Below are 69,085 nucleotides of genomic sequence, written 5' to 3' on the forward strand. Positions count from 1 at the left end.
CTACTCACCAGTCTGCTGATCTCCTCCTGTCTGTCTGGGGCAGAGCGGGCTGTTGCTTTGATCATGGTCGACGTCTGGTTATCTGTTAGTTTTTTTATGCAGCGCTGTCCAGGTACAATGTTGCACACCTAAATAATCAAAAAATGAAAAAAAACATAATATTTGAGTCCAGCCTGATAATCAGAATGAATAAACACACCACTGCCAGGGTCCTGAGGGGAGTCCGGAAATATGACCACATATCACCCATTCTCCAATCACTGCACTGGCTCCCTGTTTCATTCCGGATTAACTACAAGGTCCTAGTACTCACATAAATGCATCAACGGACATGCACGCCCCTACCTACAAGAACTCATCCCTAACCTCCACCCGCACCCTCAGATCTACAGGCCACTCGCTCCTTCGGGTCCCCAACACCAAGCTCCGCACCATGGGCGACCGGGCCTTTTGCTCGGCAGCGCCACGCTTGTGGAACGGTCTCCCTGACCACCTGAGGGCAACTCAGACACTGAACTCTTTTAAGACTGGTCTAAAAACCTTTTTATTCAGGAAGGCATTTTTACCTTGAGTTCATTTATTGGCAGCTATTACATTCTTATTTTTATGGGTTGCTTTATCTATGTTTTAATCGGTTTTATTTGTTTTGACTATATGTGTGGCACTCTGGGATTCTTTGAAGGATGAGTGCGATAAAAATTAAATGCATTCATATTATTATTAAACACACGTTGTGGTCGCACTTGTGACCAAAAATCTGTAGTGCGTGACGAAATGTTTTCATTGGTCGCCTGACATTTAGCAGGTGTGTGTGTGTGTGTGTGTATGTGTGTGTGTGTGTCATGACAACCTTAAAACACACCGGTAATTAAAAATGACTGATTTAATTTTTTGCTGCGGTACTTGTTCCACCTGTCCCTGGCACCGAGAGGCCCAACCCAGACCTGACAGTAACAACATTATTTGTCACTATGAGCATCGCTGGTCCACCTTTAAAGATCAGCCTTCCCTAAGCGAGCCTGTGCATCAGTTAACGTTCACTTTAAATCAACAGGTGGCAAGTAAGACAGGGATAACTTCACTGCTACCTTCACAGCTATAACCTCACTGACAACTGTACATTAACCATTACGGGAAAACACTCCCTCTCCTGACTGCACCCTTGGTAACATGGATGAAGACTGTAGCCAAAACACCCTCCAGACACGTCCCCACCACTCTCTCAGTTCTCCTGCCTGTTCCCAAAATAGAGACTGGCCCCTGGTGGCCCGTGCTGTGCACTGCAGCACACCACATCGATGCAGCATCATAGAAATGCACCAGTGCATCCAATGTGAAAAGTTTGGAACCTTGTGTATCCATTTACAGTACACAGAAGCTGGGGTAGTTTACTTATCGCTTACTTGGATCTGAAACAGGCTTGCCGTCACTGTTTTTCATGAATTAAGCTAACCTTCACTCATGCTGAGGCACAACAGTGTGTTGGGTATAAAATGGGATTTATTATTCATGGTACTGATTGTATTTTTTATTTCACTGGTTCATGAGTAAAAGTATAAATGAGCTTTGACTGTTTGAAACAGAATTGGATTAAATCTCACAGTAAAAAAATTCTCAAAAGGTTTGACCAGCATTTGGCATCACAGTCCTATCGGTCCTTACCTCCAGGGGCAGGTAGGTGTGTTTCTGTTCCTGGCCCACCTGCAGACAAGGCAGGTGGGGGTACTTTAGCTGCAGGCTGTACTTCTCTCTGAAGTACTGCGCCACTGTACGCTCAACTGTCTGACCGCTCTCAAGCTGCAACGGAAATCTGTGGATTTGAAGGCAACAAAGAATCTCCTGTTAATGCGAGCCAGTGACAGCTTTGATTCAGAGTTAACGGCTAACGGGGTGCGATGTAGAAACGTACGTCTGGAGGCTGGCAGGGCGTCGTGTTACATTGCAGACTCGGTACTTCCTACGCATGGTTCCACAGTGTGTCACTTCCACTTTAAGACCTGTGAAGATGGTGGAATAAGCATTGGCAACATATAAGTGACTGCAGCTTCTATTCATAGAGTGGAACAAATGATCAGGCGTAAATGCCTGGGCTTCAACAAGATTCAGCTCTCATCCTTTATGCAACAAATAAACTGTCAAAACATACAATTCATGACACAATTCATGACACTTCCTAGTACAACTAGTTGCTTTTGCGTATTTCAATCTTGCAAATTTCAATGATAGTCAAAGAGGACAGTTTTCTAAGAGGTTCCCTTTACAGTAAACGACTAGATCTTTACTCACGAAGCATTCTTTAGCCCTTAAGAGAGCTGCTAAGGTGAAAAACTGTGGGAGGAGGACTTTTGAGAGGCTTGAGAGTTTCTTAAGCACAGGAGAAAATGGTGGAAAGACAGAAGGAGGAGAAATATTCTCCAAACAGTGAACGACAGCGAGTTAATGAAACGCTTCAGATGAGACCGTCCAGGGAGGATGTTCGTGGACTGATCTCGTTAGAGAAGCTCTCACTCCTCCAACCCAACAATGCCGGAAAAGAAAGTAAACCCAACACTAAGATATTTTGGAACTGGAAAGATGCAACGGTGTTCACTTGTTTACATTTACATGCTACTTATATAGACTGCCGAGCATATTAAGTACTACAATTGCCAGCATGTTAAATATATACATTATTATTTTTTTGGATCAACCAATCACACTTCTTTAAAAGAATGAGTTATACCTAGCCATAGAGTCAACCACACCTCCTCACTAAAGGTAAACCTTTCTGTCCCTTCAGATGCTCGGTGGTTTCCTAAATCATGTCCAGGCTAAGCGAGGAGGTTTGTGGATACGGCCCCCTGGACGGTAGGGCCACAGAATACCTTTTAATGTATACTCCTACTCTCTGAAACCAATCGAGCAATCGATCGTGGGTGAGGGTCGATTGCAAATTTTACAGTTACAGTATATACGACACGTTGGAAAGAACCCCCTCCAGGTGTTCCTGAGATATCGCATTCACGTGTCTCTCTGTTCGCAAGTACATCAAAACAGTGGCTCCCCAAACAACCACACAAAAAAGCCATCCAGGATAAGGCAACAAAAGCTGCCTTTGCTTGGCGACATACCTTTGATCTCTTTGGTGAACTTGACCCTGTGGGAGTCGGTGAGAGGGCGGGGCTGCTCGTCAATGTTGTGAATGTCCAGGACCTCACACATGAACTGGATGACTGGCTGGGCTTTGTAAAAAGCTGTGGCTGACACTGAAAAGATACGGGAGGAGATCAAACGGTCAAACCACTGTCGCAATAGCTTTTTGTGAGGTTTATGTCGAGCCATGAAGTGCACAGATTACTCTTTGGGGCCAAATGGTATTGATCTACTTCAGGGTAGGAAATATACATATTTTTTGGGGGGCAATTTTTGCCCCCAACGACTGAAATCCAGGGGCATTTAAAAAAAAATTGGGGGCACTTTTTGAAACTTGTGAAATAACATTTGACCTTTGTTCCAAAATAATAAATATACTTATTTAGGCTTACAGTATATGAGCAATTGTCATCAAATGGCAACAATACGACTATTAGGCAGTAGTCTACAGACTCAAAGTGTTTTTATTAGATTTTTTTTTAACAAAAGAACAAACAGAAAACATAAATCAGACAATCATATTCAATTGTATTCTTATTTCTTTGTGGTAATTCATTGTTATTACATTTTTTAAACAACTATTAACAATTATAACTTTTCTTTCTTTTTTTGTTACCTTAATCACGTTGTACCTACTAGGGGTGGGAATCTCCAGAGGTCCCACGATTCTATTTTATACTGCAACATAGAGTATTGCGATTTATTCCCTTTTTTCCACCGCAAATTGTCCCCAAAGGAAAACTTCGTCAACATATTCTATCTAAGAAGATCAAGTTTCATCTCACCTCAATCATTTTTATTGCAGAAAATGTGATTGTCAAGCAGACAAACTGACCTACATGTCATCAATGTTGTCTTTCGAGCTGGATGCGCCAAAGAGGGGGCGGGGCTTATCGCTTTGCAGTTTTCATTTACGCCTTCTACCATGGGTTTATAATATTATCCGTAGCCACAAAGCTCGGTGGATTTCACGCGAGAAAGTGTGTCTGAATGACGGCCGCTTCCAGCGCTGCTAGAGGACCAGCAGCCAGTTTGATGCTTTTTCTAACGTCTTTGATCAGCCGCGTGTCGCGCACGTTGTCCTGTGTGTTGCGCAACAGCTGTGAGAGCAGCGGCGCTACGAGTGACAGGAAGTCAAGACGATTGATTTCTAATCATTTCTAAATTTCATTACAGTTCTAATTTCTAAGTTCATTAAATAATCATAATTATTAGAGGAAATTGTGAGGGCATTTTTTGCCTCTGTCCTTGTGATATCATGGGCAAAATTATATTTCTTAGGGGCAGTTTTGCCCTTTGCTCTCGTGTATTTCCGACGTATTTTATCTACTTATAACCTCATATGAGGCTACACCCAGCAGACAGTTAGCTTAGCGTAACGACTGGAAAAAGCTAGTCTGGATCTGTCCAAGAAAAAAATCGAAAACTCTCCAAATAAAATAAGAGGTTTTGGTTTTAAGCTGGGTTATGTGCCGACTGTTTCTCAGGCTGGCACAGTAACGTCCTGGAGTCTCCGCTGGTTGATGGTAGAGAAGAAAGGAGTATAATAGTCCAGCACATAACCCCACAAGGTGTTGTTTACAACCTTTAGTTTTTGTACGGATTAAAAGAACAAAATATACTGTGTTAATTACTGAATTTAAGAGGTGCTCGTAGGTATATTTAGTTTTCCTTGGACAGAACCAGGCTAGCCTTTTACCCCAGTTCACAGTTGTGTAAGCTACGCTGAGTTGACCAGGTTCTGGCTGTAGCTTCACATGTACTTTACTTCATTCAAGGCATACATACTCACCATCGATGTTTAGCATCATTTTCCACATAGCTGGCCGCACTGACTGATGGAATCCAAACCAAACCTCTCTCCCTCCACCTAGCGGGTGATCGTAGCCCTCTGGGGAGGAGAAGAAGGATCGTCCGACAGGCGTGTACCTGGCGAGGACAGACAGGGTCACAACGGTGACACAAAGGTTAGTAGAGCACCAGGATATTACTCGTCTGGGGATGGGATTTGAGGTGCATTTCCCGTGTGGTTTACTCACACAATCAAACCATTTTGAATTAAAAAGGTAGTTATACGGTAACTCAATTCAATTCATATTATGCAACTATTCTTGGGTCATATTTCATGACCAGAAGAAATCTCTCATATCATTTAGATCAATACTGAAAACTGTAATATGGTAAAGGTAAAAATAAAAAAAAATAGTTATGATTTAAACAAAGCATTTCATCAAACTGTTACCTTAGAAACTAGTTTATTCTCATCTCAAATATTTAGCGACAATAAGATACAAGATATGATTTTAGGTATTTTAGTATGAGGTTTGAATTTCTTTGGAAATATTCCTAAGAAAAGGAACCTACAAACAAATATTCAAAGGGAGAAAACTCACTTCATGGAGGGCAGGTGTCGAAGGACCACGTCCACGGCGTGAACAGGGTTGGTGCTGATGGGCTTCTCCAGGTCCACCGGCTCGGCCACGGCGCGCCCCGTCAAGACTTCATGCAGCATGTGCCAGCTGACCAACGACACAAACCTGATGGTGACTTTAAAGGGGCGGTCCTTCCCACCGTCACCTGGCAGGGTGACATCCAGATCGACCTGAAGAGGGAAAACAAGGATTTGAGATCAATGATAAAGAGCCTCCAGCCTACCAGCCTATTTTCGGGACAGTCTTTCTCAAGCTGAACTGTGATTCCTTTGTTGGCCCAGACAACACAAAACACCATCGTACAAACATCTGACGTCATGTCTTACCCCACCGGTGGCGACAGGAAGTGGGCTAGCAGTGTAGAGGCTTCTCTTCCCATCGTAAACTGGCAGACAGTCGCCGAAAATGGTCACCTTAAAATGCTGGACCATGGAGTCCACCACCTCCCTGAAAAACCACAATCCACATGCAGCATGAATGCAGGCTCATACACACTCTAAGAATATAACAATAGTAGTGTGTTTAAGAAGTATTAACTCTCAGAGATTGACATTCCAACTTGTCTACAGCTCTGCCCGGTTACCTGTTGACCCGGCGAGGACATTTATCTGGCTTGATGTCCACCTCATACAGGTAGACGTCGATCTTGGGTATGTCCACCTGGAAGCAGTTGGCCAAAAGCTTGATGGGCTTCCCGAGGGTGCCATAGCCAGGCCGCCTTGGCAACGAGAAAAGGACTTGGGGTTCAGGGGCTGCTCCAACGTCTCCTACAACAGCAAATACCAAAAGATAAACAACATCACACATCAATTATGTATATTGTTGTAATAATAATAACATAAATATGCCTGTATATTACAGGATCTATCTTGATAATTCAAAAGCATAGTTTTCGGACTAAAAGTGAACGCCAACGTGGCGCCACGTCTGTTGGACGTAGTTGGGCAACTGTGCACAGACATGATATCAACCTTGTCCACGGTTGGCATTTATGTCAATTGTGGACCATGCGTGTCCCAACATTCAACGTAACCCTTAAACAGAACCCAGACCAGTTAACATGAACATCTTCTAAGCTTTCAAAGGAGCTGTGAGAAAAAGGAAGTGGTTAATACGGTGGAAGGAGCAGATGGCTGGTGCTGGCACAAAAGATGGTCAGAGACGATAAACATTGCCTCATGTCAAACTGACAAAACGAAAACAAAAAGGGCCGACGCTGTGGAGACCGTATAGAAAAAGGTTACGGAGTTAGTTGACATTTTAAATCAAGACCCGCTCCGCGGTCACAACTTCTCCTGACTGACGTGGCCTTTGCCAGACGGAAGGAGAAGTGGGCGGGGGACACCACGCCAATCTGACACCAATTTTCAGAAATGTCAAACTGGAAAGTACTTGATGCAAATCACACAACTACACAATTTCCATACATGTGAGTCAGAGGACCCACACACATAATGACCTACATGACAATACGTCTGCACACAGACCTCCAGCTGTTCCGATGCCAAGAGGTGCGCTTTGTTTATAATGAAAGAACAGTGTACGGCTGAAAAAGAGCATTAACAATGAAAGTGGCCATGAGATGAGTGCGACAGAGCAGCTGTGGGTTGAAAATATAAAACCGTTTCAGCTGCTGTCAGGCTCGAGGGCTGACCCTGAACCTGCCGCAACGGCATCATTCAGAAACACACTGCTCGTCCCCAGGCCACCTTTTCCCCTATGCCTTTGCCACGGCGATGATGCCCATGTTGCTACAGTTTCTCCATAGCAACTATAGGCATGCTGACGTGAAGAGGAGAGAAACAGGTGCACACAGATTTGTCTCATTCACCTTGAGCTCCAGTGACAACTGTTATACATCTTTTTGAATCTCTATTTTATGGTATTTGTATGGTCAGTTTTTGTTGATTATTGTGATGCCATTTTAATAGAAAAAAAGGAACTAAGCCTTAAATTTCTATGTTGAAGTATGGAAAACATCCACAACTATGCACAGACAGATACGCAGCTAGTGCACCAGTAATGAAGTTCACTGTAGAATGAGCAACAATGCAGATATAAATTACCCTTTATCAGGCTGCTTCATAAAAAATATATATACATATACCGCACAACCAGGAGAAGCCCACAAAGCTGACATTCAACCAACCCACACACTGACGAACAGCCCAAACATCGCTACTCTAATTGGGGGCGGCGGTCCTTGGAGACTTGGCTGAGGAACCACAGGGTCACCGGTTCAAGTACGGCGTGTGAACTGATAGCTGGAGAGGGGCCGGTTTGCCTCCTGGGCGCTGCGCAGGTGTCCTTGAGTGAGGAGCCAAACTACGTATAGCACGGTATGGAAATTTAAGTCCTGATTATCCTCGCCAAAAACAATTGCGATTCCCCAGATACAAAATATTCAAATAATCAAAATATGCTTAAGATGGCACTAAATCAAACAAAAATCATATTACCAAACAACTAGTTTTGTACTGCATCACAGACAGGACTTTTTTAGTAAATGGGTGTGTGTAATGTAAAGAAATGGAATTTCCCCCTCTGGGATCAATAAATTATGTATTTTTCTTTGATTACTGGAGACACACACTCACAGGCTTCACGCACACCTGACGGGATCACCACCTGCCTTTGACAGCCGGCAAAGAATGACGTAGACAATAAGAAAGAACCCGTGAGACAGGTTTGGGACGTACACACAGACACACACGAGGCGCAGAACTGACAGGTAACCCTCCGCAGCACCCCTATGTACTCCTGTTGGAGCTGGAGATGGGAATATAGTTTATATAGAATACAAGTGTCCACGAAAGCTTCGCAACTTCTTGAAACACAAGCGTTAACAACGTAGATCAACTTGCACTTTCCGAGTACTAGACAGGGGTCTCACTTGTGTCTCGCGCCGTCTGCAAATAACTCCAGTGCAGCACCTGAAAACCAGATTAAGTGGCGGTTAGCCGGGGATCCCACCTGTTGTTCCGATTTCCATTCATGAGGTCTCTGTCCGGATGACCCGGCCCCCAGTGATTACTTCAGACTTCCCCGCGCACCCGCTGGCCTCACGCCGCCCCCCGGCTACGCGGCCCCCGCTGCTCCCCGGCTTCGGTCGCTGATGTGGAACCGGGCCGCTCGGGGGTCCCCCTCGGCCGTAAAGTCTTCTCCCGCGACCCGCCGTGCCGCAGCTGACAGCTCAAAGTTGCACAAAATGTCCCCGCTTTCGTCCTTTTTGAAGTTCTTCCCGTTGTATCTGAAAGAAAAAACAACAACATTGCGTCCAGTGTCGAAAACGTTAGTGACAGTTTCTAAAACGGAGTTGGTGAAACTGAAGCCAGAGTCGTTAGCGGTGAGCTAGCAGCGGTAGTTAGCTTCAACAGTTAGCCGACGACAACTAGCAACTCGCGAGCAACTCGACACACGAGACCGAGGCGAACCGTTACCCGGTCGGTGGCTGAATCCGTCGTCCCGGTTGGTCACCGTGACAGTCCGGTGAAAAAATACGAGGGGTCCGGTCACCGTAGGTTCACTATCCCCGGCGTTCTCTTCGGTATCGGCGTAACCGGTCCAAAATCTGCACTTACACCGCCCTCACGCTCGCCGACGTGAAACTCACCGGAATATGAAAATCAAGTTTTCCGGTAGATTGTTTCAAAATAAAAGCATGAATATAAAATAAGGTAAAATAATCCTTTATTAGTCCCGTAGTGAAATTGCAAGTAATATAAATACAGAATAAAACAGTAATAAAAACGGTAAGAAGAATACAATAGTGATATTAAATATACAGATGGAATTGAAAAAAAATATATAAAAGTACCTGGACCTCACTTGGTGATGGTCCATAATTAAAGCAAAAATATCAAACGAATAAACACAATTTTGTGCAGCAGAAATATATATTTGTTTATACTTTCCAATTCTGCATACTCTCCCCCTTCAGACTGGGAACCAGATCAAACTACACCAAATACACACTTAAAATTATGTTTACATCATAACATAATACACATAATGATATACAATTCTCTCAGAGGGGCATTCTGCACTATTAGTAGTACATCACCTGCTTCTGAAGGCCTTTATTTGAATCTGAATGCAGGATTTGTACTTGAAACTAAGCATTTTTACTCATTAGCATTTGTACTTTTACTTAATCTAAGGATTGTTATTGTTGTATTTACATTCCAATAGTATCCTTCTCTCCGAAAATGTCAAGGACGATCGTGTGATTTCCGGTATTGCCTGATTTAACGTCGTCTAACTTGACGAAGCTGTTGCTCCCTCTTCCTCCTCCTCCCCCTCCTCCTCCTCCTCCTCCTCCTCCTCCTTCTCTTCCCCCTCCTCCTCCCCCTTCTCCTCCTCCTCCTCCTCCTCCTTCTTCTCCTCCCCCTCCTCCTCCCCCTTCTCCTCCTCCTCCTCCTCCTCCTTCTTCTCCTCCTCCTCCTTCTCCTCCACCGAGGGAAATCCGTCAGGAAATACCAACAACGTCACTTACAGGAAACTTTATTTGTTCATCTCAACTACCTCATGTTTTGAAATAACAGCTTATATTTCAGGTTGTGTGGGTTTCTAGTCTGTCCTATTCATCCATGTACCATACGATTGTATTTTTTTACAAAACACATCGCAGGGTAAACCAACTGTTTCTTTCTGGACATACACACTCCATACTGTAGATGTCTCCACAATCCACAAATGTACTTTTTTTTTTTTACAGCTCCATAAAAAAACCAAAGAAGAAAAACAACCAGGAAATGTGACACTTCATGAAGAATCACCACTGTTTTCCTGGGAGTAGTTGATGGAGCTGCTAGCAGCAAACAGGTGTGACTTGACACTCTTATGAATACCTGACTGTAGGAGGAGTAGCTGCAGTCCCAGCCGATGTGAATCAGTCTTCTCCCTTGTGTTGAATCAGAATGGAAAAGGTGATCAGCTGTTTCAAGAAGAGCCCAGATGCTGTGGCCAGGCTGATCTGCTTCCCCTGGGCAGGTGGAGGCTCCATACACTATGCACGCTGGGGCAACGTCCTGCCCAGCTCCATAGAAGGTAACGCGCCATGTTTCAGTGCTGCACTTTGCCCTGTCTAGCTACACGGCTTGGCTCTATAATGTAAATAATACTAATGTAGTCTAAAAAAAAAAGATCAGCAAAAAAGGAAACTTGTGAGAACCTTAACTCTCTAAAAAACAACACACAAAATAAACCTGTCACAATATGATTGTTTTCCTATTTGAAATATATTGTGACAACTTTTGTTCTGGTCTCTTTCAGTGTTTGCGGTCAAGCTCCCGGGCCGAGAGAGTCGAGCCAAAGAGCCCTTCTTCGAGAACATGCAGCAGATCGTGGACGAGGTCATTGGTGTGTTGCTACCGCTGCTGAAAGAGAAGCCGTTTGCTCTGTTTGGACACAGGTGTGATAACAAGAAACTTGGTATCCGTCATGACATCTCTCCCTGCCCACACGTACTACTGTTTCTATTCACGTTAACTCTTCCCTCATCTGTTTTCTAGTTTTGGTGCCTTCACCGGTTTCGCCGTGGCAGATGCTCTGAAGAGACGACACAACCTCGAACCAGTTCACATCTTCCTGTCCGGAGCCTCTGCACCTTACGTGAGTGTATTTATTACGTTGAACTGTATTGGGTCATCCGCTCGGCATCAACCAGTGTCAGTGTATGCATTCAAGGAAGATTGGAGCCAGATTTCAGTTTCTGAAGCCTGATTGGTCGATTGTAACTGATTGCAGACAGTGTTATAACAATGGAGGCTTGTAGTTAACCTACACATTATCAAATCTTAACCATAATATCTTCACTTCCAAAACTTTTGATTTCAAATTTGGTGCCAATGATGCTCTTCAAAGGTATTACAAAATAAATCGGATACGAAACGGTTAAAAGCTGTATTATGAGGACGCAAATTTGCCTGATTTTAAATCCTTTAAAACATGTTTTATAGTGAGGATCATCACAGTTGATGTGTACGAAGTACACCACCGCCTGGAGACAAATAATGACATTAATAAGTGAATCCATCACGCAGACATCTGTTCCAAGGCCCAGCCATTAGTTTTGCTGTTCAGGGTTTGCAGTTAATACAGAAAAAAGTCTTCCCTACAACACAATATCTTTGATAATTTATGGAGGAAAACGTTCAAAGACATTCTCAGACAGTGTGTGCAGGATTTATATTTCTATGTATTCCAAAGGAATTGTTAGATAATAATTAGATTCTTCCCTGATGGAGGTTGATTGACCCAAACATCTGGTTCCTTATATATATATATATATATATATATATATATATATATATATATATATATATATATATATATATATATACACACACACACACACACACATCTGTATAGACTTATATTTTAGACCCTCTAACTGAAGAAAGCGTTTGTTTTGCCGACCAACCATCAACACGTTGCCCGTTGCCCTGTCAGTCAGAGACGCGCACCAAGGCCCCAAAGAGAAGCGAGCTGTCCGACGCCGATTTCCTCAAGTGGCTGGTTTCCATCGGAGGAACTCCTCCCGGGCTGCTGGCGAACCCCGAGGTCCTGAAGCTCTTCCTCCCCGCCCTGAAGGCCGACCTGCACGTGGTGGAGAACTACAGGTAGCCGCGGGCTGAGGTTGATCCATTCATTGGAAGCCATCTGTGATTGCGGGGATGAGTGTTTTGTGTCGTGAGCGACGCTTCTGACTTTGGCTTGCAGGTGCCACGAGCCGGACGGCCCGCTGCTCTGCTGTCCCGTCACGTGCTTCGATGGGAAGGAGGACGTTCCCCACGACTTACAAGGTCAGTGCCCTCGTGTCCCGCAGCAGCCTCACGCTCAAATATTGCTACTCATTTTATGTGATTTGTAAATATTCAGTGGGTTTTATTTTCCATCCTATCTTTGTGCTGCACTTCTTATATGACAGGAGTGATACAAATATTATTATTATTGTTATTATTATGTTTGTACGGGGCTGTATGTGGGTATGTTCGTTCATTTGTATTCTTTCCAACAGCTTGGAAAAGCATCACATCCGGAGATTTCACCGTCAGGATGCTGGAAGGAGCTCACTTTTACCTGAAGGAGGCCAAAAATGAAAAAACAATATTAGACTACATCACAAAGCAGGTGGAAACATCTGAAATGGACTATTTATGATGAATATTATGTATAGAATGACTTCATTGTTGTTTCATTCCAGAAGTTTAACATTGTGTAACAAAGTTTTATATTAAAAAGTAATTCATTGCGTTATTGTGGATAATTAAATATAAGATTCATCTGATGGTTATTTATAATCAATTTAACAGGTTAGTTTGTGACGTAGAAAATAGTCACGAGTTCCTTAATAATGTACTTTCATGCGTTGGCTCCACCTCACACATTAATTAACAGTTTGTAAGTGTGCCGCATTCAGCTCAAAGACTCATGTTCATCTGCAGGAATAATGTAATGATATTAAAAAAAGAAAGAAAAGAAGCCACGTTTGACACATTCATTATTATTAATAATTTATTCAAGTAGCTGTGGTTTATTTTTATTACAATCCACAAATTAATGAAATGACCTTTCACTCCAAAAAGACTGTTTTTTTTCTTTACATTTTTCTTTCTTAATCCATATTTATATGCACACAGTTCAAATGTTCTTTTTCAGAGGATCATAAAATACATGCACCCGCTTGAGATGTCACACAATACCACCTTCATTTGTGAATAAATAAAATATGTCTTTTTCGTACATGTGACATTTTTTATATTTAACCTTGAGTACTGCTGTACTAAATGAGAAAACACACACACACACACACACACATGTAACATTCCGATTAGCTGGAATTATTTTTCATAGGACTCTTGATTAAATGTGGTATCTTTATGAAGAACACGACTCATAAATATTTACATTTTTGCGTCACATTGAGGGATGAGATTCACCAGAGGGACGGACTTGCAATGTTTGACGGGTTTACTGTGAACCTGAGGGGGCGAATATGACAATGTTCAACATGTGCTGGTTAATAACCTGCAGGCCTGTGGCTTTCACCTGCAGCTTCCCTTTGCTCAGCGAAGGGAGACGGGCACAAAGGTTGTGGGACTGTGAATGTTTGGTCTGGAGACTCGGGGGTGGAGTAAGATTAAGCAATGGGACGGAAAAGAAAACATTCCCCCGTCAATATTTTGAGAGTAGACGCTGCAAAGTCTGAGGTCAGGTGCCGCGCCTCAGGCGGCCGGGTTCAAGGGAGACGGAGGAGGGGTGGTGGGTGCTGCTACATGTGAGAGGAAGGCGGAGGAGGTGGAGGCGGCCGCGGCTTGTCGTCCGTCGGCGGCGCTGCGGGGGCGTCGGCCGGCGCGAAGGAGTCGGTGGAGCGGGTGCTGATGCGGAGGGGGGCCAGGCGGCGCAGGTCGCTGGGCGTCCACGGCAGCCTCAGCTGGGCCCGCTGCGAAGGGGCCACCGGGCCGCAGTCCAGCTCCACGTCCGCCAGCCACGGGGGGATCTGCGCCGGTGCCATGGGGTCCAGGTCCGGCATGAAGGCCGGATTCTCAATGCCAGCTGGGAGAAAGGAAAGACATTGAGTCAGTGCTGGACTGAAGTAGTACTTTACTTGAGCTTTTACATTTGCTGTTTCATATTTTACATTCTAATCCTCCACATTTAGTGTTTTTCGAGAAGAAAATAATGTTTTTTTGGCTTGTGCCTGTATGAATGCTGCACTCCAGTGTTTACCCAGGGCCCATCATCACATTTCAGATGCCTTTGGGTTATATAAGTTCTACCAGAGAGTAATTTCCCCTCTGAACTTCTGAAATGGTTTTATTTAAATAACTTTTACAGCCCAAAGAGGCAAAAAAAAAAAAGATGCAATGTTCCACAATAACAGCAAACCGGACCATTCCAAATGTTTGAATCCTAGACTAAAATACCAAACTGTATTATAAAGTATTTGATTCTAGCTCCACCTCAAACAGCAAAATGCTGCTTCCACATCGAGGCAACAGTGTTAACGATGATCTAGTAATGTTAGAGAGTATTTTGCGGATTATACTTTTGTCCCTTTATTTAAGTGGGATTTTACATGGCATGGAGTATTTCTAGAATGCTACATGGGGATGTTATCTTAAATTAAGGATTAACCATTGGTTGAAGATACGTGGACAAGATGGTGGATTCATTTTACCTCCTGCTCTGTAGGTGACCATCATGGGGAAGGGGTAGGAACCGCCCGATGCCTCTAAGCCAGAGGCGTTGTCTCCCTCTGAGAACTCAAAATCTAAAAAAACAAACAAAATTACGATAGTTGGACAAATAAAATCAGGGCTTAAGTATATTCTCTTTTAACTGAAACACAGGTACCAACCTTCATCCCCAGAATAGTAGCTTTTACTTTTGTCCGTGGATTTTCCATTTGGCATCTGCAGGTGGTAGAAGTTTATTTATGTATTACATCTTCAACAAAGTCACAAAATGTGAAAAACAAACATGTAAAACACACGTTTGGACTCTCAGGGCTGCTGGGTATTATCTGCATGTTTTGGTGCTAGTGTTGATTGTTGGTACAATATCAGAATTATACTTTTTTTAGACCATACTTTGATAAATATATCCATCTATTTTTCATTTGACAAAATAAATTGAAGATCAGGTACTATGTGATCAGAAAGTGATATATAGAATAATTATTATTAGATCATGGATCTGGCCAGATATTTGATGACAGCGTTCATTGACATATTTGATACTTGGAGCTATAAACACATTTTGTATTGAGGTTTCGTACTCAGCCTTTTTGGCTAGAGCATCAAATTCCATGTATGTTACACTGTAGGTTGTCTAATGAAAAGGACCTTTTGCTGCTGGTCTTTCTTTGTGTGCTTGGCAATCTTCTTTTGTGGAGCAACGCCCATCTTTGCAGACTTAAAGGACTCCAAACGATTCCTCATGGTCCTCTGGAAGATCTCCTGCACCTCGCCATCATCCGTGTTGACGTTGAAATGGCTCCGGCTGTATCTGTGCCGGTGCTAGACGCCAAAACAAGAAACAGAAATTGAAAGATTCAGTATGACAGAAACCGTGGGTTCGGGTATGATTTATTTTTTGGTGTGCTTCTTCTAAAGCAAATTATAAACTGAGGGTGGATGCTTTAAAGGAAGTGGGCAATTATGAGGCAGGTGGCATCGAGTGAAACAGGCTATTTTGTTGCATTCTGGGAAATGTAGTATACAGCATTGAGACATAGGTATACAATCTCATAAAATCTAATTTCTCTTAAAGTGCAAATGAATGAAGTGCATATAGCTGACCTGTTTCCTGCCCTTGTACAGATGCTGCTGCAGCAGGTGGTGAGTGTTGATGTCCTCTGTTTCCCTCACACCCTTCATGTTCTGCTCGTGCATTTCCAGGCTCACCGATGGCACAGGGTCTCTCCCACTGCAGGGGGGATGCCAGTTACTTTATGTCTGTGTCACACTGAAAGCACAGCTCTGGTGTTGGCTTCTCCTCCAAAATATGGTGGAGAATAGAGTATAATAGAGTCAAATAGTCATTTCTACTATTTTGGTGCGAGGGAAAGACATGCAGGGGCTGCTTGTGGTCACCAGGGAGCAGTATCTGAACAGGAAGTAGCTGATCAATCCAAATAGTAGATCAACCCTTGTTTTCAACTTTTAAATAGTTCCCCTTTGTTTTCATTCCTGCTCTGATGCGAGAGTCCTGGAACAAAGGACGTCGTACATTCTGTACAGATTGTAAAGCCCTCTGGGGCAAATTTGTGTTTGTGGGCAAAACAAATAAATGAATATTTGAACAAAAAATAATGAAAGTAGAGTTTTTTTTGGTTAATTGTTAATTGTTTTGCTCTTGTATTGTCACACTACCTTCCCCTGTGATTGCGGTGTGAATCAGGGAGAAACGTTTGCCCACCTCGTCGAGGACCCGCTGTGATCGTCCGACGTGTCAGCCGTGATGTCGGGCATGACCTCTGAGCAGTCGTCGGCGAACTTCTTCTTGAAGTCGATGAAGGCGGTGTCATTGCGGACAAACTCCAGAGAGCCTCTGCGTTCGCCCTGCAACATCCAGACCAGAGGACTTCCTTTACCGACTGCCGCAGAGCCACAGCGCTCGAACAAAACACACTGGCGGCGCTCACCTCCGCCACGTAGCTCATGGCATCCTTCAGGTTCAGCTGATGGAAGACGTTGAAGACGTAGTCGCGGCTTTTCCTCGCCGACGGCTTCATCAGAATCCTCGACATCCACTTCTCCTCAAAGTGATTCCACCTTCAGAGCGGGCGAAGAGAGAATTTGGAGCTTCATTCCAAACAGTTTAAATTGTAGTCGCTAAACGGTTCTGAGGCGTCTCTACATACTTGTCCCTCATGTAGTTATGTCCTATTTGTCCAGATATATCTTCTATGGCAACAAGCATGTGATCAAACACCTAAACAACAAGAACAGAGCTTCTGTTATAGTTGCCCGGCACTTTATGTTTCTTGCTGTTAAAACAGGATTATTTCAAGCTGTACCTTGTTCTGCAATTTCTCTATGAGTGTGAGCTCCGTCGGTGAAGCTTTTTTGACTTTAAGCCAGTTGACCAGAGGTTTCATCGTTATTCCCTGCAGCAGAAAGAGATTCACAAGAAAGTTGTTGTGTGTTTTGTGTGAGAAAGCTACAAAAACAAATGTCCCACTATACTGTTTGAGCTCAGGAACCGGACAGGAACGCGGTTACCTGGAGAATGACAGTGAAGTACACGACGATGAGAGTAGTGCAGACCATCAGGTTCTTCTCCTTTATCTTGCTCTCATCCAGCATCGCAGCCAGGCCGTATGCGACGGCCCCGCGCAGGCCCCCGTAGCTCATAATCACCTGATCTATAAACTCCACGGGGACCAGCCTGAACTTGTTCAAGATCCAGGTGAGGAAAAAGACACCTGCAGTGCAACAAACAAAGCCTGTTTGGTGAACCCCTGACATGGGACAGCGTACCGTTTGCACTCAAAACTGACAGCGAAAGACGTGAATCCCACCGATAATTCTGTACACAAAGATGAAGAGGAGCGTGAGGAGGATGAAGCCCGTGTTCCACACCCAGATCGCCTTGTCAATGGCCGAGATCCCGAGGAACACGAAGATGATGGTTTCCGATCCGTTGGCGAGAACCTTCATGACGTATCGGACCGTGGCGACGGACTTCTCGTCCATGTTTGCGTTGATGTACTTCTGGCAGCACATGCCGCAGAAGACGATCCTACGGAGCAGAAGCCACAGAGATACTTATTTCATTCTTCTTCCGTCAAACGTACAAATAACTCAAACAGACGAGATGCGTGTCGTGGATTACTCACGATAGGATGGCAGACAGGGAGAGCATCTCCGCAGTCAGGTAGGCGAGGTATCCCAGGACGAAGACGAACGCTGGCTCGATGATCTGGATGTTTTTAGTGCCCCGGGTCAGGAAAGAGATCAGCAGGCCGAACAGAAAGCCCACGAGGGAACCACCAAACGCCACCACGAAGAAGGAAACTGGAGAACGAGAGAGGACACGTATGTTATCCAGCATATCCAGTACTTTTATTCAGCATAGCCCTCCGTGAACATGTCCATGTGTAGAGTCTAGTTAGCCAGGCAGGACTAGTTGCACACGTTACATATTCTTCACCAGCAATGTGTAAATAAATGTCACTCCTTACTGATTCCTTTAATGATCTCCACAGCATCAATTCCAGATCCTCCCAGTGAGACGAACGCGTCGAATACATTGAAGAGCACCTAAGAGAAGAAGAATGAATGAATTTCCCTTAATTTCCTGAATCTACAAATATTCAAGATATACATGCAGCTGGACAACTGTGGCTCAGTGGTTAGCATGCCCATATTTCAATCAAAGGATCGGTGGTTCGAGACCCGGCTCCGCTAGTCGATGTGTCGATGTGTCCTGGAGCAAGACACTTAACCCTGAATTGCTCCCCGTTGCTGTGTCTACGGTGTAAAGAAAGAATGTAAGTGGCTTTGGATAAAAGAGTCAGCTAAATGTAATGTAATGTAACACGTCATTTCCCAAAGTCCACTTTGTCTGAACCAATCTAACAGCATCCAATCAGGCTGCAGTTAGAACATATTATACAAAAAATATTGCCTACAAAAACTATGCAGTGGTAAACAAACAAACCAAATTACAGATGGAGATGCAAATGGCATCGCGTTAGTCTTATTTAGATTCGGGACTTGAGTGCAAAGACTTGACACTTGTGACTTGCTAAACAAAGACCTCTGCTTTCTTCTTATGTTTGTAATTAACCCTTATCTGCAGCTTCTATATTGATATAGAATATATGTATTGCCTGTGTAATGGGAATCTTCTATCCTTAGTTGTAGATCTTAGTTGTATTCTGTCTAGGAACCTCTTAAACGTGTTAATGCAAATATTCTTCCGTCTAATGTTAATTGCATGCACCTCCCGTAGCTGTTATCAAGTATCACTCACGTCTGCCGACAGGTCATGAATCAAGGGAAGGAAGAAGACCAGGGGGTCTGGTCCTTTGTTCTAGCCTCAACCTGGAACCACAGACTTCTTTGTTCTAACCTATCTTTGTTCTCTGTATATAAATGCCCATGTAACATGTTGATCCTTGAGTCCAGAGTGACTCTGCTTGGGGATGACTCTTCTCTGTGCAGGGAATAAATGATTTCATAGACAAGTTCTGGATTCTCGATGTTCATGATTTCAGCTTAGAAAGACTCAACACCGGGTAGGGTGAATTTTACCGTTACACCTGTCACAAGGTTTCTTCAGTTTTCGCCAATTGTATTAGAATTTCGTCTATGCAGATAAAGTCTCTTAGTTTACAAAATATATCATTTGAATTGACCTCCACATGTTTTATAAATATTTTTTAGAAAAGTGTTTCCTTCACTCCTATCAGATAAATCATGTGGCATATGTATCAGGACGATTCTCCTATTCATGATGATGTGTAACGTGTCATTACAGCTGAGATATAACGTTTTGTTTACACTCCTTCATCTATGCACGAGGAGGAAAGGTCATTTGGGGTCAAAACATTGTCATGTCATGTAGAATGAAAGAGGAACTGGGAACGAAACAGCAGTGTGCAGGTATTTTTCCAATTATTGACACACAAAAGTGTGAATTTTCCTGCAACCGTTGATGGTACCACATCTCAATGAGCCTCAGAGTTCAGAGTCTGTCGTTAGAAAGGTGCGGAAAGTTGAAAGTAACACATCTCCCCCTCCTTTCAATCCTCACTGTACTTTCAGCAATGAATAGAGTGGAATTTCATGATTCATAAGTCATACAAGCAATATTTCATGTTTGATTAACCTCTTCAAAGATATTTTTTTATTGACCAGTGAGGGATAAAGGCCCTTATATTAAGGTGCACAATGTTTGCATTGGTTATACTTCGTGTCTTGGAAGTGTACTTTCCAATGATGGATGTCTCAAACAAGCTGTTAGGAGGAAAACAACAACGTTGTTGCGTACGCACCACCGTCACGCCGTCGTTGAGCAGCGACTCTCCAAACACCATGATGAAGAGGACCTCGTTGACGTGGACTTGCTCAAACACAGCGATGACGGCCACCGGGTCCACAGCGGCAATCAGACTGCCGAAGAGAAGATACTGCAGCAGGCCGATGTCCAGGTCACCTGCAGGAATTTGGGTTTCATTTAAAAAAGGACAAATTAGCCATTAGCCCTTTCTGTTTGCAGTGTACTCATGGATGTACAAATACTTTGATACTTAGAGGAGCAGTGTGTAGGATTCAGTGGCATCTAGTGGCATCCAACTGAATACCCCTCAGCTCACCTCTCCCTTTCCTCGCGTGCATGAGAACTACGGTGGCCTTCAGGTAACACAGAAACGCAAAAGGCTTTCTTTTGAGTTTGGTTTGTTCGTTCTGGGCTACTGTAGAAACATGGCATTGCAAAATGGCGGACTCATTCGAAGGTAAAAAAAAAACAATCCTCACTTTCAGGTGATTATACACTAATGAAAACACAGTTATGAATATTATATTCCATTTGTTTTTCCAATAATTCCCCCTACACTGTTCCTTTAAGAAAACTTGGAAACGTGACGATTCTCTGGCGAGAATAAGTGTCTTAATTCATTATTTCTAAGCATTATAGGGAATTCTTTGCGATGAACATAGTAACATCCCTTTTCTCCCCAGAAAGTTTAAATTCACATTGAATCTAAACTGACTGCGTGTTCAGTTGCGGGCCAATCAGAGGCCAAAGTACAATAACTAACTTCCTGTTGTAGTTGACAGTTCTTTCTTTTTTTGTTTTATATTTATTGTCACTCTATTTTACGCCCTTTATAGAAATAAACAACAGAAAAAATATATATAAAATGTATCTAGAAATGCCAGTGGGACTTAAATCTTTTGAAGTCCCTCAATCTGAACATCCCAGAATGCTCCTGGCCCATTCCACCGGAAGTAGCAACCTGCTCAAGTGAAAGTCTCTCACCCATGGCTCCCCCCTGGTGACACCCCCACAGCGACAGCCCCAAGCTGGCAGCATTCCAGCAGGTCCCGATGACGGCGTAGATCAAGATGGCCCCCATGTTGCTGAAGAAGAGCTTGTTGGGCATGGAGTAACCGGCATCCAGGATGATTTGAGGCAACAGGTAGAAGAAGAACAACGTCGGGGTCAGCGTGAAGGTCTGCACCATGTCCGCACCCCAAATGATCCCACCCAGAAGGAAGCCGAAGCAGATGAGCAAGGCGCTCTCTGGGATCACACTGGTCACATGGTGGTTGGCCTCGATGACTGAGAGATGAAGAGAAGAAGAGAAGAGAGGAAGAGAGGAAGAGAGGAATCGATCAAAAACAAATACAATTTATTGCGAGGCTTTCTAGTGGGTTCTCACATAAGAACCAACAATAAGGCAGAAGTTTATTTTCTGTGTAATTTTGGGTCTTGGGGCTGACAAAGTTTAAAACGTATTGCATCATGAAAAAAAACGAAAAAAAACAAAAACATTTGGAGGTTGCAAAATTTGCAAATGATCAACTGTTGCTCTCGACCGAGAAAGTGCCACTTTTTGCTCCGGGCAAATGATTAACCATCACAGTGATGCGTGTGAAGGGTTTATTAATCTCTCTGCGTAACTAAAGTCAGACCTTTGCTTCAGGTCACTCGACTTAATGGCCTGACAAAGTGTCACTTAAGTTGATTTATTAATCAAACCTACTGAACCGTTCGAAAAGACCCGTTTCAAGAGTTCTCCTTGCAGCCCACGGGGTTCAACGTTTGCTGTGCTGATGAGATCCATTAAAGAGGAGTTGAAGATTAAAAGTCAGAACACGTTGGATGGAGGTCTGTTATGTTTCAATGCTGGTCATATTTATGAGAAAGAAAGTAGAAGATCAGTGTAGCGTGTAAATGTGGTGCGTCTCTTTTTGTGGTATTCAACAGTATCAAATGTTAAACAATGAAGTGATTCTAAAAAGGTCCAAAACGCGTGATGTCTTCTGTCCTCGGGAATGTTCCCTTCTGCAGGACGGGACACTGCATGTTACAATATTAGTTTCACAGATTGGAAAATGTCCGCTATGCACACACACACACACACACACACACACACACACACACACACACACACACACACACACACACACACACACACACACACACACACACACGCACACTTTTACTTTAATAAAATGGATGTGCTGTTTATCCAATCTTTAGTTTTTGATTTATCTCATACAGAAACACTGTTGAACCTATATTTTCAGAGGTTAAAAGAATTATTAATGAAAAATTAATGTTTGCTCATTTCACAAAACCGTTCATGTTTTTTTATTTGATGAAAAGTTCATGTTTTCATACGAGACAGTGGGAACCACTCACATGTGAAAGATTAGAGTCAGGGGCGTGGCAACAGGATTACATTGTCATCCTTTGACATTGTTGGTTAAATATAGCTCCACATTATCTTGTTTCACGGTGGAATCTGTCGGACTGCAACATCCAAACTATGTGAGGCATAACTCTGACGCTCTGCGGTTCAAAAGATCAACAGTCATACGAGTGAATAAACTAATGGTCACCGCCCGGTGACCGGTAGTCCATATATACCGGTCTACATCACACAAAAAACACCTTTCTCACACTTTCTTAAACTGTTTGTTACATACCCAATTTAGCCAAACCAGCCACCAATATCCACAACACAACTAGATAGGGAGTCTCCACATGGTGCCACTTAAAGGTCACGACGGGTATTCCTGTGATGACGCTGGCGCCGTGGCCGTGTTCGGTCTGACTGGAGTTGGATCTGGACTCAGATGGTGGCTCCAGGTGGGAGTCTTGGTGCCTTGGGGTCCCTGAGGCGAGGCAGACCAGTGACACCGACCCCAACAGCCAAAGGGCCACATATCCGCAGCGTCGCATTTGAGGAAAGTAACGCACGAAACAGAGTGAGACCGAAAAAGAAAAAGGAAGTCCTCTATCTCGGATGTCGAGGAGGTGAACTGTCTGTACCGAGGCCGGGCTGACAGTGTGTCGCACCTCTTATCCCTCCTTGTTTTCTGAGGGGGTTTGTGCTTCTTCTGTCTGACTCACTCTTGTTTACTATCGCTTGCTATCTTTTCACTACTTTTCCCTCTAGTGGTGCATCTTTCTATCTCAGTCTGCCACTTCGTATCCTCCAACGGTCAGCAGCGATGCGGTGAGTTCAGAAGTGTGCAGAACCCCGGACTCAGTCTTTTATACGTACAATATGACCAAGGTTACGCGAACGTGTGTGTGCGTGTGCGTGTGTGTGTGTGTGTGTGTGTCTAGGAGTAACGGATGTCCAAGAAAGGTCTCCGGTTATTCAGTCACGTTTTAAACATTCGGCAGTCATTGCTCTGGCTGTGCTTTCCGGCCTCTGAACGTGGTGTGTGTGTGTGTGTGTGTGTGTGTGTGAGTGAGGGCGTCAGTGATGGAGCAGAGGTCATTTGATGTTGATCAACCACCTGAGCGTGTGTAGTAACACTTCCAATGGCTTCGTCTCGCTGAGTCGTGCTTTAGTAATGATTGACGGTGACGTTACTCAATTCTGGTTAAAGACTTAACGTGAGAGCGATGAGAAAGCCACACTGTTCACTGCTGAACTGGGTGACTTGTTCCTGTCATTGTGATGCACATGGCCACTGTAGTTTATTTTTGACTCAGCCCGGCATACTTCGTCCCGGTGCAGCAAATATTCACTAAAGCACCAAATGTGTATTAAGCCGCAGCTGAAAATAGCAGTTTTGGAGGACTTGGTGACTTTTTTTTGCCAGATTTAGCAACTTTTGGAGTTGCTGCTACTTTCATCGGAAAATAGTTGGCAGCACTTGTAAAAGTCTACACTTTTTAGTTTCTCAAGGTTTCCAACCCTTTTAGCTTCAAGTTAATTACTGAGCCCCTTTTTTTGAGCCAATATTAAAGCTTTATGTTGTCAGTAGAAACCAGTGGACTTGGCGCTGTGGTACAGAAGCTTAGGAAACAGACTAACACAGTTTTGTTTTTGGTCTTTTCCTGAGATTTATTGACCATATGGAGAATATAGCATAACAGCAGCCTTATCCTTTACATGATCACAACAGTTACATCACTGCAAAGTGACGGTAGATTAGTCTCCCTATACGAACAGTTAGGCTACGTACTTATTCCCTTTGATTGGATTAGAGTTGATTGGTCATGACGGTTCTTGTTTGTGTTCAGATGTCCCGTCCAGTTTGAGCACGACAAGGGACAGTAGCCTCAGTGTTGAGACCGGTTTAGTGATCTGATACGTAAGCTCTCGTACAATCACAGGTGTGAACCGGTATTACTCTCCCAACAAAGGACAAACATATCTGAGGTTGCGCATCTGGAAATATATTGTATTATTTGAGTTGATATAGTTGACACAACTGAGCATTATTACTAATCACATAATGGCAGCTTCATATGTGGGAGACAGATTCTTGGTTTCTGACAGCGGTGGAAGGAGTGTTTAGATCCTTTACTGAAGTAAAAGTACTAAAACCTCCCTGTGAAAACATTAAAAGTCCTGCATTCAAAACCTTTCTAAAAGCAAAAACATTTCCGAGATTTATGGTGTATTTTGCTTCCATAACATCTTTCAGACTGTCTTTCAAAGATTCAAAATACACATTTGTATTGTACTACTCGATCTACTTGCGTTTGTAGATTTCTCTGAAATTCACCAACAGTAAGCATTAGATAATGCCTCATTTGCATATCTAAACATATTTCAGAAAACTTGCAAAAGAAAAAAATATTATCTTAATATAAGTAATCAACTGGGGAAGATTATCTATTGTTGTTTTTTGTATCCTATTCACTTGTCGAGGTCAGAGAATCTGTTGTTTTAAGCTTTGTGACGATGTATTTTCCAGCCGATCCAACAGGCTTTTAAAAAAGTGAATTTAGCCTCATAAGTAGTAAAATTTTCTCAACCCATAAAGTAACATGTCATCCTTCAGTTAATCAGATTTTTTTATTTCAAAATCAACAAGTTTGGAGATAAATGGTTTTCACTGGACAGCTGGAGTATGAAAGACTGTAAAACTATAATATGAAAAGTAGCTACAGGTGTCAAACACAAGTAAAGTAAAAAATACTAAATGTCCCTCTGAGATGTAGTGGAGTAGAAGTATAAAATAACATACAAATGGAAACAATAAAGATAGTATCTTTACTGGAGTAAACTTGCACTCCACTGGTGTCTGATGTGCTCTAAATGCTGTAAATCATCTTTATAAGAAGGCTCCGTGGAGCATGAACGACCTGCTCGGCCTTATTCACTAATGACCTAATATGTCTTGCTGAACAGTAGCCGGCCTTTAACTTACACCTTTCCATCGTTCTGAAGTGGCCACAGCTCCGTGCACACGTCCAGCAGCCACAAAGACAGGTCGACTCACAAGAGGTCACGTGGAGGTCGTTTCCAGACCGGTTACAGTAGCTACAGTTCAGCATCGTTGTGTTATTGTTTGTCAGCATGCTGTTAAAAAATAAATTGCTATAAATTGCTACGATTGCTTCTTGTAAAATGAGTAAAACGATATAAAAAATACTTAAACTAAAACATCACCAACCGCATAAAAGGGAGGGAACCTGTTGGGAGGGAAAAGGTCAGATACACTGACAGTGACTGTAAATGTGGAGAAAAAAATCCATGACCTGAACATTTTGAGGAAAGAAATGAACCGCTTTCCGGCCCGTGAGAGATACATAAACCTGCAGTTATTGTCCATTGTCTTCAATTAGCACAGAGCAGAGAATGAAAGAAAGCAGGCATTGTCAATCTGTGAAGAGGAAATAAGGTCTGGAGAAACTCGCCATTGTCTGCTCTGCGAGCTACGATGAGTATGCATAAAGTCAACATTTGAATTGCGCACTTATTGTTTGAATTCATGCAAGTTTACTCTATAAAACCGATTTGTTCCTCTAAGGATAAGAAACCAAGCACAACACGAGTCCTTCTGGGAATTCACAGCCCTCTCAACCACAGTGTATGTCGACTTTCTAAAAATATTTAAAGTTAAAGGGTTTGCTAATGGTTTTCTGTTGCAGAACACTCAAACATTTATGAGTCCTTTTATCTTTGTGTCCATAAAGGTTTAATCCCTATAATCAAATAGCGGATTTAGTGGGGAGATTTCATAGATGTCCTCTAATCCCTAAATCAATGTTTGACTTCTACGCAGCCTTTGCTCTTTCTAACGTTTTTCTTTCGAGTTTTTTCAAGTGTGGGCTCAAGATTTCCTCAAGGAACATGTGGGACAAATGTTATCTTTTGCAATCTTAGGAACATATTAAAAACCCATGCTTGCAAATATAGATTTTAGATTTAAACCAATGTAAACTATGCCGAGTGCAATTTTAAGTATGCAACCTCTCGAGGTTGCAAAGTTTGGAAGTTTCACTTTCCGCAAAACCTCAAATGTCAGTAGCTGCGGAAACAGGCGCTTAAATCATAAATAACTATATTTATCTGTTATCAGTAATAATCTCTTGTGCGAGTTACTGTCAGTACAAACACAGCTGTAACATTTCCGGCCAAAGGCAGCACAGATAACCACTGAAGCTGCCAAGGCGTCTGATTTCATTGTTTGCTTTTCCGTCATTTCCTGCATCCGATACAGCCAACCACCGTCCCATATTTATGCTGGTGGAGCTGTACACAAACACATGCACGCAGACACGCACACACACACACAAATGCATGCTCATTCATTGACATTGTCCACAGTGCCGCAACCCATTTGCGTCTGTTGTGTATACATGAATTGCTAATGACCGCTCTAGGACAAGACATCTGGGGAAGGTCAATCTCTCCTAAAGCCCCCAATTGTGTCCAATCCCTTACTTCAGAAGTGGAGTCTGTCCAATCAGAGCGTTGGAATTTTATACGCAAGCATCTTCGAAAACATGTAGTGTGACCGTTTTTATCCCTTTTAAATATTTGACAAACCCAGTTGAACGCAAACCCTAAACTTTGGAAGGAGGCTGGGCAACATGAGGATTTAATTCAACCCCCCATACCACATACTGGTTATTTCATTCATAAAGATCACTACACCACCTCACGTGTGCCTGTCGTCATATGAACATACAGCATTGAAGATTTTACACACATCGCCATTAGTGAAATGTAACAAGTGTACAAGTGTGAGGTACTTTATTTAAAGGAACTTTTAACTTCAGATTTACAGCATGAAGGTTCGGCAAAAGCTCCTTCAGCTAAGATGGAAGGAGGAGAGCCCAGAGCCCAGAGGCAGCGGCTCCTTCTCCAACCAGGAGCCGATCCCCGCTGGGGGTCAACACTGACACCACACTGATGGAGGTGTATCATAAGCGGACGTAGCCAACGTGATGTCATCCCGTGGTTTGTGGACTGCTGCTTTGAAGCCTTGAGTTTGGTCTTTTGGCCGTCGCTTTCATGGTTTTCAGTATCCTCAAAGGCTGAATGAGACATTTATTGGCGACTGATTTCAACTGAAGACAGATGTGAAAGGGTTCAAGTTCTGAGCCGATAACACGGACAACTCCCACATCGAACAACGGCGTGGTAGAGACCTGTCAATCCCAAGGTAGCCCTGCCCTAAGGCTTACCTTGCTTTATGGTCTTTTGACTCTAAACGGACCATCATTTAGATGAATAGCATGCTGTATTGAAGAAGACTTGAAACTAGAGATTGAGACCATAAACTCATGTTTACAATGAGTGAGGTAATTAAATTAAGTGAGATTCATTTTCTCAAAGACTTCTAAACAATCTGACTTCTTTTTTCAACCAATAATACAATATTATACAATATATTACATTCAAATGCTGCTGATAATACTTTTGCTTAATTGAAAGTAAATAAATGCAGGACTTTTACTTGAGTGAATTCTGCTCTCTACTTACTGACTAATGACAATCTAATGTTAACTTTAATTAAGTCAACACAACAAGTTTATTAAAAAAAACAAAAGCATATTTACTAATAGACAAGACTTGACTCACTGAGCTTGCAGAGCCAGCTGACCAGGATCCAAAGGGCCACCAGGTACGGGGTGGAGACATGGTGCCACTTCCAGCTCACAATAGGTAAAGTGGTAATGGGCCCCCCATCGTGACCCCCGCCTTCACCAGTACTTCCATGATCAGTGTCCCCATTGTCACTGTCATGGCTGGAGTTTGCGGTGGTCCCCTGATGGTCGCCCGTCTCGTGTCCCGTGTCTGCAGTGCCCGTCTCGTGTCCCGTGTCTGCAGTGCCCGTCTCGTGTCCCGTGTCCTCATTGGCCAGACTGGGGCCTCTGGACACCATCAGCAACATGCAGAGAAAAAAAGCAAATCTCCTTGTAGCTGCCATGTTTGGGGAAAGTCACGACAAAGTCTTGATGCAAAGGTTATTTAGACTGTTGACTCTCAAGTGCTCCGGTCAACCTCAGATAATGAGTCTTTCATTCCTCTCCCGAGTGCCCTCCTTCCCTGTCAGGTCACTTTTACTTTGTTCCGACTCAGGTCCACATCTTCACCTGGCATGAGCATTGTGGCCCGCTGTCTCCTCTCTGTTGGAGACAGCTATGTACAGCAGGTGAAGCTCAGCCCATTCTGATGCTTGTCTGTCTCCTCCCACTCTGCACCCAGACCAGCTAGTTTGGCTACTTTACTCAATGGAAGATTTGATGCTCTCGTCTTTACTCGGATATTATTATATTTGGGTCTTAATGCTTAAAAAGCAGGTTTTCACAGGTGTTGAACTTCCAGATTTATTGCAAGGCGTCCTATTTTTAGAAGCTTTTTTTCCCTTTTGAATAGATTTTAAGTCCTTAAATAAACAAACAACTTAATAAGAGCTTGTATAAAGTGGGTAGTTTCTCGATAAAAAAAAAACATCCCACATATTTTTCCCTGAGTCTTGGCCATTAAGTCTATTTGTATTTGCCAGATTAAAGGGGCACCCCACTAATTTTACACATCAAGCTGAATTCACTAGTCATGAGTATAAACAAATACTTGATCGGTCGATCAACTAAATTAAGCAAGTATTTTGCTAAGTTTCTCAGTTCTGAAGATTTGCTGCTTTTTCTTGTCTTCTGTGAATATTTTGGGATTTTAAATTATTCCTAAAAACAAGCAATTTCAAAGACCACACCTTGGGCAATTTGAGGAAGTCGTGGCTTCATTTGAAGTTTCCAGAAGCCAAAAACATTGTTAAATCACTTAGTTGGAACGAGAAAAAAAAAAGGCACATAATAAAGTAATAAAGTAATAATCTAAATTGTTTCGGTCACTTCCTGGTTAGCGTAGTTCTGTGTAAAGTCGGGATTACGTGCAAATAAAAAAATATAACACACATTTCAGCTATCTTCACCTCCATATTTCTTTCACTTTCACGAGCAATATGACTACAGGAATGAAACTTGTAAAAATCTTGACAGAATGACGTAGATGTAATCATGTATTCTATGTGGCCTCCTGGAGCAAATTTTATGTGGAATGATCGTTAATTAATCGTAAAAATAAATAATTAGTTAGAACAAACTGGCTCCGCCTACAGACCTTTCTATCCCTCACTCACTGTATCCTTGCCGGCTTGTGACTATCACTGTGTGTGTGTTTCTCAGAGTTTGACATAAATGTGTGTTCAGAAAGTATCAAATGATGCGAGGACATGAAGGCGTTGTGACTTGTTCGTCTCCCTCATTGAAAAGGAGCACCTGCACCCAACATCCTGTTGGGCACACTGCACAACACGGACGGTGTTGAGCCTTCATTGCCGCTATGCGTGTGTGTTTAGGTGACAGACACTTGTAAATGAACCATGTCGCTTCTTTCCTCATGAGTCCTTAATCAAGGTTTGTTCCTGCTGGGCACGATCACTCTAGTTAAAATTATAATAGTATTGGTCCTAATCTCCTTGGAGGGATTAGTCAGAGCAGAGGTTTGGGAAGCTTGAGGAAATGTTCAATCAGGACCTTTTCATAAATCATAAATTATCATTAATCATTAAATTATAAACCATAAGTATTTAACAGAGATCCCAAAAAACAAATGTATATAAAAGAGAGTGTTTAAATAAATGTTTTCCTAATATCCTGTTTCTTGTTTCTTGTCTCATTGCCAAAGAGAGACAGGGTTGTTTAATGAGGAAATGAAACACTTTTGATGAATAAGACTGGAAATGAATTCTTAATTTGACTCTCTTCAGTTTGACATACTTCCTGGATCAATAAGACATGGTAACTTACCTATCTGGATCTCAAGTGCTGGCGATAGCAAGAAAATAGCAAAGACATTTTAAATCGTTGATAAAAAAAAACGTACAAAATAAGAGGCAAACAATCAGCAAGATTTTAGGTATTTTTTCATGGATTTGCACCAAAATGGTTCTCCTAATCCCATGAACTACCGTTTCACTACATTCCTTTCCGTATGCTGGAAGAGAACACCAGCATGGACTTCAGGGGAGCTGTTTGCACGCCAGCTCTGTTGACAGTTTATGAGTAAACTGGCTACATTGATTGCTACCCTGGCTAAGGACAGATCTGACACCTGTATCTCAGGTCAGTGGTGTTCAGAGGGTCACTGGAGGGTCAGCGGTCAACAAAGAAGTGGCTGTGCTTGTGACTTGACCTTTATCAAGTCATCAGAACTTCATCTTCTTTAGTAATAAATTACTGAAGAGTCCATTTCTTTAAGTGTGGTGCAATTATTAGTAGTCAATGATCCCCTTAAATAAATGATAAACAAATCTGATCATTTTAAAATAAGATTAAGACTCTACGGCCAAATGCTAACATTAGCATGTTAACATGTTCCCAATGACAATACTAACATGCTAACGTTAGCTAATTAGCACTAAACACAAAGTACAACTGATGCTGATGGGAATGTCATTATCTTAGAAGGTATTTGCTCATGAACCACAGGATGATGACCTGATGATGATGGGGCTGGAGGAAAAATCAGGGATTACAAATTATTCAGTGGGTCATGAATGTCTGCACCAAATTTTTCAAATTGATCCAAAAGTTGTCCAGACAATTCACATAAAACCATAAATATCGGCCTCATGGTGGAGATAAAAGTCATTGAGAAAATGTCATGCCAATCCATATAAGAAGATGTTGAGAAGTAGATTGTCAAATCAATTAATTAGTCGTTACATTTATTTAACTAGTCGGTCATTTCACAAGCTAAAATGTGAAACATTCTCTGGTTCCAGATTCAGAAATGTGAGGAGTTGCAGCATTTATTCAGCACATGTTATATCTTTTGGTTTGCAATTGGTCAGTTTGATTCCTGTGCCGCTGAACGAGAGCCGTATAGGTTGGAGAAGCTGCACCGGTTAAAAAAGAAGCCCTCCTTCAAAATGAAATAATTCTTAATTATCTATCGGTTGTAGGTCCAGGTCCGGCTACAACGGTGTCTGGGTCCGGACCCAGATCTCCGTCTGTTAGTGACCCCTGCTATCGAGTACTGAATCTGCGACATCATGTGAATGGAAGTATTCAGTTGCGTAAAATGGCACCACCTCATTTTTTGTTTGGACACCAGGGTGAGGGTTAGCATGGGACTCTCTCATCATCCGAGTACTGACTTGGATTTGAAGCGATAGGACATTTACAGTCGAGAAGGCTGAGTCACAGAGAGGAAGAAACTTCAGCGAGTCACAAAGGAAAATATCCTCATTGTAGTAATCGTGATCATTTACACGTTTTCAGTGTAATTATTTGGATACGTTCTTGTCCCGGACAATCCCTTATTGATTGTTGTCAATGAATTACCAGTGTGAGTCTGCTTTTCTTTTGTTGTGCAAAATCATGCTCACAAACACGACACATGAGTTTCTAATTCTCTGCCACATTATTTTGAGACCAGAAAAGTAATCAAACGAGATGAGGACAAATGTATCGTGATTAATCTACAACAAATTTTAAAAATGAAAGGAATTATATCTCTCCGACCGATTCGTCTTGATATTCTCCACATATATGACCCACTTGCCTGAAACTTGGCAAAACAAACACAACTGTATTTTTCCCACTCCTGAATGTAGCCGTTTAGGAAAAGTCCCTGCATGTCCACCTGCCTTTCAGTCCGTCTATGGTGTCAGATTACAGAGGAGATGATGTTAAATAAGAGCCGTGAAACCTGCATGGACATCAGTCGGATGAGGGACACGTCTTAGTTTACGGTTCAGCGAGTGACAGAGATGTTGAACCAACAGAAGGTCCCTGAGGTGACCTTCTGTATGTGATCTATTACTGAATATACTGTGTACTGTAAGTTCATTAGAACTGAAGAATAGGCAATACTCTACAATATGAACGTCAATGAAACTAGTGTACATTTCACAGTGTCATATCAACACTTTAATGCTGCGTCATACGAGGTAAATGGCCACAATAAAGACCACACCCAAGAAACCATTCCACAGAAAACACAAGTCACCTTGAAACTGGGTGTTTCAGGGAAACATTTTTTATTTGATGGTTCTGAGAAAAACCTCGGCCTGCCATGCGATGCTTTCAATGATAAGAAAAGCAAATAGAGGAGATTATAAAAAAGCAGTTACCTAACATTAGTCAGCAGATTGAAACACTGGAGTTCACTCTTTGAATTATATTTGACAGACTTTACGTGGTGATATGTAGATCTTCAACATCTTTTCACTTACTTATTTATGCTTTTTGTAGAAATGTGGTTCAGAGGACATTTGGCAAATTTATACAACTTCAAATTCTAGGGAAGCAGTTTTTTTTCTATTGAATAAATGATAACCTGAAGGATCTCTGATGAACAATTAATCAGACACCTCCATCTGCACTACTCTGTTGTCTTTTTGTCTCTGTTGTCTTTAATTGTCTTTTTTATATTTATCTTGTTTCTTCTATATAATATGTGTATATGTACGATGAGAGCTACGTGAAACCGGAGTCAAATTCCATGTATGTGTAGACACACATGGCCAATAAAGCTGATTATTCAAAATGTTCTATCAATATAATCCATTAAATAAATTTCAGAAAGACATCTACATATTTATTTTTTTTGCTTTTTCAACATATGTAACTCTTGCGAATCTTGTGGTTGAAAGAGCATTACAGAGACAGTTCACCCCAAAATGAAAAAAAACACATGTTTGACCCGGTTGCTCAGATAATCCACAGAATTCATTGTGAGCAGTTGAAAGAAAATAGTTCCTCCGTGAAACTGCTCACAACAGTTTCTAAAAGAATAAAATCTTCATGATTTGGGGGAGAACTATCCCTTTAATTAAAGTCTAAGTCCAGGCGGTCTGCAGAGCAAAACTTGGCCCATGTCCAGAGAGCTGCAGATACGCCGATGGCCACTAGAGACTCTCATGATCCCACCACATACTGCAGTGTACTGCAGATATATTGTGCAACGTTTCTTCTTCTCACTAATGTTTGGTGTATTCTGTGTTCGTACAGCAGTGAGGAGGAGCAAGTGTCCAGTGCACAGAACCCCATGGCAGAGTTTCTACAGAAGTCTGGAAGTTGATAGGACACGAGTATGGAGGCCACATTTGACATGTCACAGGAGGAAAAACACAGCTGTGAGAAAAGATGTATGATGGCTGAATTCCATTTAGCTGCTACTGTTTGAGGGTCCTGGTATTGTACGGTAAGGTAAGGATGTTTATTGTCTTTGTAAAAACATACAACGAAATTAAGTTGGCGACTCGGTCAATACAGCAGTAACAGGTAAAAACATGTATAGAAACATTAAGACAGGACATTCTAATTTAAAACAAGACATTTAAAAGTAAATAAAACATAAAACACAGGCTTCAATGGCTTTAAAAAGTGTTGTGTTATTGTTTATTTTTGTGTCCCCCCCCCCCCCCCCCTCCCCCGCAGCACTAAGCTGTGCATGCTCTTATTGGTTATTATGCTGCTGGATACATCAGAACCATAGCGCTTTGACTCTGAAAGGGTTATATTTAATAGGCCTCCTCAATAAACCAGCAGCTTGACGTGACATTAAAATGACAAACAAATTACGTTATAACATTGACTTGGTGCCATACTGTTTTAACTTAGAAAATAAGAGAAATTACACTCGTCAGTATTTTTACCTATTGTTACAACTGTTTCATATTCTGAGTGGAATGAGGCTTTAATGTGTTTCATTTCCAGACTTTATGATATTGTAAACATATTAAAGTAGGTAAACGTTGCATTAAATACTTAATCACTCTTTAATCAACGTGATGATCCCAAACTGCCATGTCAGGCCTCTTTTCCAATATTTTCATCATTAAAACACTACTCTTTGCAGTGGTGGAAGAAACACTCATATATTTTTGTAAGTTAAAAAAAATATTTAAGAAAATATATTTAAGTACAAAAATAAAAAGTACCTATGGCCCATTTCAGAATGATGTTGCCTATAATATTACTCAATTATCATTATTGATGCATTAATGTGTACATCATTTCAATGTTGAAGCTGGTAAAGGTGGGGCTTTTATATATACCTTACCTGTTGATCCCTTCATTATGCAAACAGCACGCTCACCGGGGCACGCGCGGCCGCCTCGCGCGCTGCTCACGTGACGTTACCCAGCATTCTGCGGGCTGCCTGACACGGGAACTTCAAGGAAGAGGATGCGGGTCGGGTAACTCGGCGGTCGGTAAGAAAAGTCTCTTTAACTACAACATGTCCCGGGTACACATCCGTGTTTCTCCCGTTCACTGCGTTTTATCGCGCCGGTGGACGTTCAAGACGAACAATGTCGTTGTGTTTTAACGTGTTTATCAGCCTGTGCAACACTGTGAGCAACAGGGTGAGGCGACGGTTTAAAGTCCTCCAACTTGGGGCTTGCGGGTGAAGTTGTCGCCGACAGTTGCTCGGTAACCATAACAGCGAGAAGGATTACGTAAGAGGGGTGGGTGTGTGTGTGTGTGTGTGTGTGTGTGTGTGTGTGTGTGTGTGTGTGTGTGTGTGTGTGTGTGTGTGTGTGTGTGTGTGTGTGTGTGTGTGTGTGTGTGTGTGTGTGTGTGTGTGTGTGTGTGTGTGTGTGAGTGAGTGTGTGTGAAGGAATGGAGACTGGAAATATACCAACAAAAGAAGCGTTTCTAACGTTATAGGAAGTTGATCTGCGCTGGAAAGTGATACTCGCGTCGGGCAGTGACGGAGGTGAGCCCGGTGACAGGTTTACGTCAGCTGTTTTTGGTTAGAAGACGCTGCTCGAGGACAACCGGGGATTTTTCATTATTGTTTACTAAAATCGTTAAATTCAGCGGGGCAACAAAAGGATTCAAGAACTGAGTTTTGCGAAACAGAAACTGAAAACCCATGAACTAAAGTAACTGAGTAAAAATGAAACTAGGCTAATCGCGTGATTACTTTTATTTCATGCTTTCGACCATTAGGTTTTTGCTTCTAATCTTATACCACCATAAATATGTAACACCTTCATGTGTGAGATAATATACAGTATGGTGTCCGTCTAACGGTAAATATTAATGCATTCATATACATAATACATAAGGCACATGTACATTCATATCTCATTCACCTTCACACAATTCTTGATTTAATGTAACGCTAGATAGGAAAAAGGTCGTTGTCATTTCATTTTTTGGGTGTTCTTTAACAAGAAAGAAGATAAAAGTTGAGTAAAAATGTAATGGCTGGATCTTGTATTTCACCAACAGAATTATACTTCTGGTGCGGAAAACTCTCTGAAAGCACATTTAGACTATTTTTCTGAGTGTCCTGGCTACAGCCTAGCCTGTGCTCAAATGCAGATCACACTGGGGCCTCCTGCCATTAAATATCTTGGTACCCGACGTCCTATGCAGGTTGTTTAAAGAGCAAAGGACCAGCATATTGCTGCTATCGTAAACCCAAACCTCTGCCCACAGAGACACAGACAAACCCAATCATGTGGCAGCACTGTGATAAAGCCTACAGTGTTTATAAACAGTGTCCTGATTTCAGTCTTTGCTCCAGGCTGACATGCTGCTGTTGACACTGCAGAGGTTTGATTACTTTTAAGAGTATTTAGAGCTGCGAAGTGCAGAGGTTGCAGGAGCATTATCGCGATGCCGTTCATTTAGTTTGGGATTATGTTTGATTAATGTCATCCAAAGCATGCAGTCCATCAACTCAAGTCAAATTCACTATATGCCTCCCTCCAAAAGTATTTATTTTTTAATATTTCAAAGCCATTATCAATGATCCCCTCCTTTCGTACTCCGTATATTTTTCATGCAGCAATGTACATTATGTTGGTCCCTAAAAAAAAAAAAAAAAAGCAAATAATGTGTTAATTAATCAGCCGACAAGAATGAGAGCAGACTCTTGATTTGCAATGAACCTGACAACATAAATACACGTTTGAGTAAGACATCCGCTCGTTTCATCTACTCCGAGTCTTTGTGTTATTATTAAAACAAAAGAGGCTTGAGTTGATGCTCCATCTGGACTTTTGTTGTGATTAGAATCATCTCCAGGGCTGACTGGCTTAGTTTGAGAGAACTATCCCCGGGCTGTCCTGGAACTTCAACCCCTGACCAAGCGGATAAGGAGCATACAATCACTTGTTTTGCTGCGGGAGAGGAAGTCATTGAGTTTACCCTTTTGATGTGATTGTCCCTCTTCTTCCAGACAGACTCATCACATGTCTGCTGAGTGGAGCAGCAGACGTGGCTATAAAAGAGGCTAAAGAAGCGTTCTCTTGTCTCTCTTTCCTCTCCCTCACCTCCCAGCTTCAGATATGGATTACAAGGTTGTGTTTGCAGCCTTGGAGACAGTATGTGAAGACAACATTTCTTTTCTATGTGGGCCCTCCGATCTGCCGTACGGCGCCGTTGCCAGGCGCCTGGTCACGTGTATGAGAGCGATCCAGGAGCACGGCCGAGCCCTGGAGCCCGTGATCACCGGCTTCACCGCCGTCTTCCACCATTATGACTTCGATGCACAAACGCCCGGGAATGGCTACCGCACCCTGGTGAAGGTACGACTGATCCCGCTGACTGGATGCATTGCTGCACACACTGCTGATTTGTTAACAGAAGGTGTTACATGCAACAGTTTTAGTTGTTAATATAACATTTGGGCTGCAACTTGTGATTGTTTTTATCATTGGTTGTTCCCTTGTTTCATCTATTAATTATTTGCTCGATGAAATAGTAAAAATATACTGTATGTTAAAATCTTCTCACTAGACGTTAAAGTGTGTCGCTGGCTTTGTTGCGTTCTTGTGACTGTGTCATTCTCCATTTTTCGTATAAACATAAATCTCATGAAAAGATCAAAACCAGCGATGTGTTAGCTAGTCTTCACCTTTCTGTAGCTGTGTGGCTCTTTGTTTTTAGTTTTTTATCAGTTTTGGACAACAATGGAGCCGAGCCCTACGACACAAAGCAAGCAACACAAAGCTTTGGTTTTTGGTCTTTTCGTGGTTATTGTTCACAGCACCAAAAATATGAAATATCCACCCTTTTTAAATGCAGACTCTGCACCTTCTCAGCAAAAGTTGACAGTACTTTTCTCTCTGTCCTTTCAGGTGTTGCTGTCTTGCCTTATGCACATCATCCACAAGGGGCGTTACATCGCCTCCAATTACAGCAGTGCCTTCTTCAGGGCGGACCACAACGCGTCCGAGATGGAGGCGTACTGCAGCGCCCTGTGCCAGCTGCGGGCGCTGCTGCACCTCGCCCAGCAGCTGATCAACGACAACGGCTTTGGCCAGCTGTACTCCCTGCAGGACGGGGACATGAGCCGCCGGTTCGTGCAGGAGTACAGCTCCATGCACAAGGCCTGCTTCTACGGCCGCTGTCTGGGCTTTCAGGTCAGCCATCGTTTTCCAATTTTCTAAACGCTAAATATTATTTAAATAACTTGGATGCGGGCCTGTCGATTGCTCTCGTCAGGTCACGCTATGTAGCCAAAGAAATCAGATCCCAAATAGCCAGTTTGTAGTTATAATTCAAAGTATTTTCAGTAATGAAAAAGCATGTGTTTTATTATCTGAAACCAAAGTTCTTGTTGTTATCTGCCCATCGTTTCTTATCGCAGTTCTCGCCAACTCTACGCCCATTCCTCCAGACCGTTGTCATCAGCATGGTAACATATGGAGAGACGTACAGTAAACAGCAGTCGGGTTTGGGTAAGTCTTTGTTTTGCCTATAATGTCATGGTGTTGATGGAACATTTCCCAAAAGTGTTTCATGCTCAAGACCATCGCCTTCTCTTCCAGGTTTGGCGGCCCTTTCCCTCCTCACATCGGGGAAGTACGTCATCGACCCAGAGCTGCGGGGCGCCGAGTTTGAACGCATAACCCAGAACCTGGACATGCAGTTCTGGAAGTCCTTCTGGAACCTCACAGAGTCCGGCCTTTTAGCAGTAGGCAGGGTCGATTATCCTTCTGCAGACTCTCGACTCGGCTGGAGTCCTCTTTCGTGTTTTAACTGCTTTTAACTGCCCTGCATGTGTCTCCCCGTACAGGGCTTCAGCCGGATAGCCTCTTACCCAGTGCAGGTGAACTTCACCCTGACCGTGCCCCCCGTCACTCTGCTCCTCCCGCTGGCCTCGGACCCCAGCCTAACAGCCACCGTGTCGCCTCCGATAGCCCACTGGGGCCCCGGACCAGTCCACATGCGTCTGATCTCCCATGAGCTGCGAGAAGGACAGGTGAGGCTCCACATGTCTAGTCAAATACTCCTACAAAGAATATTAAAAGACATTTGATCTTCAATCCATTGTGATTAGTTCTACAGGAATCTTCTGTCTCTTTTTGTCCGCAAATATCTGACAGGATATTGACAAAGGGATCGTCCTTTAAACGTTGTTATTGAAAACTCCATAGATTGGGCTGAAATGTGACGACCCGATCAATCGTCTGCATGAGAGATGTGACATAAAAGTGTACAAAGGAATGTACAAGCAGACCCAAATCGTTATTTTACCAATAAAAACTGTATTATTGCAAGTTTTCTGGGAAATTTCATATAAAGTGGTTTTATATTATGACAGAAAAGGTGTAAATGAGGTTTGGAAAAGGTATTTTTAATGTAATCCTCCTGAGAATGGCATGTTTTGTTCCTTTTTATTCTTAATTACCTTGTGACTCACTTTTTAGGAGAGCGAAGAGTTGCTTGCCTATTCTCGGAGCGAACCCCCCACCATCACCGCGTCCCAGCTCCCCTGGGTGCAGACGCAGCCTCGCTCCCCCTGGCTGCTCATCCACTTCCACGGAGGCGGCTTCGTGGCCCAGACCTCCAGGTCCCACGAGGTACGACCGGCGTTAACTGTATCGCAGGGTTAATACGACTACTCACACTCTTAATCCTCTTATAATAATACCATAACACTCGTATTTAGCACCAGACCTTTGAACCCTACTTACTGTTCCTCAAATGCACAATAAACATAAGCATGTTTTCTATTCATCACACGCATTTATTCTGCTCTCTATGAATCAGAATTATCTGCGGAGTTGGTCGAAGGAGCTGGGCGTGCCCATCCTCTCCGTGGACTACTCGCTGTCACCTGAAGCGCCGTTTCCCAGAGCTCTGGAGGAATGCTTCTACGCCTACTGCTGGGCTCTGAACAACTGTCATCTGCTGGGTGTGTGTGTGTGTGTGCGTGTGTGCGTGTGCACGTCGTCACAGTCAACACAACACAGGGAGAATTTTTCTTTTTCTTTTCTTTCCTTTTTTACAGATCATCTGATCCTATTTGGGGATTAACTGCATATTTATATGCATATTTTAGTAGTTGCATACACTTTAAAATGCATGCAAATTAGTTATTATTAATTTCACAGAATGTGTGGATTCAAAATGCGAACATGTGGGCCAATGCACTTACACATGCAGCTCTACGGACGGCTGTATTTCTTTAGAAAGCTATAGAGTCTGTGCACCTTCACAGATGTTCCCTTCACAGATGTATATAGCACACAGTGTACCTATTTCATTTGGGGCGTTACTGTATGTCCTCAATATGGCATGAGAATCGTTATCTGTACATTATCGGAATGTGAAAAGTGTCACATGTACCCACTCCCATGTGGATAAAAGTAAAGAAATGTGGCACAATATAGAAGTGATTATGATGGGATTAGAGGTTTAAAGGTATTGGAGCTGCAACTAATGATTGTTTATATATCTATGGATCACTTTCAGTTCTTTTTTTAATTTGTCTATAAGATGTCCCGAATGCCCAAAGTGACATCTTCATATAGCCACATTCCAGCATGTAATGGTCGTGAAAAGTGATTGGTCTAAAACACATATAATAACAATAATCCCTGTTCTGTCATTGGCCGTGTGTCTCAGGCTCCACGGCGGAGCGCGTCTGCCTGGCGGGCGACAGCGCCGGAGGAAACCTCTGCATCACCGTGTCCATGAAGGCCATCTGCAGCGGCATCCGAGTCCCCGACGGCATCATGGCCGCCTACCCCGCCACCTTGCTCACCACTGACGCCTCGCCGTCCCGCCTGCTCACGCTCATCGACCCACTGTTGCCTCTAGGTGTCCTCACGAAGTGCATCAACGCCTACGCAGGTGCGTGTGTATTGTTTCACACCTCATTTAACACAAGAGTACTTTCCAGCGCCACCGGAAAAAAAAACAGAATCTCTGAGGGATTAATGTAGAAACCGGATGAGTGAGAGGGAGAGGAAATATGAAAATAATTAACCTGCTGTTATGTGCACTGTTCTGCACTAAATATAAAGTATGTGACTCATCTAGTTGGATATTATTCATTGCCACAAGCATGTAACACTGAATATACAAACCGTTCATCTTCCTGGCATAGAGAGGCTTATAGCATTAGCTTCGAGTAGCGACATTCTGCTGTAGATTTGATCACATTGCCTCGATGTCTTTGGAAACTTTACTGCACTCGTATCTCAGGTGTGCTTATTGTCACTGAAACGCTTTGTTTCCTGTTGAAAAGGAGCAGGATTATGTTTTTACGTTTGCAGAAAAATCCATCTGGACGGAGGTGTTTGGTTTAAAACTGTCACTGTAAGTTCTCACAATGTTAAAGTTCAATAATATATGAGGACCAAAAAAAAGTAAGAATCGGGATGTGTTGCCACCCTTTAGAGAAGTAGCAACAAACGGTTCCAAAACCTCTAAAACTATCTGTTTCTACGGTGAGAACAGGGAATCATCTGCACCCTGTTCTTCTCTCAGGTGTGTTTCGCTTACATCCCATAATCTCCTTCCCAGGTGCAGACTCCCAGACGGTGCAGACCGCTCTGGGCAGCGGCAGTCTGAGCGCTCTGGGCAGAGACACGGCCGCGCTGCTCAGCGACCTCACCCAGGGAGCCTCCAACTGGATCCAGTCCTTCCTGGACCCCATGCGGGCCACGGGGGGAGTGCGCTCGCTGTCTGCGGCGCAGACGAGGTCCCCGAGCGCCGCCACTCGCGGGACGCCCGCTGACGCCGCCGCGACAGACTTCCAAGGTCACAGGGATTACCCAGAGGGCTTTGAGCCCCTGCGCTCAGAGTGCCTGGCCTTTGTTCGCCCGACATCCTGCCCCGTCATCCGGAACCCGTTTGTGTCGCCCTTGCTGGCTCCCGCCAGCCTGCTGAGAGGCTTGCCGCCCGTTCACATAGTGGTAAGAGTTTAGACCTCCGAGAAAAGCCTCATCTTCCCCCCGAGGACAAATTAAACTCTGGAACTAACTTCAGCAGAGGCACAGATACAAGATGAGTCATATTTATCAGCCTGATAATCAGATGCCATTTCCTGTTACTTATTTCATTCACTCATCTTAAGCTGTGGCCGTCGATGCTAAGATCTGGAACCAGAGACAACAATGCATGTGTGTGTGTGTGTGTGTGTGTGTGTGTGTGTGTGTGTGTGTGTGTTGGTCTCACAGACTAATAATCCATAACGGTGACCGATTGTTGCTGGGTGCTGGTGGTATTCTGTCACTTTAAAACTTCCTTTCTGGACTGCATGCTAGTTTGGCCCAGATTTTCTCCAGACATTTCAAAACAGCATTTTTGTCTTCAGACACAGACTGCTGGATGTTAACTTTACCTTCCACAAGCACGTTTCATGTGTTTTCAACTACCACACTTATTGGGCTAAAAGCATGCAAGAGAAACAGTTAAGTAGCTCGGTGTGGTCCAGTTTCATGCACACACACACACACAGCTTTATTTTCATGTGTGTTGGATCTATGATAAAGCTAGCCTGATCAATATTAGCTTTTTGTCGATGTATCAGTCGAAATCGCAATACCTGATTCCTCCCTGTGTCCCCTCGCAGGCCTCCGCTCTGGACGCCCTGCTGGATGACTCGGTGATGTTTGCCAAGAAGCTGCGCGACATGGGCCAGCCCGTGCACCTGACGGTGGTGGAGGACCTGCCGCACGGCTTCCTCAGCCTGTATCAGCTCGCCAAGGAGACGGACGTCGCCGCGGATATCTGCGTGGAGCAGATGAGGACGATTTTCCAGCAAGGAAACCTTCGCAAGCGGCCAAAGCCGGGAGAGACGTCTCCGAGCGGCAGTCAGTCGGGCTGATTTCGTCTTTTTTTTTTTTAACCTGCCGGGTAATAAAAGAGATCTGACGTAATGAGAGAGGGATGCAGTTGATTTGAGAAAAGGAAAGAAGTCAGGGAGAATTATGAGGGCCTCTGATGTAATCTGAAATTATGTTCAAGATCCGGATTAAAAAACCGCATGAGACTATACCGGCTGTGAGGAAGCCCCTGTGGTCGTTTCCTAACCAATGTACTGTATGTCAGTCATGGGAGCTGCTGTGCCTTGAATTTAAAGTGCTGCTAAAGTGTGTGAAGAAAAAGCTTTGCTGGCAATACTGCACACACTGACAAGGTTTACTTGCACAGAAAAACACACTTCTTATCAATATTGTTTTGTTTACCAGCAGTATGTGGACGTGGGTTATGAAAGTTACTTGCTCTATTGTAAATGAATTCTTAACATTTGATAAATATTTAACACTGTGTTTATATTTAGAGTCTGCATTAAATCAAAACTTCCAAAGATGGCTGCTGTTTCTTTCTTGTCTGCAGCTAATGTGGGCGCTACCTCCGTTAGCAAGAACCTCTCCACCCGGTTCAGAGCAAGTATAACGTGTGAACCGGAAATGTTGAACCAGCCAACTTGTGAAATTGTAGCCTGTAGTATGTAGAAACATTATTAGAAAAAAAATGTATATGATTTGCTATTATTCCTGTATACAAGCTTGTTATTGCTGACCCGATACCTGCAACTCAAACATTATAACAGTCGACCCCGCGGACAGCTTGACATTTCCCATCCTACATGGTACCTCTCACAGTTGTCACAGTTCCCATACGGTACCGATAAACCCGCCCCCAACCTCTCTCCTATTGGTCGTCCCTCCTTATCAGCTGTGGGTGATGCTGCCATGTGGAGCGAAGCGCACTTTAAAATCTGAGCTGCCCAACGTGTCTGCAGACGTCCAGGCCATAATGCTGCTCCTCTCTCTGCTTGTGTTGGTGGCCGCTGGCGGTGAGTTGGAGGAGGGGACCTTTTTCACTTTTGCTCCATAGATTTTATTAAAGGCCTTTTTGTAACGAGCTTAGAATACATCTTTCTTTTGCGAGCTCACATTTAGAGAAACGTTCTCTCCGTGTATTGCACGTTTCAGGGGTCACGACCTTGTTTCCTAACTTTCTCCACAGCTGCCTTCGGCTTCGATGATAAGATCGTCGGCGGTTACGAGTGCAGGGATCACTCGGTGCCCTGGCAGGTGTCCCTCAACAACGGCTGGCACTACTGCGGAGGAACCCTGATCAGCCCCGGCTGGGTGGTCAGTGCGGCCCACTGCTATAAGTGAGTACGGGGCCGGGTGGCGCTCTCTCGCCGTCTGCGTGAGCTCATCCGTCCGTTATCTGTCCCCCTGTGGCCTCTCAGGGGCGAGGACATCGAGCTGCGCCTGGGCGAGCACCACATCGGCTACAAGGACGGTCCTGAGCAGTTCATCGCCGGCGCCGCCTTCATCCGCCACCCAGACTACGACCGCTACACCATCAACAATGACATCATGCTGATTAAGCTCGCCGAGCCGGCAAAGCTCAACGAGTACGTCCAGCCCGTCGCCCTGCCGGCCAGGTGCGCCCCCGCAGGCACCCAGTGCCTGGTCTCCGGATGGGGAGCCACCCAGAGCCCCTGTAAGTCTGAGGGGGGGGTAGTACCAGTCCCAGTGGCACAGGTCAAAGGTCACTACTTGATCTGAATGTGGAGGCCTGTTCGATTGTCTCTCAGATTGTGTGTGTGTGTGTGTGTCCGTCCAGTCGGTTGTACTAAATGCCTGCACTGCCTGGACCTGCCCATCCTGTCCCAGCAGGACTGTGAGCGCTCCTACCCCAACAGGATCACGTCCTCCATGTTCTGCGCCGGCTTCCTCGAGGGAGGAAAGGACTCCTGTCAGGTACGAGACGCTTTCCACAACTTGCATCTTCATGTTTACTCGCATACGAGTACAGACAGTGTCCAATGTGGCTGAAGCTGGTTTCCAACACCAGTCCCTCTGGGAGCATTTCGGTCATGTTGTCCTCGTCTCCTCCTGCAGGGAGACTCCGGCGGCCCCCTGGTGTGTGACGGGGAGCTGCAGGGCGTGGTGTCCTGGGGGTGGGGCTGTGCTGAGGAGAGCCGTCCAGGGGTTTACGCCAAGGTGGGTCCACTCAACAGACCGGTTCTGCAGTGTAACTCCTAATATGTCAGCACTGCAGTCTGCACAGGCAGTAGCATTCCGTCTTAAAAATTGGACATTTCAAGTGCCATTATTTACTTTGATCTCACAAGAATGTTGTGTTGCATTATTTGACATTTTCTCATTTATTGATTTGGAAATTGCTGTTCAGATGGTCCTCTGCCATTTGATTAAAGTTGAGTTTAAAGCTTCTTTACTGCAGTAAGAGCTGTTGTGAGTCATAACATGCCCTCTGTTGTGTTATAATTAGTCATATCTGCAGGTATTTTAGACTAAATATTAGCACAGATACGGATCATGATATCAGACTCAAATAGGTGTTGGGGACAATGGGGATGATCTATTCAATGTTTATATACTATAAACATGCTATACTGGAATTGTATTTCTTCTTTAAGTTGCGGACAGTTTGTTGCCGCATTTTTTTATTTAAGTTTACACTTTGTGGAAGTTGCTGGTGTACGTTTTATTATTTTATAATACATAATTCTCTTCATATATCTATGTATTTATTTGTCACATTTTGTTTAATTCAAGCCTGATGTTTTTTTTCAAAGTTCTATTCCTTTTGACCTTCGCAGGTCTGCCAGTTTACGGACTGGATCCGCTCCACTATGGCCGCCCACTGAAGAGGAGGCGTTGCTCCATGACATCATCATATGAGGACCAACCGGCTTCACTAACCAGTTCATGCCTTCTCTGGCTGTTTGTGACATGATTTACAATTATTTTTGCATCTTTGAAATTATTTTAATGCCATATATTTTTGGTTTGCAGCAAAATTAAACAATCCTTGTGCAGTCTGAGTTGGTTTCAGCATATTCAACCCAAAAGTGAGACCATTTCAAATCCTCCACCTATTGTTTTGTAAGCAATGGAGGCAAGTGTGTGACTGGTGACATTATTGATGACCACTGGTTTTCTACAGGCACATGAGCAGCTGTTTTTATTTATTTATTGAAGGGCCTTCAGTGACACTGACACATCAGGACTGTGTTGGACATGTGTGATGAAACCGAGAGCATCACATGCTATCACTGATCATGGAGACAAAAGGCTGCAGCCAGCTCTTCAGCTCCTCCATCTTGTCCTCCAGCGTGGATCGCAGGTCTTCGGCGGTCTTCTCGAAGCGTTCCTTGATGCCCCCGGCGGCGGTCTGGATCTTGTCCTTCAGGTTCTCCGTCTGCGACTGCAGCAGATTGTTCAGGCCGGTGAACTTGGCCTGGGCGTTCTCGCCCACCTGAGCGAAGTAAGGGTCCAAACGCACCCTGGCGTCCTCCATGCTGTTCGAGGTGCTGGCTTGGAGCTCTTCAAAGAAGTTCGCAACATGTCTGGGACGAGGACGGAGGGAGAAGACTCAAATACTTCAGATTCATCACATAAGACATCAAACCGTGACTTGGCGTTAAAACATAAATTAGGACAAAGTATTTGGAGCTCCCCATCGGCCTCTCTGCTCACTCACCTCTTGATTTCCTGCGTGTCCTTGTTGAGGCGCTTCCTAATCTTGCGGGTGTAGGCCGAGACCCTGACCCTGACGTCGTCGGCGTTCTGCTCCATCATGGTCTGCAGCTCCTGGCCGTACTTGTCCATCTGATCCCGGGTCTCGCTCATGTGATCGCCCAGTTTGTTGGTCAGCTTCTGCAGGTCTCTGCCCAGTTTCTCTGCAGCGTCCTGGGTGTAGGGCGCCAGCTTGGTCTGCAGGTCGCCCTTGTACGTGGCCAACTCGGACATGCTGTCCTGGATCAGGGTGCTGCAGGCGGGGGGAGCCAAAGGGGTTCAAGAGCAAACAAAGGCCTTATTAAAGATAAAACAGGAGCTGTGTTTGTATTGAGCCCTCCCATGTCCAAGAAATCAATGCTGAGGAGTTGAGAGAAGATTCAATAGTGGCTGGGACTGAACCAATAAAAGTCCACATCAGTCAGGGACGTGGACTTGAGACCAGGGTGCACTCTGGTCTTAGTCAGCAGCGCCATACATGTGTCACCACACTGACACACGCTGATTGCTAACTCAGCTGAGGACACAATCTGTGTTGTGTAACCAAGCAGAGGTCTAAAAACAACATTATGTCGATGCTTTCCAACTTCCTCCAATCGGTCAGACAAGGAGGCAAAAAGTCTGATAAATAAGAGTTGGTCTTATTCACAGTGTTTAGAGGTATTCTAGATAGAAACGCCGCGATCTGAAAATACTCCATAAGAGACAAAGTCCTAGTTTACCTCTCATGACTAAATGTATATCCAAATATCTACATGACCAAATATGACCTGTAGCGGTCCGTCGGAGCCGGTCTGGGTATATACAGCACACGAAGGTCAAAGGTGCAAATAAACTGATGCGTTGCTCTGATAGCTTTCCACCACTGCGACACAGTTGAACTCACTCCAGTTCCCGGCTGATCTGCGAGCTCTTGATGTCCGTCACCACCTCGTCGGCCCTGGAGTTCAGGTCCGTGAGGTACTCGCTGAACTTCTCGACCGCGTCCTCCCAGGGTTTGCTCCACTCGTCCTCAGGCACGCTCTTGGCATGGCAGCCTAGACGGAGACCAACAAACTCAGATATTCACTTCAGACAAACCTTTTAGGTGGGAAAACAGAACCTCTGCAATGGGTTACGGATGAAACGCCTTCTTTGAATCAGTGTCATTTCATTTCAGGATTTGGGACCCATACATGTACACTGAGGAGTCCAAAGACAGAATTCAGATATTTAGACTCTCGGACCTGCATAAGAGTTCTCAGAAACAACGTGTGACTGTCATTCACTCTTATAGCTCCTTTTGCTTACTTTGTTTATTCTTATATCATTTAATTAGTATTAGTAGCAGTGGTGGTAGTACAGGTAGTAGTACAAATAGTATGAGATCTTTCAAATTCTCACACTAAATGAAGCTGTAGACTGGGTTTTCAAAATAAAAATGTAACATTTTGGACTCACCTGATAGGACAGCCAGCGCAAGGATTACAGCAAAGACCCTCATGATGACAACTGGAATATCATATAATGATGAGGTTAAATTAACGCAGTTTTTTGGGGAAATTCAGTAGTTTTCTGACAGAAAGCTCAGATTTTCCTCCATTGAACATTCATTTTAAGACTTAAAACCAACAAAGAGATGCAATGCATCGTCAGCATTACTTTGTATTTTAATCAAACGATTTACACATGTTGTAAAAACTACAAGACCAACCAGCTGTTAAAGAAAAGCTGTGCGGCTTACCTCTGTGGTGTAGATCTGTGACACTGACTGATCTTTCCACTCAGTATTTATACACTTCAGGAGGTTTTAATGTGAACCAATAAATGTCAGGAGAATCGATAACTTGCGTCCGAAGTTCCCAGCATGAACTGCGTTGTCTTTTATTACTGTGTGTGTGTGTCTTATTTCGGCTCCACGTCGCACACTGAAAGTACGCATGTAAGCACACATCAGAAATTAGGAACACTCCAAATATTTGATCAGAGTTTGCACGGGGTCAAGGCCCTTTGGGATAGTTTGATTTAACTGTCACGCACAGATCCTTCCATTAAATGCCGTGCAGTTCATGTGCAAAGAAAAAAAGAAAAGAGAGAAATGAATCACAGCAAAAATCTGAATCGCAAACAATTGCTTTTGACAACAGTGAAAAGGGCAAAGGTCATTCTTGTTTCATATCATTGTCCAGCTGATCTGGTTCATAGTCTGCTTTAACAAGCATTTATACAACTTTTATAACCTTTAAATAAGATACCTACCACACAGATTGGGGTAATCAATGACATACTTTAAGTAATACCCCTTTTGGCTGCAACAACCATCAGAAGCTGTGTTGTCACTCTATGAGTGCGTTGGTATATATAAGTTAAATGTTGTGTGTGTGTGTGTGTGTGTGTGTTGTGGACTCCTGGGTGTTGTGAGTTGATGAGCAGGATATAAAAGAAAGAAAAAATGTCCTCACACAAAATCCTGTTTTCAGACATTCCTCTAATCTTCTACTGGATAATTTGATTCAGTCAAGCCTCAGAAAATCTAACCAGTGACGAGGAATCACAAGTAGATGTAGCTTTATTTTGGCGGGTCACAAGCCTAAAAGGTTGGATTAGGGAAACAAGTTTGTGTGGTAGTTGTTTTTATCAGCTTGACCCTTTGAGGTGAAGACACAAAACCCTGTTGACATCTTAAGCAAGTGAATATTTTAAGTTCCACTGACATGGTCATCAGACGTCTCCGTCCTGTGAAAAGACCTGCGCCGAGTTCTTGTTAACTCTTACAAAGTAGAGAGCATCCTGACTGGAAACACCACAAAGTGCCATGTGATGAGCACGGCGAAGGACCGGAGGGACATCACTGGTCCCATTTACGCAGCGTCAGCGATATTGGTGACTAGAGGTTCCTGCCCAGAGCCCAGAGGATATTAAAAGACAAAAGACAACATTCACCCAGCTAACATCTGGCGAGAGATACTGCAGTAACAGCTGCCGGACCACCGGGCTGTAGAGGAGATCTGTCCTCGGCCTGTGAAACTCCTAAATTGTGTGTTTTTCTGATGCAGCAAAATGGTTTGGTGCACAACCCTGTTGTGCCATGACGGTGAATAACATTGTAACACTTGTGATTTGAAAATGCTTTTATTTGCTTCAAAATTAAAGAGTTTATGTTTTACAACACTTGTTGTTTCCAGTCATTATCAGGAAATATATATATATATATATATACATATATATATATATATATATATATATATACATATACATATATATATATATGTATATATATATACATATACATATATATGTATATGTATATATATATGTATATATACTGTATATCCTTGTTTTTTTCACCAAAAATGAGAAGAAAAAAGAATATATATATATATATATATATTTATTTAATAGATTTCCTTGTTTTTTGTGAAAGAAATAATATATATTATATTTTATTTCAAAAATAAGGGGGGAAAAGATAAATATATATATATATATATATAATTATTTTTGATTTCCTTATTTTTGGTTAATCAGCAGTGGAAACTTTCCCCTCGGCTGTAGGAATTTTGGCAACTGCTATTCGTTGCTTATTGCCCTTTTCCTTTTGCACAGTCTCGGTCCGTGTTGCCGCTCAACAGCAGCAGACTGTGGCCCAAAAGGCTGCAACGACGAGACAGCTGGGAAACCCTGAGACGCTAAACAATTGCACAAGTAGAGCAGAGTTGTAAAGTCAACAATCTGACTCGTTGTTACAGTTACAAAGTGGCATCTATAAGGCTGCAAACATGAGCGAACCGGGCACACCAGACCACATAGAAACCCCTGAGTGTGTGCTTCCCTGCTTATGAATTCAACTTTTCATTTGTTTTTTTAAGGTTACATAAACTTGCATTAATATATGTAAGATTATCTTTGTTGAAAAAATGTGGACAGCCTGTTTACTGTACTAATGAATACAAAGAAAATTAAAACAGAACACATTTCACCTATTTATTGTTGTTTTACAGATGAAAGCTGACAGTAAACAGTAACACTATAGAGGAAATATTGACAGCGAAATCAGAAAATGAGGTATTGCACTTTTTTGTATCTGTCCCATAAACTTAGAGGTATTAGTCCGTTCACTGGGTCATCTTATTGAAAGACTCCCACAGAGCAGTCAGCTGCTTCTTCAGGTTCTGGCTGTCGGCGTCCAGCTTGGCCCTCAGCTCCTCTCCTCTTTGAGCCAGGTTCTGCTGGATCTCCTGGGTCTTCTGGTTCAGCTGGGTCTCGAAGCTCTGGGTCAGGGGGACCATGCTCTTCTGAAACTCCGTCAAACTCTGCTCCATCTTCTCCTTGATCTCCTCGGTGTAGGGGACCATCTGGGCCTGCAGCTGGCTCATCCTCGTATCCAGCTGCTCCCTCAGCTCCTGGCTCTTCTGCAGCAGGACGGCCTTCAGGGCCTCGGGGTCCATGGCCTCGGCGTAGGGGGCGGCGTCGCTCTTCAGCGCCTCCACCTGCTTCTGGAGCTCAGCCACCAGCTCCTCGGCGTACGGCTGCAGGCTGGCTCCCATGGCGGTCAGGTCCTTCTCCACGCGGGTCTTCAGCTGCTCGGCCTCCTGGGTAAACTTAGTCATGAGGTCCTGGGTCAGAGGAGCCACCTCTGCCCGGAGAGCGTCGGTGAGCTTGTTGACGGCGTCTGTGCTCTCGGAGATGAGGGTGCTGCAGAGACACGAAGAGAAATCAGTCACGGAGAACTCTTTGTGCTTCTTTAGGGAATGTTTAATGCTATATGGAGAAATACGTATTTATCCCTCCGAGACTCTTACTTCACTTCCTTTCCCAGCTCGGACTGCCTGATCTGCTTCAGGGAGTCCTCGGCGGTCGAGGTTGCCTCTGCGACGTAGTCCCAGAACGCATCCTTCACCATGTCCACCTGGCTCTTGGGCTGGTTTTGCCGCACGATGTTGGCATCGCAACCGGCTGAGAGAACAAAGTCAAACGAGTTAATTGCCACATTGAATACTTCTTATTCCGACTTGAAGGATGTCGATTTTCACATGAATTACAACACTTTCTCACCAGTGAAGACAGCGAGGACGAGCACCACGAGGACTTTCATGACTGCAGCTGAGAAGAAACACGCAAAATGAGTTTATTTTTGTTGTTTTTTAAACCATAACCGGAAAAGTGACATCGTCCTACCGGCGTCTCACCTGTGTGGATGCTTGCTGTTCAGTCAGTGAGCCGTTGAATACGGTGTGTGTGTTCTGTCCGGCTCATGGCTGAGAATATATAGGCAGCCGGGTCCTATGGAGGACGCACAGGAGCAAAGGTCGCCGCTGAGTGCCGTGCTGTCACTGCTGCCTCCACATCACAGAGACGGTGGTAACTGTGGACCACGACGTCACCACCGTCTGATGAAACCCTGTGGAAAGACATATTTGTTTTTTTAAATTGAGTGATGTATTGTTTTTATGTGACACTTTCTGGGTCTATTATTAGAAAAAAAACTAATAAATGTCAAAATTAAACTAAAGAATATGCATGATACCATTTTTTTTTAAATATATTTAACTTATAGGTTTTATGTCCTAGCTTTATGTTTAAAATGACAAATTAGAAATTGATGTTGGCCTTGTTGTTGGAGACAGAAGCCGAAACTTAGACTTAAATTACAAATAATTAATTATATCTTTTATTTAGATTTGATTTTTTTAAATCTCAAAAACATTTAAATTGACAATAATGATAATATCTTGGAAAAGAGTCTACAGCCATGCTAGCATTGCAAGGCTGCTTGTGAGCTAAATGCTACTGTTAGCATGCTAACATTATGTTCACAATGAAAATGCTAAATTGCTATGTTCATCAGTTTTAGTTTAGCGTGTTAGCATGCCAACGTGTTCACACTGACATGCTAACATACAGATGTTTAGCCTTTCTTCATCAATTTTAGTCTAGAGTGTTAAAAAATGTTGTATTGTAATTGCTTTTATTGTTTCCTTTTTTAACATGTGAAGTGTCTTTGAGTACCTTGTAAAGCGCTATACGAATAAAATGTATTATCATAAAATGTTCAAACTGAAAAGCCTGAAATGATCCGGCTAACTCAGTAAGCCAGGTACGAGGAGCGGGGCTCTGGACACGCGGCATGTTGATCTGATGGTGGCGCCAGATGAAAATGAACATTTTTACAATTTATCCTGAAGGGGAACATGAATCTCTGAACTAAACTTCACGACAATCCAACAGTTGTTAAGACATTTTACTTAAAAACTACAAATGTTTGTAGTTCGGTGTCTCCAGAGGAGTCAGAGGATCACCAAAGTCAGCGTGAATTTATCCTCTGGACACCATGAATGTCAAAGTAATGCATTATGGCAACTGACACATTATTTATATATATATATATATATATATATATATATATATATAAATATATAATCATTATGTTGCATCATATTTCATTGTAACTAGTGGAAAGGGTCACTCATTATGCAACATCTCAGTGACACTGAGAAAGAAAGGTCAGCATAGATAATGAAGCTGTTCCTATTTTACTCTGTTGCAGTGCAAATACTGCATTGTTTTTGTTGATTACTCCATTATGGAGCAAACATACATATTATGTATTATATGCTCTCAGCGTAGATACAAAGCTATATATGTAAGATGTTTTATAGTGAAATTGGAAAAGGACTTTGATCCAGTTGTGTAATCAGACATGCAGATAATCTCAACGGAAGAATGTGAAGTCTCCTTATTTTCCCTCATGACAAACTGATAACACAGAGGACCTGAAGTCTTTCTCCCGGGTGGAGTTACTGATAAACATCCAACTGTTTTCATGTGACGCACAAAGTAACCGTGAAGCCAATTATATGGTGAGGTGGATGCAGCTGAAGATGTCCCAATCAATGAAGTTTTCCTCACAAGATGCAGACATTAGGAGGGAATACATTAATACCAGAAGAACAGAACAAATTAAAGTACTTTTATTTTATTTTTTTTCCCCTGAGCAAACCCCTTCTTACAACTCCCCAAATACATTACTATTAATTCTTTTGGCGTCAAACAGCAGACAGCGACTAGCTAGTGAACGGCGTGAAGCATTTAGCAGCAACAGAGACAGATATTTCCCTGTTGGAGTTGGTGGAGACCAAACAGACACAAGAGGGTGAAGAGTAGACTCAAACTCATAAGGCCCACACAGCGGGATGCTAAAGCCGCGCCGTTATCTGCTGGGTGTTTAAAAATGTTTGCCAACACGTTCCCCATACCAACTTCAGACCCTGCCAGGATTTAGTTGGCCAACAGGAAGTTAGCATGATTCATGTCTTTAAAAGTAAAAACATGAGGCTACAAACCAGCTACACAAAGGTTGCATCACCTCACGTCGTCACTACGAAGCTAAAGGGTTCGACCAGATGACATTTAGTGTTAGCACCAGGCTTCATGATTCTACTGACGTATTTTAAATCGAACAAAACTTTAAAATCTTGTTTTAAATAACCAAATAGCCATTTAAACAACCTGTGGACGGAGACGAGGGACCCGTCAATGCTGCGTTTTAGGACGCATTCCTTTCTTCTCTATAAGGTGATAATGAGCCATGATATCAGCTCCCAAGATGCCATAATCAATTCATGCAGCTTTAAAGAGACATTCAAATAAAATGTATTTGCTACTACTTGAAAATACTTTACTTAAGATGCCAGAGAAAATGCATCACAGATCAAATAAAGCGAGGACACAAATAATGACGTGGAGTGACCGGTGACAAGAATCTGTCCAGCGGGGCAACTAGAGGAGGACTTTACCCTTCAATCCGGCTATAAAAAGGTCCCAACGGACGTCTGCACAACACAAGTCATCGGACTCAGTGAAGAAGAGACAAGCTGCCTCTCTGTAAGGTAAGATACTTCATTATTATTAAAACACAAGTTTCAAAGTATAACTTTAAAGCAACTTTTTTTAAATTGTACATTCATTTTCTTTATCCAACAGAGCCAAATTCAATCATGAAGGTACTTGTGGTTCTCGCTCTGTTCTCTGGTGAGTGGATTTCTTTCTTTGAAATATAATAAACCCTATAACTGGTCTGGGCTTCTACTAAAGCCGCCTTTTATCCACAGTCTGCAATGCCAACATGCTGTGGCAGGAGCCCAAGAGCAGTCTGGATCTGGTGAAAGATGCTTTCTGGGACTACGTTGCTAAAGCGACACACACCGCAGAAGACTCTCTGACGCAGATCAGACAGTCTGAGCTGGGACAGGAAGTGAAGTAAGAGAAGTAGAGCAGCTCAACGACTTCAGAGATATACCAGGTGTTCCAATTTAATAACTGTTCTCTTCTGTGTCCGTCAGCGCCGTGATCTCTCAGAGCGCCGACACAGTGAATCAGTACACCGTTGCTCTGCGGACGCAGGTGGCTCCCCTGACCCAGGACTACATGACCCGGTTTTCCCAGGAGGCCGAGCAGCTGAAGGCTCGCCTGGAGAAGGATCTGACCGGCGCGACCTCCAACCTGAGGCCATACGGCGAGGAGCTGGTGGCTAACCTCCAGAAGCAGGTGGAGGCGCTGAAGAGCGACGCCGCCACCTACGTCGAGGCCATGGACCCCGAGGCCCTGAAGGCCGTCCTGCTGCAGAAGAGCCAGGAGCTGAGGGAGCAGCTGGATACGAGCGTGAGCCAGCTGCAGGCCCAGATGGTGCCCTTCACCGAGGAGACGAAGCAGAAGATGGAGCAGAGTTTGGCGGAGTTTCAGAAGAGCATGGTCCCCCTGACCCAGAGCTTCGAGACCCAGCTGAACCAGAAGACCCAGGAGATCCAGCAGAACCTGGCTCAAAGAGGAGAGGAGCTGAGGGCCAAGCTGGACGCCAGCGCTCAGGACCTGCAGGCTCAGCTGGCTGGTCTGTGGCAGTCCTTCACCAAGACCACCCAGTGAGCCGACGCCTCCGCCAGCCTCAAGGCCGCCACACCAAATATTTATTTCAGATTGACCCAATGTATATTTTACTAAATAAAAATTCTGACAAACATGTTCCGTCTTTCGGTGTCAAATCAGCATGCAATACTAATTATTGGGATTTACACACACAGAACATTTTTATATTAGGACTGTATAATTAAAAGGCAAATTCATAAAGCTGCACTAAAACACTCAGACACAATTTCAAGTGATGAAATAAAAGGAAATACGTTCATAAATTGGGTTTGTTCTCACGTGGTTCTTGTTCCTACCAGGTTCAATAATGCATTTCACAAATCATTCACAGCCCAGTTTTAGTTTACAACACCCGTTTGTTTAATACACACAAATGGTGACCGTTATATATTTTGAAGACTTATTCTATGTTTACATATTTATTAATGGCCGAATGAGCACTTTTATATTACTGGTTCAGCAGAGGTCAAAGAAACTCGAGCTCCTGTGTGTCATCAACTAAATGGCAAATATGTTGCCATGATATCGTAATATGTTGCAACAAATTGTGATCCACCTCAGCAATGCTGGCAGCCTCATGGATTCGGTGCCATGGTCAAGTACGCTCACAAGTACGCTCACAAGTACGGCCCCTTTTTGTCTCTGACCGTCTACAGTGCTGCAAATAAGGAAATAAGGTGAGCTCCACATTATCTGCCTTTGAACTGAGCCAGTGAACATTTCATACTAACCTGCTGATCTACAGGAAAGGAAAGGAACTGTTCGCATTCAAAGGACTCTTAATAATTACGGACAATTTATTATTTTGGAGCCTATATTCCAGTTACTATGTGAATTGTGTTAACAAGGCCTGAATACTTACAGTAATTTGAGTGTTTGTATATGAACTGTTGATCTGATATTATAAGTTTATTTCTGTTTATTGCAAAGGTTTGATAATATCTGCTGAAAGGTTTTCTGATGACCAAACATTTTAAGAATTCTAGCTTATAATGTCAGTCAGCTTCACGGAGACTGAGGAGCCGATGGCTAGTTCCCAACACACAGTTCAAGAGTTGTGTATGTGAGAGACCGTGTTTTATGACTTATTTGATGCCAAGAGAAAGGAAACAATGCTGCTCTTGACGTCGGTCGGCTTCAAGAGCTGGAGAGACTTATGAGGAGTTTGTGTCTGTAGACAGTTATCATATCATGTTTTCTCTGTAGTCTGTTAAACAAACTGCATTGTGTGGTCTTTATACTGTGTCCTGCTTACATAAAGCATTGAGTTCTACTAGCAGAATGCGTTTGTCTTATTTATTATTTACGTGTGTATGTAAAGTACGGCTCGTTCTTTCAAGTACTTAATGAACGGTTCTGAGTTGTATATGTGGGTCAACTGTTCCTGTAGTTTACTTTAGTGTTGTTGTTTAGCATTGGTTATATTGGCACTGATAATAATCTAAAAATAACTTAAGTTACAAGTCTTAAACGGATTAGTGAGCACTGACTAACCACCAGCCGGCAGGCAGACGGGGCTCACGCAGACATTCAGAGTGTTCGGTCTCCTGAGGCGCCAGCGACCAGCGACCAGCGACGCCTGCAAGCCTAAACGGACTGAGCACTCACACAAACTCACACTGAAGGAAACTACCAAAGACGTGCAGGTTTGGTTTTTTGTAAGAAATGGCTTTTATCAGTTTCCAAGAGGTATATACAGGTCATATATATACTGATCCATATGTATGCAACATAAAAAAGGCAACAAAACAAGTGATGATTGTGTGACATGCAGCTGGTAAACTGGTCTGTAACCAATGAACAAACAAACGACAACGATTTCATTCACCGCACGCCAACACAGACTTTACAGTAAAAAAACTAAACGAGAATAAAACTCGAGACCGCAGTGACAGGCACTGAACTCAGTGAGGTAAACTATGAGTTCTGTAATGTCTCTTCATGTGTTCCTACTGGTTTGCGTCGAGAGTCCGCAGTCAACAAAATCCTGACCAATCTCGTCGTTTGTTGCGCTTCGGATAATTCAGGCGGCGAATCGTACAGATTAAACTCATTGGATTTCTATTTACCGACACTACCTTCTGAAACCAGTAACGCGATGAAGGCCGAATGAAGAAGTGATGGCGCACACGCACACACACACACACGCACGCAAACACACACACACACACAAACACACGCGGTCTGTGGGCCGGTGCGCCCGCCGCTTTAACCGATGGTGACGCCAAAGCCGCACTGGAACTTGTTCTTCTGGTGGTTGAGGAAGGTGCAGAGGACCAGAGAGAGCGGCAGCGGGAGCAGCTTCTTTTCTAGCGTTGCTCCGACGACCCAGTTACTGTCTACTGAACCTGGAGGGGGACCGAGCGGTACATAGGAAGTGAAGTATGTTTACCTGTGTACTGCCACCGTCAGACACATTCTTAATACAAAATGAAAAGCTACTCCTTCTGCACTGAAGTACAATTGTGAGGTTCTTGTGATTAAGTGTACTTTATTTCCATGTTATGCTACTTCATACTTCTACTCCTAGGTAAATACTGCACTTTTTACTCCACAGTATTAATTTGACAGCTTTAAATCATTCTAAATCTGCAAAATAATTAAACTAAATACAGAGTCTACTAATAAATGATGATATAGTATCAGAGTATGGGTCCCATCACTGGTTTTCTGTGGTAATATGGCGATTTCTAACACTCAGAATTTTCCCCTCTAGGAAAACTGTTAATTTCAAATCAGATAGATAGACACACAATATTTGCATTTCACAACTTCACTGCCAAAACACAGTAATGCTCTTGAAGGAATAGTTCAATATTTGTCACAGCTGTCTTGTCTGGGCGTACAAACAGAAACCAGGACACACATTTCAGCTGCTGTTTTAAACATCCATCAACAGTTCAACAGGTGACAACCTTTTGTATTTTCCTCTGCAATCTAATGGCAAACAATGGCAGCTGCAAAAACATTTTTTTCAAATGAATGTTTATTGAAGTGGATGCACGGCGTACCTTTAAACAGCAAATTAGCTTTAGGCACATCTAGCTGGTAGCCGAACGAGACGCTGGTGTCCTGCATGCGGGTGCTCGCCTCGTACTCCACGCCGAGCTGCAGCTGTGGGAGAGCGGCAGGCCAGTTAGACCCGAAGGAAGCGGTTCATGAAGAAAGCCTCCAGTGCAGCAGCACCAAGGGCACAAAGCCACATGCTGCCTTTAGTTCGAGAAAAAGACGTTGGCTTCGCTGCAAAAGACTTTGTAAAGCTTTGTAAAAGGGAATTATAAATCCCTGACTCTGCTCTTACAATCAAAAGCTGCTTGCGTTGTTTGTTAACGGAGACAAAGTTACCTGCTCGTTGGCTTTGTGATAGTATGAAGCATGAGCTCCCGCTGAGCCGAGTGTCAACGTGGCGATGTAGTTGCTGCCTGCACAGAGGGAGGTCACGTCAGGTTGAGCCAAATGAAACAACAACAACAATCATCATCATCATCATCATCATCTCGGCCTCATTAAGCCTCAACCTGCGCCTCACCTGTGTACCTGCCCACTAAAGATATGACAGTGCCCTCCTCTCCCGGCCTGCGGTGGTAAACCAGCTCCCCTCCCAGAGCCAGAGACGGCGTGACGGACTGGAGGTAGTGTGTGACGACAATACCTGACAGGTGGACGACAGCAATGAGCATGAGGAGTCCAGGTTCAGAACAAGTCCGTCTTTAGGTTCAATTCGACAGATATTAATAAAACATCCTAAAACAGTTGACGGAAAGCGAGTTTATCCTGTGGAGGACCTGATGGGGACAGGAGACCTACCGGAGCCGACGAGGACATCGGGGTTTCCAAGAGTAACAGTCGCAGTGAAATCTTCTCCCTTAATCTCGGCGTCGCCTTGCCAGTTCACAAACTTGTTTTGTTGCGTCTGTGGACGTGACGCGTGGCAAAGTTAACATCACGGTCCGACTGATGTCAGATTTTAAAGGGCGACGCCCAGATCTAGATTTGAGATTCATTTTAAATCTGCCGATGACACATCAACTGGTTGCCGGCATTTAAAAATCGACACACAGCATAAACAAACAAAAAAATGTTTTTATTAAATATGTGCCAATTCTCATAAATTTCCAGAACATAAATCTGAACATTGGATAAAGCCAGGTTCAAAATTATCGTTTCAACCTGACGAATATAGAGCAGAATGAAAGTGAAAAGTTTGGTATTTGAAGAGCTGCTGTATTTTGGATGTTTTCTTTCCACTAGTCTGAAAGAAGCCCAAAAAAACTAAATGCTGCCCTCTGGTGAACAAACTCTGTATTGCCCCTAAATCTGGTTCAACAAATCATTTCAGAACTACTGATCAGCCCAGAAACTAACTAACTAAATAAATTCATATATATATATATATATATATATATATATATGATCAACTAAAATCTGCCAGTTAACATAAAATAGGTAGGATCAGCAATACGTTACACAAAAAAGTCCAACGGGGAAACTTTACCTGGAAGGCCAGTTTGGATCGTATTCTGTGGGCGACCTGGTGGATGATCTGGGCGTTAAGGCTGCCACTGTTGTCCATGTCTCCAACCATGACTGGAAAAAACTGAACCAAAAAGCAAGCATTTGTTTCACGGTTCATAAATAAAGAATATATGTATAAAATACCTTTCAGACGAGATTCACAGCGACTTTACTGCAGCGTACCTCTGCCGGTCCCATCTGTTTTGTTCCGACGTATGTAGCCCCGAACCTGTAGGTGGAATCTCCCATGGTGCTCAGCAGCACCGTGTGATTCACCTTAGAAAGGGTTTGAAAAAAGAAAAGGAAAATAACTCAAACATTCACCCTTTACACGTTTGAAGTTCACTTTCTCTGGTCTAATCCAAATTGGAATTGCTAAAATATCCCTTTGCACTTGGTTTGTTTCGTCTCAATGACCGGAGAAGCTTGAGTAAAGTTCAAGGAAAACTTGAGCTTTTGAGACGGAGGATGTGTTTTGTTTAGCAGCTGGTGAAAAAACATTCCAGTTTGAGTGGGTAAAAGAAATGTGGGTAAAACAAGTATTAACTGACCTGGAAGTGGTTGCTAAGGCCCTTGTTGACGAATAGCCTGACGCCCTCCATCTGCATCGGGAAAACCTCTGAGAAGAAAAGCACGGATGCATTTAGATGCGGAACAGACACATAAAAGATAAAACCGGGATATAACCCATTTAGTGTATTCTTATTCGAGGCTTCAGAAGTCACACCACGCTTCTCATGACTGTCTTCAATTGTCACCTTTGCACTTGCGATGGCACTCGTCAAATGCACCGGGGTTGGGTAAGGAGGAGTCCGCCTCCTCCTCTTGTCCTGAGGCGGCCCCAGCTCCTAGAACTGGGGAGACCGGAGGCATCCCGAAGCCTGGCGGCACCGTCAACCCGGGGACGGGGGCGGCGCCGATGCCGCCGGAGGCGGGTGGCGGGGGGTTGGGGGAGCTGGCAGCCAAAACACTGCCCATTCTGGCAGAGAGAAGTTAGGAGAGAGCGTTTGGCTGTTAGCACCATGGAGTCTCAGCAGGCGCATCAACACAGGAGACAAGTAACATGAAGTCAACTGACATACTAAGAGCTGTTAAGATGTAGGTAACTAAGACACTATACATAATCAATAACAGTTTTATTCATGCAGGCAGACTAGATCATCCAAAAACAGTAGCGCAATTTAACATGTGAAGTTTGGGAGACACAGATTTTAAGAAAACAAATCTGAGCAGAAGCCGAGCATCACACTCTCTCCCTCTCTCTCTCACACACACACACAAAATTTGTGTCTGTCATTAGACTCTGTGCTCAGTCAACACCGACGTCTATCAAAGCACACTTCGTCAAGAAAAAACATTTGAATCACCGACGCAGTGCTCACGCCCTGATCAGATCAGATAAGACTCAACGTGCAGCTGTTGCAGCACAAAGAAAAGAGTGTAGGTTTCTCATTTCTCAGGTTGCTCGTTGGTGACTCTTTAGGATTAACCCTAAAGAGTCCTCCGACATCCCAAGTGGCAATGTAGCATCATCGTCCATTAGTTGGTAGATTAAATACCTTAAATGACTGATTAAAGGGGACAATGTTTTCAGGCACTTTAACATTATTTAAACACCAAGTCAGTTATATGCAAGCTTATAGAGACACCTAATGTTGACCTGAACGCTATTTTAAAGTGAGAAACTGGTCATTTTGTTTACTCCGATAACAAGAACACAACACACACCCTGATGACATCATTTGGGGCTATTTTACAGTCAGAATACTGTGGCATTGGCTTCGCAGGTAAACTAATCTTCACGTGCACCGTTACAGTAGGCGCAGTGCCCCTTTAACCTTTCACACAGATCATGTTCATTCATATGAAGTTAGAGCAGCAGCAGCTGAGAAAGGCCGGCTCGTGATAATTAACCATAACGTTGTGTAACGGAACTCGGTTGCTGCTGTCTGCGAGGAACTGCTCTCTTTATAAGACTTCGCTCATGTCTTGAATGAAAGCTGCCTCACCTAAAAGCCTGTGTGAAAAAGTTAGCTAAGCTAGCTAGCTTCCAACCAGCAGCTGACAGGCTTAAAACAAAAGGTTGCTGCCGGTTTATTGAAACAAAGATCACTCTGTAAGATTTAAACTGCAAAAAAATTGCCAATATGTTCATATGTTTCCAGCTAAGTCTTTTATTACGTAAAACACACAGCCAACGGTCGCTACTCACGCTGTGATTTCCAGAGGACGATGGAGCCGGAAGTTAAAACCGGTAGCACCAAAGAAGAAGACATGAGCGACGCTAGGGCTCCGCCTATTTTCTTAGGACGCGTAATGATTGGATGTCGGAACATGACCCTGAGAAATGATTGGCTGAAACGCCCGTCGGTCAATTATTGGGCCAGAAGAAACGAGGGCTCAAAGTCTATTGGCTAATGGGAGTGCGGTCCGTTACAGAGGGGCGGGATCTTTAAGGCTGACGTTACCGATTGGTGGAGAGCAGCAGACAGCAGAGCGTGTGAAGTAAAATGTTATAAAGGAATACATTCAAGGTCAAATGACAGCCTGAGGGTTTTGTAGGTTGCAACGTTCTCAAAAACAGTTTATTTTGGAGCTGACACAAAACAGCACCTTTCTTTAAACACCAGCAGCTTTCAGGGGCCACAGCCCTGCTGTTTTCACGGTATGCATGCGTTATGAGGGAGTAGTGTGCACACCTGTGTACGAGAAACATTACATGTTCGTGGTTCCTTCTGAATATTGTAAATCAATTCATTTATTGATCACTTATTACCAGAAATTGAAGTTCTGTCCGTTTCACCAAATTCAATACTTTCAAATTGTCCAGCAAGTACTTCCTGGAACTATCTGAAGTCATGTGACCATCAAGCATTTTGAACTTCCATTGACGTCTTTATACGTCTCTGCTGTATACAAGGGAAAGTATTATGAGTGGAACACTGCCAATTCTTTATTCATATTTTGCCGGAAAAAAATAATTACACACAGCTCATCTTTTGGGTCTCCAGGGCCGGGATCCACCAAGTAATTAGAAAACCTGGTCAGAGATTTCAAATTGGTAAGTAGGTATGCTACTTATAAAGATGGCTTGCAAAGTAAAACTCCAAATGATCTGCATCGTTCAGGCAATTACAGATGCAACATGGCCAACGCCACGACTACCAGACCACAGATGAGTCAACAATAAAATAAAACACAGAAAACCAGCCTGCGTAAATTCCAAATCAATTTATTGAATTTTATAACCCCTGTAGGTATTTCCAAGTTAAAACAGTAGAGGACAGAGTGATCAACACAAGTCGATGGTATACCTTGTGCCTCTGCAATGCATTTTGGAAGGAAAGTAAACAAATGATGCAAGAAAGACTTTTTTTTCCTGGTACAATCCGATAGTTAAAGGAAATCATGGGACAGTGAAGGAGGGAAATTAACAGACATCCAAGTCTGGTTTTAGGTTATGTCCAAAAATGATGCAACTCACTTAAACATTGGGCTGAAAATAGTTTTGGGAGCAGCAGGGGCACCAATAAGTACAGAGAAGACTGAATTTAAATAAAAAAGTTGTTTTTTGTAAAGAAAAAAAACAACAACATTTTTGCGAGCCAAATTAGAATCATACTGTATTACCACTCCTTATCCATGTTGTAAACCAACTACAATTGCATCTTTATCCTCAGCTACATAAAATGAAAAAAAAGAAAAAATGTAAGCGGCAATTTAACACCATTGTTTTCTGTCCATGTTGCAGGGGAAATACAACTGGGGCTTAACACTCAGCTTACAACAGCAATTCTGCCGAGTTCGTTAAGTTTGGCTGAAGTCGCCTGAAGAGTGGGCGAGTCTTCATAAGTGCAGCAAATCAAGAGATCCAATTCCATTCGGCTACACGCAGTAGAAGTTATGGGCAGTTCAGTCATTAGTACCTTTTTGTTTTAAAGGTCAAGAAGCTCCCACCAATTTAGAATTAGCAGAACTGCCATTTTGAATCCAAATCCTAACCCTTTTTTATTTTTAAGTTACCCTTGTCAAACAGGTTTGACAAATATCCCTCCCACCCCTTACGCACTGCTGACCCCACAGGACAGCACACACACACACACGCACACACGCACACACACACGCACACACACACACACGCACACACACACACGCACGCACGCTCCTTTGTGATCACGACTTGAGATGGTTAGCGTCGTAGCTGTGAAGACACTGCCATCACAACAGGGGACAGAACATTGGGCCGGAGCGATTTAGGCTCTGAAAACTTTAGGCGTTTTCAGAGCCAATTCCTGGGATGAAGTCATATATTTAGTTAATGTCGACAGCCAGGAGGCATTTAAAATATATAACGTGTCATGTCCACAACTATCCCCAACAGGTCTCGATGGGTTCAGATAGAGATCCGTGTCTAATCTTTGCTGGTATTTGGGTCACAAAGGAGATGATGGAATGACCGCCAGGGACATGAAGAGGGACTTAAAGATGGATACGAAGATGAAGGACATGACGATGAAGGACATGAAGATAAATAGTAACATGAAGATGGACATGAACATCAGAGGGAGAAGAACAGAAAAGTGCAGATTAGAGTCCGCAGACTGAATTCTTGGAGGAAGAGGGCGATGAAGAGGAGAAACAAACATCCTCCACACTGATACTTAAGACGCTGCACACCCAAATACACAAAGTCGAGTCTGCACATAAAAACACAGAAAACAAAAAGACATCAAATAGCTCCGCTTCCATGCAGCCTCAAACTGTTAAACGTATTCCAAATTACCGGTCACCCACCGGAGTAACCTCTACTTCCTGGTTTAGTTGAAGCTGCATGGAAACGCAACGATTCTTAACGGCGCTCAAATTCAAAACGTACAGCTCATGCTTTCTTCTTTTTCCACTCAACGCGCACACGCACACACACACACACACACACACACACACACACACACACCTTACTCAAACAAGCACACGTCTCTCACACAACATTCTCCTTTTTTGGTTTTGCTTCCATGTAAATCCTGAAAATATATTTCAAGAAAAGAGAAGAAAAAAAAAAACCTCCTCCGCTCATGAAGCAAAGTATTTTCTTTTTTTTTTTATAATTGTAAACGACTCGTGTAAACAATGAATCATTTACAATTTTGTTTCCTCAAAATGATTCATAACACCTCGTATAAAGATTGCCCCGGTGGAAAATGGATCGAGTTGCTGGAAAAAAAAAGCAAAAGAAAATGAATGAAGCACCTTGATCATCCGTCACACAAACATGGAACAGGTTCAAGAAGATCACAGTGCTTAATGCTTTCCAGAAACTCTCTCCAGTATAACTCACTCTGGCACTTAAAACACAAAGAAAACTAGGTGTTTTGTGTACTTTTGCGGAAAAAAATAAACTTTAAATCAAAGCTTTTCTATTTGCTTTAAGTACCAGAGACAAAGATTCAAGACGCCCAGAGAGCGTCTGATAAAACCCCAAAGAAAACCTCCACAAATAACCCAGCGCTAACGCCTCACAGTCGCCTCTTCAAACTGCTTTACGGGACATCAAAAATAAATCTTAAAAAGCAAAAATAATAAGTTTGTATGTCTTTTTCCCCTCATTGTTAATGGTGCTCTGTAAAAGGGAGGACAAAAACAAAAGAAGTCACAGCTGCCTGTTCAGAGATGCTACAATTTTTCCTTTCAAAAAACACAAAGCCCACCCATCGCACGTTTAGAGTCAGGAAACATAGCTGTGCTGGGACAACGAAAGAGAAACTACTTCTTTTTTTTTTTTAAGATATCGCTGCTGCTGCAGAGAGAAAACGGACGTTTCTAGTTTTAGTCGTAGTTCAATTGAAGGTTAGCGCGGTCCTTTCCACACCGAGCAGACTCCAGCGCTCCTCGGCCCATGAAACCAGTTCACCTCCAGCATGTTTCAGAAAGGCAAAGCCCGGAGAAGAGTTTCTAGTGCAACAGCAGCGATGCAACTCAAGAGCTTGGCATTCGACCTCTGGGCCAGAGAGCGTTCACATTGGCAACCAATACATTCACCAACTTCCATGTTGTGACGACGGGGCTTAGAAAAAAAGTTTTACCTCAGTATTTGGGGGTAAAATGCTCCAGTAAATAATTCCAACTAGTAGATAAAAACAGACTCTGAAGCAATCCGCAAAAAAAAAAAAAAAAGTAAATTCAATCTATTGTTTTGCACCAACTTCCATATAAACTATTTATCCCTCGGACCCATCAATACTCAAGTTGTGTCCCAGCTCATGATGGCAGACGTTGGTATCAAAGCTGTTCTGAACCAGCCTCTGATGCGCCGCAGCAGCACGCAGGGGAGGAAACTTCTTCCACCGCTGCAGTGGCCCGCCGGGTTTACAGTATTCACACAAGCCCGACGCCATTTCTCTTGGTGTAGAAGAACCTCCGGACAGCACCAGGCGGCTGCTCCTCTCAGCGCCGTCTAAGTGGCTGCAGGCTAACCTCCATGAATCAGTGTGGGGGCTCGTGTCTCGCGCAGTCTGCTCGTATTAACGCTGCTCGTGTACTATTCGTACTGAAATGAAGGAGAACCAGTCACGGAGTATTTAAATAAAGCTGCCCTTTTTCTTTATTGCAACGTTCACATTCAGGATGTTTTTTCCTCTCTTTTTCTATAAAGGAGTTTGAGCTGTGTTACGACACACCTCTCAGCAGGAGTGTGTGTGTGTGTGTGTGTGTTGTCTTTTTCCCCTTGCATAATGGATGTTTAAATAAACTTGGGTTACTTTTTAAATTCATCATCTTTGTGCTCGTACTCTGCTGCCTGACAGAAGACAGCAGGCTATGAATGCAGTGAGTGCACACAGGAGTAAGTAAGGCACTTGAGTGACGACAACAGTGTTAAGTGGACTGGTGGGAGCGCACCATCGGAACGTTAAAAAGAGGCCGGCCTTGCAGCGGTCTCCAGGAACGGCGGCTTCACAACAGCTTTGATACTCGGTTGCACTGCCGAGTGTCGTCTAACCTCAGGAGACTCAGAGGAAACGAACACTAAGCTCATACGCACGGTGCATGGTCCAGTCTGGGGTTGGTGCAAAACAATATGGTTTCTCTATTAACTATGAAAAAAAGAATGCGGCAGCTCTTTTGGTGGAAAAGATAAGGAAAAGCTTAAAAAAAAAAAACAGCCTTTACGTCCATTCGACAGGCTCTGGGAGGAGCTTGGAACTGAAGAGTTTCCTGTGTGCAAGCGATGATGTCAGTGCAGAAACCCACAGCATCCTGCAGGGGGACAAAACAACTCTGTTAGGAGGAGGAGGAGTCTCACAGTTGCTAATGCAGTAAAAGTCGACGAATCCTCTCGCCTGTTTTAGGCGCTGTCCTGTTGGCGTCCGGGTTTCTCCTCGATCGCCTCCACGTCGCAGTCGCCGCCGGACGTGTGGAACTCGGCCACGTAGAGGCTCTTGTCGATGCTGCTGGGAATGGGCTTGATGTCGGTCACCAGCTGGTCCTCGATGGACTTCAGGTTGAAGCGGTCGTCTGATGTGATCAGGTTGATGGCCAAGCCCAGGTGACCAAACCTCCCTGAGAGAATAGAGTCAAGAATCACAGGCTAACAGTCTTATTGCTCTATTCTGAACCAAGGCGTACTTTAAGTGGAATTAATCGTTGAATGAGACACATTGCATTAAGCATTCATTTGAACAACTTCTATAAAAACAAGCGGGTGATTCTTTGTACGTTTGCATTTCTTTAAATAATGACTTTGCTTTGCATTCTTCTTGAGTGAGGCTTTCAAATAATAAACCACGCACCTGATCTTCCAATGCGATGGAGGTACGTCTCAGCATTCTTGGGGAAGTCAAAGTTGATGACGACATTGACAGCCTGGATGTCAATACCCCTGGTGAAGAGATCTATTGGAAGAAATTAGATTTAAATCTCTGATGACCTTAAACAAAATTATAACCATTAAACAAAAACAATATAAAACGATTGTATCCAACAGAAACTCACCAGTGCAGACCAGGTTTCTGCAAAGTCCATTTCTGAAGTCGTGAAACACACGGTTTCTGTATTCCTGAAAACAAACATGATGTCAAAATGCTGCCAAATAGGCAATCTGAAAAAAAAATGAAAAAAGGCACAAAGCCAACAATTCCATCAGTTGCTTCTTTCCTCACCTGCATCATCTTGGCGTGGATGTAGAAGCAGGAGTAGCCCAGCTGAGTGATCTTCTTGGCCAAGAGCTCCACCCTCTGAGTGGAGTTACAGAAGATGATCGACTGGTTGATCTGAAGCTGTGATGGAAAAAAAAAAAAAGAATATGTTATGGATCACTACAACCATGTGTCTCACGGTTCTGATCAAATTGCTAAATGTACTGTTGAAGAGGAACTGTGGCAGGTTGTTAGACATGTTAAACTCCACACACTGGGAAGCAACCGTAAAATATATTTTTTTAAAGTAAACTAGATTGTTTAACGACTAAAAACTTATGTTACCATTTGTGATGATGATAAAGTACAACACACGGAGTTTAACTAAATCAAACCAAAAAATCTTCTGCACCACAACATTCTGAGAAGAAATGCCACTGGCTGGCAGTTTAAAATGCATGGGTGGTGAATATATACAAGTAGTCAGTTACCCTGGAGAACAGCGTGTTGAGGCAGTGGACTTTCTGCCTCTCTGTGACGTAGGCGTAGTATTGAGTAATGCCCTTCAGAGTCAGCTCCTCCATCAGGTTTATCTCGTAAGGTTTCTGAAGATGCTTGGCCTGCAGCGAGGACACGTGGAGAACGCAGTAGTTTAGAGTGGATTTAAAAACATTTTAAAACTCAAGACGGCAGAATTATCACAAATGTACTGATAATCTAGTTTGTTTTGTTGAATATTAAACTCTTAACAGTTAAATACAGCTTTACTTAGCCGAGATTAAAAAAAAAAAAGTCAGATTTACCAAAACACAGTAAAAAAAGTCTTGGAATCAACTACATCCGAGATGTTCTTGACAAAGACCGCAGACTAACAAACACAGATCTGGACGCCGCGTGAGAACAGCTCGGTCTGCAGTGGGAGCCGAGTGGTGCCAAGTGGCCGCGAGCCATCGAGCTGGCCGAGTGGCGCAGCAATTAGCCGACTACCCACCATGAACTTCTGCACGCTGATGGGGAAGGTTGCGGAGTAGAGCAGGATCTGCCTGTTCTTGGCCAGGAAGCTGATGATATCCTCGATGAGCACCACAAAATCCTGAGACAGCAACTTGTCGGCCTGAGAGAAAACGGAGACAATTTAACATGAAGCGGGCGGCGCTCCAGTGTGGAAAAACTGACAGATTTCAATGAGTAAGGAATGACATATGTCAAAAAATAAAATATAATTGAGAAGCATTAGACGTTATACTGATTA

General features: G+C 43.3%; 10 protein-coding genes across 10 annotated transcripts in view; 4 read left to right on the top strand and 6 right to left on the bottom strand.

The window, feature by feature from the left end:
* The window catches only part of LOC306748518 (protein argonaute-3), a gene marked incomplete at its 3' end in the record, with an annotated part of 11,476 nt that extends 5,925 nt beyond the window's left edge, over positions 1 to 5,551 (bottom strand). The window contains exons 1-6 of the mRNA XM_079231692.1: positions 5,526 to 5,551; positions 4,925 to 5,061; positions 3,093 to 3,245; positions 1,910 to 1,997; positions 1,663 to 1,810; positions 9 to 128 (exon numbers count right to left, since the gene is read on the bottom strand). Of these exons, the coding sequence (XP_079087818.1) occupies positions 9 to 128; positions 1,663 to 1,810; positions 1,910 to 1,997; positions 3,093 to 3,245; positions 4,925 to 5,061; positions 5,526 to 5,530 (651 nt within the window). The 5' untranslated portion in view covers positions 5,531 to 5,551. The remainder of the gene's footprint in view (positions 1 to 8; positions 129 to 1,662; positions 1,811 to 1,909; positions 1,998 to 3,092; positions 3,246 to 4,924; positions 5,062 to 5,525) is intronic.
* A 4,932-nt stretch (positions 5,552 to 10,483) lies between these two features.
* olah (oleoyl-ACP hydrolase) lies at positions 10,484 to 13,310 on the top strand (the record flags this gene model as incomplete). The annotated part of the gene is made up of 6 exons (XM_079232104.1): positions 10,484 to 10,613; positions 10,839 to 10,977; positions 11,078 to 11,177; positions 12,018 to 12,187; positions 12,288 to 12,370; positions 12,586 to 13,310. 6 exons carry the CDS (start codon positions 10,484 to 10,486, stop codon positions 12,726 to 12,728), a joined length of 765 nt encoding a protein of 254 aa, XP_079088230.1. The 3' UTR covers positions 12,729 to 13,310.
* Positions 13,311 to 13,839: 529 nt separating this feature from the next.
* On the bottom strand, positions 13,840 to 28,444 carry LOC306749225 (sodium/hydrogen exchanger 3-like; the record flags this gene model as incomplete). The annotated part of the gene is made up of 16 exons (XM_079232489.1): positions 13,840 to 14,123; positions 14,749 to 14,841; positions 14,929 to 14,983; positions 15,416 to 15,589; positions 15,872 to 15,998; positions 16,491 to 16,633; positions 16,717 to 16,846; positions 16,936 to 17,006; positions 17,092 to 17,181; positions 17,297 to 17,499; positions 17,596 to 17,816; positions 17,914 to 18,091; positions 18,259 to 18,337; positions 20,077 to 20,237; positions 21,066 to 21,368; positions 28,096 to 28,444. 16 exons carry the CDS (start codon positions 28,442 to 28,444, stop codon positions 13,840 to 13,842), a joined length of 2,661 nt encoding a protein of 886 aa, XP_079088615.1.
* Positions 28,445 to 36,829: 8,385 nt separating this feature from the next.
* lipea (lipase, hormone-sensitive a) lies at positions 36,830 to 43,083 on the top strand. Its single transcript, XM_079232277.1, has 10 exons — positions 36,830 to 37,072; positions 37,625 to 37,909; positions 38,137 to 38,227; positions 38,318 to 38,463; positions 38,566 to 38,751; positions 39,200 to 39,352; positions 39,543 to 39,687; positions 40,401 to 40,628; positions 41,304 to 41,695; positions 42,355 to 43,083. Exons 1-10 carry the CDS (start codon positions 36,833 to 36,835, stop codon positions 42,607 to 42,609), a joined length of 2,121 nt encoding a protein of 706 aa, XP_079088403.1. The 5' UTR covers positions 36,830 to 36,832; the 3' UTR covers positions 42,610 to 43,083.
* A 389-nt stretch (positions 43,084 to 43,472) lies between these two features.
* LOC306749226 (trypsin-2-like) lies at positions 43,473 to 45,417 on the top strand (the record flags this gene model as incomplete). The annotated part of the gene is made up of 6 exons (XM_079232490.1): positions 43,473 to 43,584; positions 43,758 to 43,908; positions 43,990 to 44,246; positions 44,370 to 44,506; positions 44,648 to 44,749; positions 45,370 to 45,417. 6 exons carry the CDS (start codon positions 43,473 to 43,475, stop codon positions 45,415 to 45,417), a joined length of 807 nt encoding a protein of 268 aa, XP_079088616.1.
* Positions 45,418 to 45,754: 337 nt separating this feature from the next.
* apoea (apolipoprotein Ea) lies at positions 45,755 to 47,775 on the bottom strand. Its single transcript, XM_079232425.1, has 4 exons — positions 47,729 to 47,775; positions 47,175 to 47,325; positions 46,254 to 46,541; positions 45,755 to 46,119 (listed from the first exon to the last, which is right to left on the bottom strand). The coding sequence occupies exons 1-4, from the start codon at positions 47,769 to 47,771 to the stop codon at positions 45,813 to 45,815; spliced, it is 789 nt and encodes a 262-aa protein (XP_079088551.1). The 5' UTR covers positions 47,772 to 47,775; the 3' UTR covers positions 45,755 to 45,812.
* Positions 47,776 to 50,382: 2,607 nt separating this feature from the next.
* LOC306748635 (uncharacterized protein) lies at positions 50,383 to 51,518 on the bottom strand (the record flags this gene model as incomplete). Its single annotated transcript, XM_079231841.1, has 4 exons — positions 51,457 to 51,518; positions 51,323 to 51,370; positions 51,070 to 51,223; positions 50,383 to 50,962 (listed from the first exon to the last, which is right to left on the bottom strand). The coding sequence occupies exons 2-4, from the start codon at positions 51,360 to 51,362 to the stop codon at positions 50,383 to 50,385; spliced, it is 774 nt and encodes a 257-aa protein (XP_079087967.1). The 5' UTR covers positions 51,363 to 51,370; positions 51,457 to 51,518.
* Positions 51,519 to 54,120: 2,602 nt separating this feature from the next.
* Positions 54,121 to 55,788, top strand: LOC306748383 (uncharacterized protein). Its single transcript, XM_079231549.1, has 4 exons — positions 54,121 to 54,156; positions 54,251 to 54,298; positions 54,379 to 54,526; positions 54,610 to 55,788. Exons 2-4 carry the CDS (start codon positions 54,265 to 54,267, stop codon positions 55,187 to 55,189), a joined length of 762 nt encoding a protein of 253 aa, XP_079087675.1. The 5' UTR covers positions 54,121 to 54,156; positions 54,251 to 54,264; the 3' UTR covers positions 55,190 to 55,788.
* Positions 55,789 to 56,863: 1,075 nt separating this feature from the next.
* Positions 56,864 to 60,682, bottom strand: LOC306748857 (mitochondrial import receptor subunit TOM40 homolog; the record flags this gene model as incomplete). The annotated part of the gene is made up of 9 exons (XM_079232083.1): positions 56,864 to 57,537; positions 58,201 to 58,303; positions 58,535 to 58,611; positions 58,719 to 58,841; positions 58,997 to 59,102; positions 59,685 to 59,786; positions 59,888 to 59,980; positions 60,256 to 60,323; positions 60,463 to 60,682. The coding sequence occupies 9 exons, from the start codon at positions 60,680 to 60,682 to the stop codon at positions 57,398 to 57,400; spliced, it is 1,032 nt and encodes a 343-aa protein (XP_079088209.1). The 3' UTR covers positions 56,864 to 57,397.
* A 6,361-nt stretch (positions 60,683 to 67,043) lies between these two features.
* LOC306749227 (putative ATP-dependent RNA helicase ddx6) overlaps positions 67,044 to 69,085 on the bottom strand; it is a gene marked incomplete at both ends in the record, with an annotated part of 3,526 nt that continues 1,484 nt past the window's right edge. Inside the window, 6 exons of the mRNA XM_079232491.1 lie at positions 67,044 to 67,258; positions 67,489 to 67,590; positions 67,691 to 67,754; positions 67,858 to 67,974; positions 68,325 to 68,453; positions 68,825 to 68,947. Coding sequence (XP_079088617.1) covers positions 67,044 to 67,258; positions 67,489 to 67,590; positions 67,691 to 67,754; positions 67,858 to 67,974; positions 68,325 to 68,453; positions 68,825 to 68,947 — 750 coding nt within the window. The remainder of the gene's footprint in view (positions 67,259 to 67,488; positions 67,591 to 67,690; positions 67,755 to 67,857; positions 67,975 to 68,324; positions 68,454 to 68,824; positions 68,948 to 69,085) is intronic.

The sequence above is a fragment of the Taurulus bubalis genome (assembly GCF_910589615.1).
Source record: "Taurulus bubalis genome assembly, chromosome: 16".
NCBI classification, from domain to species: domain Eukaryota; kingdom Metazoa; phylum Chordata; class Actinopteri; order Perciformes; family Cottidae; genus Taurulus; species Taurulus bubalis.

What these genes read in the sequence shown, in the direction of transcription:
- lipea (XM_079232277.1), top strand. Translation starts at nt 36,833, where the DNA reads ATGGATTACAAGGTTGTGTTTGCAGCCTTGGAGACAGTATGTGAAGAC. An exon ending in GCCGCTGTCTGGGCTTTCAG is followed by an intron (nt 37,910 to 38,136) that starts GTCAGCCATCGT and finishes TTCTTATCGCAG; the next exon opens with TTCTCGCCAACTCTACGCCC. An exon ending in TGCCGCCCGTTCACATAGTG is followed by an intron (nt 41,696 to 42,354) that starts GTAAGAGTTTAG and finishes GTCCCCTCGCAG; the next exon opens with GCCTCCGCTCTGGACGCCCT.
- apoea (XM_079232425.1), bottom strand. Translation starts at nt 47,771, where the DNA reads ATGAGGGTCTTTGCTGTAATCCTTGCGCTGGCTGTCCTATCAG. An exon ending in TGCGCTGGCTGTCCTATCAG is followed by an intron (nt 47,326 to 47,728) that starts GTGAGTCCAAAA and finishes GTCTCCGTCTAG; the next exon opens with GCTGCCATGCCAAGAGCGTG. An exon ending in GACACGCAGGAAATCAAGAG is followed by an intron (nt 46,120 to 46,253) that starts GTGAGTGAGCAG and finishes TCCTCGTCCCAG; the next exon opens with ACATGTTGCGAACTTCTTTG.
- LOC306748383 (XM_079231549.1), top strand. Translation starts at nt 54,265, where the DNA reads ATGAAGGTACTTGTGGTTCTCGCTCTGTTCTCTG. An exon ending in GGTTCTCGCTCTGTTCTCTG is followed by an intron (nt 54,299 to 54,378) that starts GTGAGTGGATTT and finishes TTTTATCCACAG; the next exon opens with TCTGCAATGCCAACATGCTG. An exon ending in GAGCTGGGACAGGAAGTGAA is followed by an intron (nt 54,527 to 54,609) that starts GTAAGAGAAGTA and finishes TGTGTCCGTCAG; the next exon opens with CGCCGTGATCTCTCAGAGCG.